Source organism: Ixodes scapularis, unplaced genomic scaffold (genome assembly GCF_016920785.2).
Source record: "Ixodes scapularis isolate PalLabHiFi unplaced genomic scaffold, ASM1692078v2 PGA_scaffold6__148_contigs__length_123643588, whole genome shotgun sequence".
In the NCBI taxonomy this organism is placed as follows: Eukaryota; Metazoa; Arthropoda; class Arachnida; order Ixodida; family Ixodidae; genus Ixodes; species Ixodes scapularis.
Genome location: NW_024609881.1, coordinates 106,157,069 through 106,229,157, shown reverse-complemented (window position 1 = coordinate 106,229,157; position 72,089 = coordinate 106,157,069). Strand labels below are relative to the sequence as shown.

At 43.1% G+C, this 72,089-nt stretch overlaps 2 protein-coding genes across 2 annotated transcripts; one reads left to right on the top strand and one right to left on the bottom strand.

Moving 5' to 3' along the window:
* Window positions 1-14,631: 14,631 nt before the first annotated feature.
* LOC115320427 (putative nuclease HARBI1) lies at window positions 14,632-25,982 on the top strand. Its single transcript, XM_040207105.2, has 4 exons — window positions 14,632-15,535; window positions 16,075-16,494; window positions 18,931-19,170; window positions 23,620-25,982. The coding sequence occupies exons 1-3, from the start codon at window positions 15,150-15,152 to the stop codon at window positions 19,166-19,168; spliced, it is 1,044 nt and encodes a 347-aa protein (XP_040063039.1). The 5' UTR covers window positions 14,632-15,149; the 3' UTR covers window positions 19,169-19,170; window positions 23,620-25,982.
* Window positions 25,983-35,447: 9,465 nt separating this feature from the next.
* Window positions 35,448-67,383, bottom strand: LOC115308433. Its single transcript, XM_040207104.1, has 11 exons — window positions 67,186-67,383; window positions 57,249-57,397; window positions 54,945-55,030; window positions 54,209-54,311; window positions 49,309-49,310; window positions 47,258-47,359; window positions 44,441-44,577; window positions 41,043-41,182; window positions 39,377-39,465; window positions 37,786-37,866; window positions 35,448-35,572 (listed from the first exon to the last, which is right to left on the bottom strand). Exons 1-11 carry the CDS (start codon window positions 67,381-67,383, stop codon window positions 35,448-35,450), a joined length of 1,212 nt encoding a protein of 403 aa, XP_040063038.1.
* Between the last annotated feature and the right edge of the window lie 4,706 nt (window positions 67,384-72,089).

Below are 72,089 nucleotides of genomic sequence, written 5' to 3'. Positions count from 1 at the left end.
TAGCCATTTCCGCGCGAAGCGCACTCCGGAGTGCGTATAGCTTTACTCTTTGAGTAAACAAAAAAGTTGTGATACCAGGAATGATGTGCGGATACCACGAATGATGTGCCAGCGTATTTTTTTTTTTTTCTTTCAGTTTACCAGATTTATATACTTGGGGAATAAAATAATGCCTCGACCGTACATGGTAACTTGTTTTCAAATAAATCATGCGTTCTCAGCGGGCAAACTTCGGTGTTTTACATCAACAAATATGATGTTTACACCAACCACGTCCTGATATGCTGAAACGTTGCCGAAAGCAAACTCGATTTGGCACAAGAACACGCTCGCGCGCGCTTATCATCAACATTCGAAGTCGTCTGCTGGCGATCCTGTCTTTTTCCCTCGAGGCCCAATGCAGGATCGAGTATTAAGAAAGCTATGGACAAATAAAACTAGAGATATTAAATCTCGAAGAAAATACAAAAATAACCAAAATATACTCACTTTTTCAAGTTGATGCGGTCATTTTTCTTGTACAAAGCTAATTCAATTCAATTTTCAATTAATTTTTCAATTTAATTCAATTTTTATTTTAAGATCAAGTCATACAAAATAAAGAGCTGGCCCACAAAAGCAGCATTCTGTTTGTATGTGGGGCCAGGCGACCAACTACAATACATGTTGTTACAAAAAAAAAAAAAGAAAACACACCGCAGCACAAAAAAGAAAAAAAAAAAAATGAAAGGAACACAAAATTAGCAGCACAAATAAATACAAAAAGGAACACTTTAGAGCATGAAATATAGGTGTTTATAGCCAAGTCTACTCACGCAACCATGAAATAAAAGTACGAAATATCTCCAACGGTTAGGCTACGATATCTACAGCTCAAATGCTTGACACCAATTCCTTAATTTCCTTTTTAGTAGTACCCTAGTGGATTCTATATTCATAAGGGACTCTGGGAATTCGTTACTTTCCATACAGTGTGTATATTTTTGAAATGACGTATCTTTCAGTACGTCTTAAATCTCTATTTTTATTTACGAGGAGGTCAATCCGTTCCTTCGCTCCTCGCAACGATAAGTTCTTTTTCAACGCTGCGTCATTCCAAAGTGCTGGAGCGAAAAAGGAGTAGCGCCTAGCAGCTCCTGAAGTAGAAAGATGTTGTCTACTACTTTAAATCGCTTGCGAGGAGGAGGCGGAGGGACGGAGGTAGATGCGGCGCTCATGTTGCTCTCTTACGGTACAGGTAGCAGACGATCACGGTCGTACGCCCGCGTACCGATCGTTGCGCTGTGTACGGTACGACCACGAAGAAAATATAAAGAAAAACCTGTAACTTTACTGCTGTGCACTTATTAAAACTATCACCAAATATTCAAAGGGCTCGTTTTATAGGATATATGTGATTAGCATTTGTACAGAAATTTTTAATTCATGCAACATTTTTAAACTAAAATGTATCCAGAGCCTTGATGCAGAAGGCTGTTGCACACTCTTGTGCCACTATAGATAATCCTGTCATAACAGCAGCTGTAAAAAACGGGTGATAAGTGCTCAAAATGCACATCCAATGTTTGTATAAAAAAAAAAAAAAAAAAACTTACACGTAAAAAAAAAAAAAAAAAAAAAGTTGTTTGGGCCAGCGGGATTCGAACTCTCCACTACCGGCCCTCTACGAGCTCAAAAAATCGGCGCGCCAATCCACTGAGCTACCGAGCAGACGAGTTCTGGCTGCGCTAAACACCAATTTATTTCTATCGAAAAAGTCCTATTGCGGTTGTTCTTTATTCTTCCTCTTTTTTGCTGATTCAAACTTTATGGACTTGCTGTCACACATGGCGCTCCTGCCAGGCACTGCCACGAGTTATTTTATTCATGTTTGGAGCCACGGCACGCTCTCTCCGCCAGCGAAATAGCCGTTTTGCTAACGAAGCGAGACTGTCCATGTCGGCCATTGGTCGTGCCGGTCGTGCCTTACGGTTCCAACAGCGCATTACGGTAAGATCGCAGAAGACAGGCGCATGCGCAGTTCGTACCGGAGGGCCCATCGTACCGTATCGGATGTGCAAAAACGGTTCCCTAAAACTCTCTACTGTCTAAAACGGGTAACCGTATCAAAAAATCACATTTGACCCACAGGGGTCGACTAGTTTGCTCTCTCCTTGATTTCAAATATTTTCTTTTTCAACACGCCCGTATTATTTTTTTAATCTAGGTGCACCGAATAATACTTCACTCGAATAAGATTAATTGTGAAAAATGCATTTGAGCACGCTCCCTTCCCAGTACTCGAACCACTTCTAAAATGCCTTAGGGGCTATAGCGGTAGCAGATTAAGGTTTTATAAATGAATCTTAAAAATATACAAACTCTGAATATTTTGACACTCGCGGTAGAGTTACATTTTCTACGAGTGACGGATTTAAGTTTGATAGTTGGACCATTAATTGTTTAGGGCGCCAACTGAACATGTGGTAAGAACGGAGGCAATTTCCTGCGACAATTGAATATCTTAGTGTTAATATTTACGCCTTGAGGAAAGTGCCCAGTGGTTACTTAAAGAGGCCCTGCAACGACATTTTTACTGTTTTCTTAGTTTGCACGGAACCTGAGCGCACTGAGCATAATAACTTGAACTTTTTTCTTTTCTCAAACTTCGCTTTATTTTGAAATTTATAGGCATATTAACATTACAAAAACAAGCAAAGAATAGCCTCCTTCAAGACGTCTGTGGTCCACTGCCCCCCTTTTCCCGTGCCAGAGGATTCCCCTTCGCGCGGGAATGTGGGGAGGGAAGGGGAAGCCTGGGAAAGGAGGTGAGGCCGAGGAGAGAAGCTGCCGGGGAACGGCGCAGCTCTCTTCCTCGGCTGACGTCAGGACCAAAATCGTCACGATTTCGTCACATGCCGCGCGCATTCGACAGACACCACGGGGCGCCCCCGTAGGAAGAGGAGGCATGTGCGTCGCCCGGCTTAAATATGACGCTGTGATATTTAGTTACTCTCTCCGCGCCCGCTGGCTTGCCCGAACCCCAAGAGACGAGGAAACCGCAAAAAAGGTAGACGCTTAAATATGATTGCGAGGCCCCTTTAAAAGAGACCAAAAAGAAGTGAATGTATCAGTGATTTTTTGAGCCACTCTTTAGGTCTCTCTTTTTATTTAAAAAGAATTTTAAAAAAGCGTTATGACAGTGGCCCTTCAGGCAGAGATGAATTTTCTAGTTGCCTGACTTGCTCATCTTTTAGCGCGTACTCTGTACGACTGTGTCATGGCGAATTTTTTAATTTATATTATTATTAATTTTTTTTATTGGTGATGTATAATGTGGGTTGATTTTTTTTTTCTTCTTTTCTGTTCGTGACAACGCCAGTATATATTCCGATTTTGAGTTCAATAAACTCAGTTGTCAGTCAGCGCTGCGTCCACGTCACTTCTTTGTCTGGTCCTCGTCTTTTCGGGCTGTTTTTAATTCCGAATTCTAAATGTCACAGACTAGCGGTAGCACATTAAGTTCTCGTAAGTACGGAAAAACAAATTCTGCAAAAAAATCTACAGGCTTTTAAGTGCAATAATTCCTTATCTCGACCTTTCCTTTGTAGAAGCGGATTCTCGTGGAGAGTTAGTTTGTAAAAAGGTAAATGTCCTTTTCCTGTTACGCCAGAAGGCCGGATTGTACATACTCTAATAACAAACTGATGCAAACAACTTGGCTTTTCCATAAGGCAGATACCACGTGTATGACTTTTAAAATGGGCATGTGTTGGTTAATTTACTGTTCAGCCAGAAAAGCGATAGCCGGCATAGGTCTTGGATTGGAATAGGTATAATTTTGCTTTGAAAAGCTACAGGACGTTCGCCAGGATTCAAGAAAAGTACTACTGGCCCAGGCTACCGAAGACCGTTCACCTCTATATTCGATCATGCCACGAGTATCAGCGATGTAAGAAATGACCGATGAAGCCGCCATGACTTCTGCATTCAATTGCCCCCCGCCCACCCCTCCCCCGTCCACGCTGTTCCAGCAGATCGGAATGAACTTACTTGGCCCTTTTCCGCTGTCAACGTCGGGAAACCGGTGGAGAATCGTCTCCACAGATTATCTCACGAGGTACGCCGAAACAATATTCCTTCATTCAGGGACTGCACTTTCAGAAAAAATGGAGGAAAAAAGTAGCAACGGCGCGTCTTCCTCCCTTCTACTGACGCGCCCCCAAGCGGACACGAGAAAAGGGGAGGAACGAAACGTTTTTCTCCTTCTCCAGGCAGACGGGAGAAAGCTTTCGCCCTTCCGACCCATCTTCATTCGGTTTCGTTTTTCGAGCAGGTCGTGCACGTTGTTTAATAAATAGCTGTTTAGTTGATTGAGCTTCAGTGGCAGCAAAGGCCGCCTGTAAATCCGTCTTCTAGTCTAAACGTGCAGAACATTTCGGTTGCATTAACGTTTTTATCACTAATTTTATCAAACGAGCAAACGAAGACGCTAGAAACAGCGAAGTTCCGGAGCAGTGCCAACAGCGCCACGTACACTGGGCGATGGCCGTCTTCGGATTGCGGGACTCGCGCGGCACGGAACTGCAGTAGCGAAACCACGTGGAACTGTGTCGACGTTTTCGACGTTATGGAAAACGCAGGAACTGCGTCCAAGACATGCAGGTTTTGCTGCCGGCTGCCTGTGTGCCTTCCATGCTGAGTTCGGTTCTGTGTTCCGATGCCGAGTGCAACCGGCGTTCAACGTGGTTCTGTATTTGTGCGTGTCAGCAACATGGCTGCAACATCGCGATGGCAGTGTTCTGGGTTGTGAACAGAAGACTGGAATTATCGCCGATGTGACAGTGTGTTCGCGTATCAGTGGTGCAACAAGATGAGATCGTGAACTGTTGGGCATTGATGCCGCTGGTCGGGCCGTGATCGGAGGGGGCGGGGTGTCGCAGGTTGACATTCCGCTTTACATCAAAAAGTTTAATACCACTTGAGGGATTACGTGCAATCGATCAACGTGCGGATAGTCATGTTGGAACGCTGGTCTGAACAGCAGAAGCTCCTATCGCTATCGTACAGTGGCCAATGTGACTGTCGGAATTGTTTCATCCCCGAGAGCGATTGCGCTCTGGGGCAAGGACTGAACAGTACGAAATCGTGACGGAAAGTACGTACATTTACAGTATGGAATTTCGACATTAAAAAACAATAGTAGGTAAAATCGAGAAAAAAAAAAACTACCCTTTATTTTGCTGTTTAAATATACTACGGTTCCTGGAGAGACTGCCCTCCAAGTGGCGCGCTGGGATGAGCGCTAGAAGTTTTCGGGCTCGCCACGGCGTAGCTCCGTACACGGAACACCTGCCGGAAGTCGCGTCTTTGGCTGCATTCAAGTTGATCGAAAAGCGATTTCTCAGCCTGTGAAGCATCACTTCCAGCTGAGTGAATATCCGCTCTACAGATTAATTGCAGACGGCAATTGCAGCTTTGCGCGAACAGCACAAATAGAAAAACCAATCGAAATACAGGCTACGACGTGCCGTGTGGGGAAACAAACTCACGGCTTCGAACCACAATGGAGCGGCTTGATTTATTGGCTTTCAAATAATTACGGAATGATCGAGCGTTTACTTTTTAAAAAGAGATTCATCCCCTGAGCCATTCAAAATACTCTCAGAGGTATGACACTGCTGGGAAAAAATCAACATGCTGGGAATATTTTTTATTGCTTAGGGAGTCACCGAAAAGTTCCGTACGTTCAAAACGACCAGTATAAAAGACGGAAACGCAGAGCTCGGGTGTAGTGTTCGGGTTAGTCTGGTGTTCCGTTGTATTAATGTTTGTGTTTGCCGTGTATGTGCTCAATGTATGTTCACCTGATGCTTGTACTATGCGTAATGTGTGTATAGTAGAGGATCCCCAAGCGCAGTAGTGGCCTAAGAAGAGCAAATTATTTTTTGTAAAACATCAATTGGGCGGTATCTGGTGCCATCTAGCCTAGCTACTTGCAATTACTCTGCTTGACCCCACCATGGGTAGCTAGCGATTTAACCTTCTTTCACGCTACGCGATGAACAGCGGCTTCGAGTTTGTTCTTTCGAGAGCGGCTTTTGGTTTCGCGGATTGAGTCTGCCCTTCTCCGTGATGTGCGGTTGACGAAGGAATTGTGACTCGAGGGACACCAAAGGTAAGACGCAAAGTGCGCGAAGTAACTGGGTATCGGTTGTCTCCGTTTAACATCGCAGTGCTGTCGACGAGAAGACTCAGTAACTGCTCTGGAAACGCAAATTTCTGTACCTGTAGGCCGGGGGAATCTGGCTCCGGAAATAAATACTTTTTGCGCAAAGCTCGTGTAACGCATTTATTTGCTGCTGCTCCCATCCCGTACAAGAGACGTAGCGTCCTCGTCAAGCCTTATTGGGCTCGATTTGCTCGATTCGGGGCCGCCATATTAAAATGCAAGCGACGGAGGAGCTTTGCTCCCCTGCTTCAGGGACGAAAGTTTCTCCCTTTCTAAAGGAACATAGGTTACAGGACCGTTCCTCCCTTAAGGGAGCACCATCAATACCCTTTTTTCTAAGAGTGTGCTGTTCCGAGGATAACGTCCCTCCTTCAGTCTCGCAGAAGGATGAACCTCACAGGACACGTCTCGCCGTGTCCTGTGACACGGCGAGACTGGGGGACACTTTATCACGCCTCCCTCCCGGGAGGCGGGACCGGGGGGACACCTCATCACGCCTCCCTTCCGGGAGTCGGGATGAGGTGTCCCCCAGTGGTTCGTAACTGCGGGCCATCCCACGGCGTTGCCACTTTTCGCAGGCAACGAGAGAGCCTCTCACTTAAGACTGAATTGTCTGCTCCGGTATCCACGAGTGCCGATGCGCCGTGGCCGTCGATAACGACGTTTAGGTAGTTGGGCACCGTTGCATAGGATTCGTTTAGATGATGGCTTCGGGAGAGTGGGAGGAATCCGGCATTTTTGGAGGCTCTTTACTTCGGTCGTCTTCGACAACGCAACCTCCAGGCGTTGCCGTACTTAGATTTCAAGGCGACGCAAGGGGGACAAGCTTTCCTGGAGCGACCGACCAAGAGGCGATGCCGGACGTCGTGAGGATGGTGAGCGGGATCCCCGGGAAGGGCCCGGCACTAAAGATGGCGGACGCCGCAGGTACTCCTCGGTCGGCCTTGGTCGTTCTCCCAGGCGCAGCCGAGGGTCGTTCGGGGCGCAAACCCTCTCAGCCCCAACTGGCGGAAGCTGCACCCTCGGTACACGTTGCCGGTCTCGCCGCAGTGGATAGCATGAAGGGCGTCGGACAGCCGTTCGCCATACGTCGGTCTTTGGGGGTGTACGGGGCTCCTGGCAGGCGTACTGAACCTGGTTCTCGTGGCGTCGGTCGTGCTATGCCGCGCGCGACTGACGTCGGGGTGGCGCGCCATAGGCGCGAGGAGGAGGCGGTTGCTGTCTGGTCATTGCGGCGTAAGTAAGCGTGGGTTCTTCGGGGACTGCCACGCTGATGGAAGCCTCTGGTTGGATGGCTCTCGGGAGTTCTTCCCGCATGACCTCGGCGGTGGAGATCGAGGCGGGGCGATCAGCGCGGGGTAGTATTTTTTGGAGCTCTTCCCGGACGATGTCGCGGACGATTTCTTGAAGGTTGTCAGTGCTGATGCCGCTCTTGTCAGATCGGGAAGATGCCAGCGTCGATGCAACAGGCATGCCGGGGAGTCGGTTATAGTGGCTGGCTCGGATCGACAGGACACGCTCGATGTTAGCTGCTTCGGCAACGAATTCATCGACAGTAGTTGGTGGGACACGAACAAGGCCACCCGAGGTGTCACTCTTCACGCTTCGCATCAGGACGCGCAGCTTCTTCTCCTCGGTAGACTGAGGGTCGGCACGGCTGCTCAGGCGGAGAACGTTTTCAACGAAGCTGGTGACCGTTTCGTTTGGGCCTTGAGTCCTTATTTGCAGGAGATGTTCCGCTCGCTGTCGTCGTTGCTGATTCGTGAATGTATCTTTTAGGCCGGTCCCACGACGTAAGTGAAGCCTCGTGGTTCTTGAACCACTGCATCCCGGTACCCTACAAAGAGAAGTAGAGATTTTAGAGGCTCTGCTCAGTGGTCCATCTATTTTGACGGGCTACACATTCATAGTGCAGAAGCCAATAGTCACGGCTTGTGGTTTGACCGCCGTGGGACCCGGGAAGGCAGGGAGCCAGCCTTTGAGGGGAAAGCGCTTTATTCGAGCTTTAAGTGTTGCTTGAACCAGCTCCATCCCAGAACTGCCCGTCTCGTCGATTCTTCCTTCCGTCGTCACGTCGCGTTTTCTCGAGGGGGCCAATCAGCGCACCTCACGTGTAACAAAATATAACAATCACACAACCTGATAACCCGTCGGCGACTGCGCTGAATCTGCTGCCTCATGCATGCCACATGCATAACACGCCCCCCCCCCCTTTTTTTTTCCTTTCCAATTAAAAGAAAATCATAATTTGTGTATTCCTTTACAATCTTAGCATATATAACAACAAGCGAACTGCGCGCAAATTCCCGTCCATTCGGCGTGAATGATCACAAGAAAGATTGACATACTTACTGCTTAAGGACGCCTAAAGTATCGTAACCACAAACAAAACTCCACCGCACTACAGCCTTGACGACGCATCGGCAGGGATGTTTCTCGTCCCTTTCACATATCATACAATCAAGATAAATTTTTGCACCGCAAGCGCCCAACGAGTCAGCCTCGCACTATTTGGTGCTGCTGACGCCAAATACTGCAAAGGGTTATGATCGGTGCGAATTTCGACCTCCGCCCCAAATAGCCACGTTTCCAACTGACCCAAGGCCCACACAACCGGGTTTGGGGAGCAGTAAGTTGTTTACTGAGAAAGGCCACCGGGTACTCTTTCCCATCATCTGCACTTTGGGCAAGACATGCCCCTATCGCTCTATCCGATGCGTCAGTGGACGAAACGAAGGGCTGGCTGGCATCTGGCGCTCTCATACCTGGAACATTCGGACAGTAAAACGAATTCTTAATTCTCTGTTGCGTTTTCTTTCCAGCAAAATGCCCGACAACTGGTTTGTCATGGGCTATTTCTAACACTGTCTTCCGCCTGTTTTCCGGTAAAACTAACTGCTTCACAGTACTGCCATTTTTTTTTCTTTTTGGAACAGCATTCCATCAACCACATGCATTCCATGGGTCCCTTTTTTCGCCTGTAGCCACAGTGGCTTCAGCGACTCGTCGTCCTTCTGTTCTGTTCGAAACTGAAGGCAACTTTCAGATTCTATTTAGTGTACGTCACTTCGCTCGTCCTCAGACTCTACAGTCCCATTTTCTCCCTCCGACTATGTGCCCATCACACATGCCTCTATCACAGGACCTTCCTTCAAGACTGCAGCTTCACCAGGAAGATCTACCTGATCTGCCAAGGGCATTCCCTGTTCTACTCCTCTTAAAGCTACTAAATCCTCAGATGTGAGTAGTGCGTCAACTTCTCCGGCAAGCTGCTCGGTTACAGCACAGAGCAGTCAAGTATCCACTCCAGTATCAAGTGCATTGCTACCAAGTCGAAACGGGACATACATGAGATCGGCCTCTACCTCGTGGCCGAAAGCGCCCTTCAACCGAACCTTTTTCTTTTGATTATCATCCGAAATGGTGGCCATGGACCTTCGAACCATTTTAATGCCTGCACCCGAATCAATCCTCGCATTTAAGTACTTGTCTCCTGAGCGGAGTTGCACAGATCGTTCTCCATCAAGCACTTGGCGTTGTTCAGCCAGCGGTACTAGTTTATCATGCACCTCGAATGTTTGCTCAGCGTGTTCGCAGTCTAAAGGTCTTTTTACTCGTGCCGTTAGCTTAGGATTGGTCTCAGGGTAATTTCTTGCCGGGTGACCCATTCCCAACAAGCAAAACAGCGTCGAGTGTCGCCGACATGCTCGGTATGCCCTCTCTCTTTCGGATCCGTCACAGACTCGCTCTGAACAGAGTCTCCAGTAGTGTCGGTCTTGTGGTAGGGTTTTGGGACCCTTTGTGCATTACTCTCCTGATGGCATTCAGCCAGCTTAGCTATCGCCTCGGGACGCAGCCACCCCCCGTTTCATTTAAGGCAACATACGCTTTTCTTTCACTGGGCAGAGACTCCTTCAACCTATCCGCGACAACTAGTTGCAACAAGTCATCGTAAGTTTCCACTTTTCTACTCTTCAGATAATAACTGAAGTAGCTATTAAATCGGCCGGCGAACTGGCTCCACGACTCTTCCCGCAATTCGCCTGCCGTATTGAACAGTCGTTTATATTCGTTTGGAGACAATCTGAGCTCAAGTAAAATTCGTTCCTATAGCTGAGCGTAAGATGGCAGTTCCTTCATACCACTGCACATGATCACTGACCTGACCCTGTCAGCCATATACGGCATTATCAGAACCGTTTTTATCTCGTCAAGAACCTGAAAGGATCAAAATACGACTTCTACCGCCTCGAACCAGCCAGGCGCTAAGGTTTTGTCCCCGGGCATCCGGCTGAGCACATTACTCGAGAGTGCAGCATAGTGGGCTACCCCAGATTCTGGTTGTAATCCCAGCCCCCCGTTGGCACCACCGCCGTTCTCCCTCTGCAATTTTCGGAGCTCAATTCGTGCCCGTATTTGTTCGAGTTTTATTTTTTTCAATTTCCAACCGAGTGTTCATCACTACAGAATCCGTTCTCCCCTCATCTTCTGATGCGTCGTCAGGCTCCTCAAGTTTATCAGGCATTTTGACCTCCCCTTTGCCCGACTCATAGTTCTTCGCCATTGCTCGAGTGATCATTCAACCGAAATAGACAAGCATATGCGCTCACCGATTCAGGTTGGCCAGCTCTTCGTCGTCGATGGGCAGTCGGAGGCACTGGCAGCAGATATGCCTAGCAGGAATGTCTCAGGGTCCGTGCACCACTGAAGTCCACATTCTACCGCCTTGAGGCAGTAGTTCCGGTCTCTGTCGAAGTCTGGAAGTCTTGTTTTTCGACGCTGGTTCTTGCGCTGAGACTGCGTCATGCAGCGTTCATTCCACCGGTCACGCCAAGCGCTTGTCTGGCGCCCGGTTGCATGATCGCCGAAGAGCCAAGTTTGCGTGATGTCAGCCCCGTCCGTGCTGTGCTCCGGACTCGCCGCTCCATCGCAAATGGTAGACGAAAAGCTTGGCTTGCTTGAAATGGCAACGTCCGTGCGGTATGCCGGACCCACCGCTCCGTTGCTTATGGCAGGAAAAAATCCGGGCTTGCTTGAACTCGGCGACGTCCGTGTGGTGTTAGAGCTGGTCGCTCACCCCAAGGTTCCGTAGCTGAGCTCCCGCTGTCGACTGCGCCAGTCACGGCTTGTGGTTTGGGCGCCGTGGGACCCGGGAAGGCAGGGAGCCAGCCTTTGGGGGGAAAGCGCTTTATTCGAGCTCTAAGTGTTGCTTGAACCAGCTCCAGCCCAGAACTGCCCGTCTCGTCGATTCTTTTTTCCGTCGTCACGTCGCCTTTCCTTGACGCGCCAATCAGCGCACTCCACGTGTAACAAAAGTATAACAATCACACAACCCGATAACCTGTCGGTGACTGCGCTGAATCTGCTGCCTCAGGCATGCCACATGCATGACACCAATCCTCCCTATCCTCGTGGGCCTCGCCATGAAAGGTCGTCAGGTTTCGCTGGGCGACGGGCCGGTCTGCGGCGGCGATTGGGGTCTGCGACGACTGGTGGTTCTTCGCCTGCTTCGTTGGTTGCTCGGTCCTGGTTGGCAGAAGTTCAAATTCCGGGTGTAGGCCTTGGGTGCCGCGACTTAATCGGGTCTCAGTAGTGTCTTCGTTGGGCCTTCGTTGTCTCGGTGTCGGACTTGCAGTGCGGGCCATCAAAGCGGTGCGCTGCAGGGACATGCGTTACCCTGCACCTCCCCTAAACTCTCACAAATGAAGAGGGGGCAAAACAAAACAACAACTGAGGAAACTGAAACGTTTAATGGGGCGAACTTGTGCCGAAAACCAAACAAAATGGACTAAGGGCCGGTTGCACCAACGCCGCTTAGCGCAAAGCGGAGCTTAGCCGGGAACTTAAGCTAAGTTTTGGTTTCGTTCGGTTGCACCAAACTCGCTTATCGCTAAACCCAGCACTAAACTACGCTTAACTTAAGCGCTCAACATTGGGCGCTTAGTTTTTGGTTGTTTCTTAATCCTGGATTAAAAACATGGTGGCTGGTTTGTGGCGGTCGACGCGGTGAACGAAATTGGTTGTACAAAGTGTTTTAGGCTACAACAGCGTGAGAGTTTCGACAGAATGACCTTCGATTGTGACAAGGATGCAAAATATCGTCGCGTGAAGTGTTTATCGACCCCTGTTTTCAAGTTGATTCTCCACTTTCAGTGCGTGTTAGCCCTAACCGAGATACGTACGGAGCTGTGGGGCTCACGTCTGTCTTCGCGTTGGTTATTCTGTCCACGACCAACTCTATTGATTCTGTCAAAGAGCTTATTCGTATGTACTTTCTGATTTTCGCATAACTGTAACGTATTGTTATTTACCACTTTGTTTATTTCTGCTTGCAACGCATATCCTTCAATCCGATCAGCGCGTTGAATAGTGGCAGTACATGATCTCGGCGATCAGCTGATTCTCGACACCTCTGCCGTTTGCATCAGATGGCGGCGCTTTTAAATAATGAAATAGCAAAAATTAAATTTTTGTCGTTGTCTGAGTTTCGAGACAATCTTCAGTGAATGTTCCTTGCCTCGCGAGTAGAATCTTGGCTTCAGAAAACTGTATCGTTTCACAACCGTAACTTTTCTAATGATCGCGCTTTTTAGGAATATTTTCGTGACGACAGACCGTAACGACTACAATACGAGATTCGTTCAGCGCTTTATTGAGGCAGGCTGGGGCCGGTGATGCGAAGAGACGGCCGTTCTCATCGGCATGATGTGATGTACTAGTGGGAGTTTTCGTACTTCGAAGTCTGCCGCCGTCTATTTGTATGAACTCCAGATCTGCCTATATCACTCACGAACGAGCTTCTGGTTCTCTATCAGCAGAAAATTAAAGAAAAAACGGTTCTGGGTGACCTTTGCGTGTTCGAAAATTGATAGTTTGTACGATCATCAAGGGATCTACCAGTAATATCGCTTTGGTGTATTGGTAGTTATACCTTCTTTCCCCTTCACTAAAACAAAATATACGTAGTTCCATTACCAAAGGGTTTGACATAGTCAAGCCATTCAAAGGTGTCATTTCTGTGGTGACTGCACACCCCTTTCTATGTGGTCACCAACGGTAGAACATGCCGACCTCAGTTGCGGTAGGCGCACTGTGCAGAAAAAGTTGGTCCACCAGCTGTTGATCGGAAGCATTCTGGTACAGTATCCAAATCACTGGATAGGAGCATTGTTTTTAACAAATGGGCTTTTAAGGCAGATGTTGAAAGAGATCAGGTTTGGTCTTTTCCTATGAGATGAAGGCTTCGTTTGCTTACACGACATCATGACACTAGTTGCAGCACCAGAGACGATTGCCTTAGGGGGGAAAGACAGGGCTCATGTTTGCATCTTAATGTTGGTGGTTAAGACCCCCCTTGAAAACAGTTGCATGCTGTGACTATCACATGCATTAAAGTTTTGTTCAACATCCCTTCAACTATGTGCTTCCATTTTGTTTGCTTAAAATGCTGTGTGCAGTGGCACAGGCAGGGGGGTAGTTTGAAAGGTCAAACCTGCCCCCCCCCCCCCCACCCGAAACTCCCTCTCTGAAATCATCACTTTTTCTTTTTTTGTTAGTAAAGCAAGACAAATATTGAAGGACTACCACCCGAAGGTTTGGGACGGCTGTGCCTGTATCCGTCAGTCGTACAGTACATTGACTACTATACGCAAATGTGAAAGAAAGCCCCCCCCCCCCCCAAATATAATTCCTGCTACACCAGTGGCTGTGTGTATGCATACATAGACATATCCACCTTATGGAAGGGCAGTAGGATGTAGAGAAATGGCTGTTTTCCTGATTTCAAGTTCAGCCTGACAACTGGACACTGCACTTTCTGGCATTGTGGCAACAGCAATTCTTCATAACATGGTGCTTGAACTGATCGAAGCAGTACTTCCTGTGGATCTGAAGCTGTAAGGCATTGGTGTGTTTTCCTAGCTATGCCAACCGAACAGTCGCCTTGCAGGCTCTTGTAAGAGCAACACTAAGACCATTCTCATCAACTGTGTGTTTACAACAAGCCTAAGTGCTCCTAGGCGTGGCTTCAAAATGCTGAATGGGTATCATGAGCAACACCATCCTTTGACAAGTTTTCTGGTCAACAAGTGGATGCTCTGTATTGTAGAGAATCATGTTTACCTTTAGTTTTTATTAATTTCACAACTAGCTTTTTTATAAGTAATACATTTTACTGTGCTCGTGTATAATGGGGCAGCTTCTGCAGTCGTATTCTCCTACAACTCATTTGTGCGAGTGGTCTGGTACATCATTTGCACTGTTGTCACTGTCCCTAATCTCATTTTGTAATTGATAGACCAGGGCCCGTTTGCTCGAAGAGCTAACCGCGGTTAGCGTTGGCCAAAGTCCCTAGTAGGTACCGAAAGTACCTAGTTGTACCTACGTTGTACCTACTACGAAACTTTAATGGTTGGACATAAAACAAATCCGTCCTTTATTATTGGGCTGGAGCCTGCGCCACCTTGTGCTGAAAAAAATAAATCGTTATTTTTTTATGATACAACGTTTGCTTTATGGGAACCGTTTTCGGCTAAATCTAGTTGTAACTTGCAAGAAACGTTTGCTCAATTGAAAAGAAAAAGGATAGTTTCTTTTTTGCATCGAAATTCTTTCTTTCGAAGTGTGGAAGCGTAGACAAGACACCTAGTCAAAGTGCTTTGCAGTTTTCTGTTGTCGTGTTTTGCAAAAAGCAAGTGCGTCGACCGTCGCTTCCAAGTCTGGCAACGCCGTGTGTGCCGTGTCGCGTGCACGGCGTTTGTTTATACAACCAGTTTCGCCTCGTTGCACGCAACGCGCGTTTCTCGTTTTCGGTTATCATCTGAGTTTTCCTGTCTGTATTCTGCCCTTCGACCGACCGACCCACCGACAAACCCTCCGACCGGCCACGGACTGACTGATAAGATTTGCGGACCGATTTCCGACTTTGCTACCGGGCAGAATGTCCAACGCAAGGAATCGCCGACACAGAAGAGACCGCACGGACGCGCAGTACGCAGCGGCAATGATGAGGCGACAGCGTGTGCTGCGGGACCGCCTGAACCCCTTTGAGGATTTCGACGAGGATGGGCTGCAGCAACGGTTCCGATTTGGAAGAGCGGGCATAATGTTTCTCGCCGACACACTGCGTCCGGACTTGGAGCGCCGTACACGTCGTAGCCGCGCCCTCTCTGCGGAGCAGCAAGTGATCATCGCCTTGCAGTTCTACGCAACTGGGAACTTTCTGATCACTGCAGGCGACTACATCCGCGTGCATGTGTCAAGTGCTTCACGGGCTGTGAGGCAAGTCACCGTAGCGCTGGCTCGTCGAGCACAAGACTTCATACGGTAAGGGTCCTTTTTTTTTCCTTTTAATTGTAGTTTGCCAGCCGTATTGAAGTAAAGTAAATACACTAAAAATATATCTGAATTGCTGGTGATAGGGATGTTTTGTAGGTTGCCTTTTTATGGCAGTAATATTCTACCTACTAGTAACTAGCCCTCCCTCCTCCCCCCCCCCCCCCCTTTTCAATAGAAAAAAAAATGATTACGGCCGTAAGCGTCCTACTTGCCCGATTGGAAAGGGCCCGGGCACGCCATTTTTCTGAGAAACCTCAGAAAGCGACCCGTTTGCACTTTTGGTAAGGACTTGCACCGAATCACAGTCACTTTATAGGTCTTGGTAACTGAACAAAAATAAAAAGGGATCCTATGAAAACATGCAAACTTCACTATTGAACAGGTGCTACTGAGGCACTTTACTGCTACCACAAACTTGAAGGGCACAGCCAAAGTCTTTAGCATTCCTCATTAAAAAGGTATTCATAAGCATTGTAGCTGTAAGTTTACTATATGTGGTTTAATTGCTGAGGGGATCAACGACGCAGATGGCCTGACGCTGCGGAGGGGGCAGCCTTGCAGCACAAGTTCTACGACATGGCCGGCTTTCCTTTGGTCGTGGGTGCTGTTGACGGTACCCATGTCCGGATCCAGGCACCCCATGTGCACGAGGAGGCGTACGTCAACCGCCATGGATACCATTCCATCAACGTACAGGTGGTCGTTGACGCCTCTTCTCGGATTCGCAACGTGGTTGCAAGGTGGCCTGGAAGCACCCACGACTCTCGGATCTTCACGGAGAGCACCTTGGCAGTCAAGCTGGCCAGTGGAGAGTACGACGGCCTGCTGCTTGGTGACAGCGGCTACTCCTGTCAACCTTGGCTGATGACGCCATTCCTGTCGCCGTCATCAGCAGCCGAGGTCGCATACAATACGGCACACACGACGACAAGAAGCATTGTTGAACGGTAAATCTAGGCCATATATTGTGAAGGGCACAGAGATATTCATGCAAGACATTTCGAGACGACTAGCTGTCTTGACGTAATATGTGCAACACGTGCATGCTCCTTACGTCTGTTGCTATTCTTTATGGCATAAAAATATTCATACAAATTTTTATATTAATCTAACGAAGCATAAGATACCGTGGTTTTATGTAAGCAAGATGAAAGTAGTATCCTGAGATTACGAATCAATACAACTTATAATAGCTGCCTAGGGTTCTGCGGTTTCAGTTTTTATTTTTCTGGAATCGGCATACTTTTTTCGGTTGTTATTGTGAGTATGAAATTTTCAGTTTTTATCGATGAATATTTTTAGTCGAAAGCTTACTGCCTTTTTCCGGTCGATATCTATTGACCAGTTACGTTTTTTTTCAAGCAGGTTTGTCGAGAATGCAGTAGATTAGGTTCATATCTGAGTTATTCGTCAAGCGGCAACACTTGCGGACATGGCAAACGTAACCTTGGTTATACATGTGCTGTGACGACAAATTCTTAATCGCAAAATTTGCAAACGTAATTCTTGGCACGCTTCTTTGTTCTTCACATGTGGAGGACTATTAAAGCTGCTTTCCTCTAACCAGATAGCACCTTGAGAGAGGCTGTTTAAACAGCTTTGGTTTTTTTCTTATGCTCCCTACAATAGGAACAGAATGACATTCCATTCCTCCCAGAACAAAAGTAAGACCAAATGGCTTGACAAACAATGAAAACGCTCCAAATCCGCCCTCTAGACGACCACAGCAAACTTGATGGACAAAGGAACGCAAATTGCATCGATGACAAACCCAAATACTTCCTAAAGTGTGCTTCCAAGAGAATAGTTTGAAAGCACGGAGATAAGATAGTTGACTACTCGGTCACATGCTTCTATACTCTGTTTACTCGGTCACATGCACCTGTAATGGTCTAAAGTACTGACCATTTAGGTTTAAAATCAAACTTTCGAAACTTACCTCACCACACTTTATTGGGTTTTATCGCTTGAGACTGAAAATGCAGAAACTCAGTTATGTCTTAGGTCCCCAGGACTGGCAATAATGGGGAAAAGCACTAAACTCACCTCAGGTGCCAGTGCTACGCAAGACCCGGACAGAAGTTGATATTTTGTTAATTGGACAAAAAGAAGCATTAATGACAATGGAATTTTTTTTCCTAGACACAGCAGTGGAAGTAACACTGTGCCTTGGCACTTTCATATGTCTACTTTTTGAAATGTCAGTTTCGGGCTGTTTAATGAAAACTAACTAAACGTGCTAAGATGCGTGTGATCCAAAAATAGCGGCACATCGGTGTAAGTCGCAAACAATTGTGTGTTGCTGACCGTCTTGACCGATTGGCCAAGAGTACATGCCTAGCATGACCTATTCTGCTCTCATCGATGGATTTAAGAGTAGTGCCAAGGCATCATTTTGGACAATGTTGAAGTTGAGCATGCAATAACAAGTTTCCACAAATAGTCTCTAGACACCATCTTACACGTCATTCACGACTGATGATGAGTCGCTGCAATCTCAAATGTTCAGGCAAATCTTGCTTGGGATTCCGTTGTGAAAGCGCCATAAGACCCTCTACCAAAACTTTGGCTGCATGCGTCCAGGAGCTTCCACTTGAGTCAGAAATGGCGGTGCGTGGACCACTAACTAATAGGAACACTAGCGGCACAATCAAAGGGTAGGAGTACTTGGATAAGGCGTTATATCAAGTGCTTTACGTTTTACATCTCCCAGACTTACAAGACGGATTCTTATTGATCAATGACAAAAGTAGATGGGTTGCGCTACCACGAACATCTATTCCTGGAGAGTGGAAGGGAAAAGGCTCAACAAGACAAGAGTCTGGCTCTCTTTCTCTTTTCACTCTGTCTCACAAGTAACATGTAGAATGAAATTTTGATGGTACTGTATTTGTTGCAGTATAAAGCTTGGTTACAAGTTAATTCTTACAGCGTTGGCAGCAATCAGGTAGCAAAAAATTCTAACATATTGGCCTGTGCATATGCAGGTGTTTGGTTGGAAGCATATCCACGAAACCCTTTGAGGATAGCGCTTGAATAAAGCTGCACTTTGCTTGTTGCTTTCTATAAAATACATTGCACAGGCTAACCTCAGGTGACCCCGGATGTGAACGCAGTGTAAAAATAATTCGGAAGGAAAATAAAATGGTATGCATAATGCCCAGCTTTCGATATCCTGGAGCAATGGGCTGGAGCTTGGGCTGGAAAAATTAGGAGGTGTGATATCGGGCACGGCAGCCAATTTGCGATTCGAATTCAGCTGTAAATTTGTCCTTGTTGCGTGTCATCCTCTTGAGTATTTGCGTTCCACGCTGTTGTCCGATTTTGCTATTGGGTTTCTGGGAAGGAATAACATGTGGTTTTGATCCATGCGCTCTGTACAGGACAATCGGCCAACTCAAGCGGAGGTTCCATTGCCTTCACGCTGAGCTCCGAATGGCTCCAGAACGGTGCTGCGACATCATTGTCGCGTGCTGTGCCCTCCACAACCTGGCCAAGAGGTACCCCTGCAGGACACCCGTGGCCGCCATCCCCGCTGAGGTTCCCGTTGAGCCCGTAGCAGCCAACCGTGCTGAGAGCAACGAGGCCCGAGACTTTATTGTCAACCATTTCTTCGGCTAAGTGTAAGTGTCTGGATAGGTATCTTCTGGCTGTCCATTTCTAATGCAAGATGCTTTGTTATGATCGTGGCTATTGCTTTCACCTTTTGTTTATCAGGCTTTGCAGATAATTATAAGAAAATTATGTCAGACAGTTGTCTAACTAGATCAAATAATTGCTTGAAATAATATTTATTGTTTTGCTACTTAAACATCAATTGTATTTTTGGAAACTGCAACAGTTAGGGGCTCAACCGTGCTGCACAGTTAGCAAGAAGCCAACAGCTTTGAGATATTGATTAATTTTATTTTGAGCTTTTTTTGTATGATCTAACTGGATGTAAGATTATCATAAGTTCTACCCAAAATAACCCATAAAGGAGTGTGACACATGTGACAATGCTGAAAGTGTGTTATCAACATGACAATGACATTCCAGCAATGCATATATCACTCTTGCACAGATCAATTCGGGTAGTGCTTGCAGATATCCCACATAGAGTTTCGAAATTTGGATGATAGAAATGTAAAGAATGATTGTTGGACATCCCCTTATACCTGTTGCTTCCATAGCAGTATGTGTAAATTGCAGCATGAGCGACGAAATAAGTAATGAAAAAAAATTTTCTTACTTCCCGCATTATTGTTACAAAGCTCGAAATGTGTCATTTGAGGCACTTATAATTAGCTCGTTGGAAAGAGTGTGCTCGAAAAAAATCCCTGCCGAAGCTATTGGTCAAACGGGAGTGCAGTGCAATGTCCAACACTCCTGCAATCGCACGCTGCAGCTCAACTGCTTGTTACTGCTTTGGTCTCCTCCCCATCAACTCCTGCACTCTCGCAGAGCTACAAGCATAGGCACACACGGGCTCTCTTAAACTAATAGATTTTGAATTTGATTTCCGGAGTTCATAACAATGCACTTTTCAAACTTTTAACTAATGACACGAGGGATGCTTCTTCAAATTTGTGCACTTCTTCGCACTCTCTGGAGCTCTCTTTTTATACTGTCATTATTTTTTGTAATACATTTCCCACACCGACGGATGCTTTATGGGAAGTGCTGAAGTCAGCCCTATAACAGACTATGTGTGCACAGTTTATAATGAGGCAACTGAAGAAGACAGTTATTTTCCCATTCAATATCTACAAACCGATACTATTTAATGGGTACAGGAGCATGAATAGGAGAGTATAGTGAAACAATGTTCATTTGATACCAATTTCAAAGCTATCAGTACAAATTATATATACTACCCCATAGAATGTTCATTTTTCACTGCATACTCATGGTTACTAGCTCATAGGATTTACATAGTGTACGCTTCTGAGTGTTGAGTCATAACACCTTTCACAGGTTTTTCCAACCTGCAAAGCTTTTCTCTTATTTTTCACAAACCTCCTAGGGTTAGTTCATATTTTCTTCATCCTGGCTGGCATGATAACATCATTTGCAAAACATTTATTTTTAGTAGGGCATTGTCCAGAGAGGAGCTTTATTGTACATACTACACTCTCATTAATTCAAACTCCAGAAAGTCACATATTTTAGTTGGATATATATGATACTAGAGAACATTATGATTTGTTACATGGATAACGATATATACAAAGCAGATTTTGGCCAGTTTCCTCTACATAGCACAGTAGCTTGCTTATAGTTAATGCATAACTATAAGCAAGTACAGGCATAACACATTTGTGAAAGAACTGTGACTAAGTTTATTCATCCGGCAAAAAAGTCGTCAATTGTGGACTGTTTAGTCAGCACATGAGATCTCAAAACAAAATTTTCAATGCCAGCCAACGCAAGTAGCTCTTTACGGGACTTTTCCTTTGCAGACAGAAACTTCCGGAGCTGAGCGATGTGCTCAAAGGCCTCTGCGGCTGTGACAGTTCGTAGTGGGTCATCCATTTCTTCATCGTCATCTTCACTGTCACTGCTGCACTGTGTTGGCATTACTTTCCGTATTATGTCCTCTAATGAGTCATCATGACAAACACACACATCGTCGTCAAGACTAATATAGTTCGCCTGCACGGCGTTCACATTACGTGTTTCAAGGCCAGAAATCATGATGCCAGTGAGCTGTGCCTCGTCCTCGTTGTCGTCTTGGTCATCATTGCTAGTCTTGAAGCACATAATTTGAACGCCGTTTTCCGTTCATGTGTGCCGTTTTCGCTAATTCATAGTTTTTTGTTCTCGCGGCCCCGTTGACTGCGCTTCTTTCCGAGCACTGGTGCACTGCGGAGAAGCAACACTCGCAAAAGCAAGCTCCGCAGGTATTGCTTCTCTGCGGTGCACCGGTGCTCGGAAAGAAGCGCACTCAACAGGGCCGCGAGAGCAAAAAACTATGAATTAAGCGAAAACGCCATTCGAATTAAGTGGCTTATAAATACATAAAAAAGCTTAGCGGGACAACCAAAATTTTTAAACCTGTTTGAATTAACTGGAAGTACGAAATATCCGAGTTCGAATTATCGCGAGCCTACGTACAAGCAGCAAGTAGATTTCAGCTCCAAAAAACTGTTGTGTTGGATCACAGTGTATTTTTTTCTCGGTTGTATATCTATTCTGTGCGGACAAGTGATCACTTTGTGTTTTTATGTATGTGTGTTATTTCCCACCCCTCCTACAATAATGCCCTCGAGGCGATGAAGGTACTCTTTAAATAAAATAAATAAATAAATAAATAAATAAATAAATACTTAAAGAACAAGGTAAGTGGTGACGATTCAAAGTAATAAGAGTTGAAGACCCGGGGCCCCAAAAGGTGACACACGCAACAAAATGATGTAGTGTTGTGTTTGATCCCTTTTTCTGTTCCTGAGTTTCGGGATATTCTTAGTATGAACTTTTTCGTACATAAGCAGCACACAGTCCATAGGTCGCAGGAGCATATCCAGGCAGAAAAAGCCTTTATCTTAAAAGCAGAAGGAATATTTGCAGATGCAAGTCAGAAAGTGTCTGTGGTCCACTCATCGATGACTCGAACATTTTCTTAAAACACAGAAACTCGACCTTGGTCTTCTGCCGGGAGGCTAATCGTCTTGGCGACCTCCTCTCTTGAGCTGTGACGGGGAGCCGCGTTATGAAAGGGAAACATGTGAAGGGATATAGGAAAGAAGGAATTATACATCTGCCTTTGAGCTTAACCCATATTTTTATTTTAGGTATCCATGTAAATTATGTGCCACCTTTGGGGCGTCGAAAGCCTGGGTGCCATACTGCCAGTATGATATTCTGTTGCTTACTTAACCACAGCGTAAAATATTGCGATCAGAACAACCACGCTGGTCTAGTGTAGGGATAGTCAACGACATGGAAAAGATTGTGTGCAAGCTTCCCTTGTAGATAGCATGCATAAAATAAATGAAGTGTCAAACATACCATGTTTGCACGATTCTAACGTGGCCCCGATACTTACATGCAGGCAATTTTAGCTCCCAGATATCGAAAAATTTAATTGCTGCCGATTCTACCGCGCAGGTAAAGTAATGCACTTTGAACACCCATAAGTGCAGCTCTTAGGCGCTCGTTTCCGGCTTGAGCGGCGTCGCCGTCGCCGTCGTCGTAACCGCCGGTGCATGATGGGTAAATTTCTCTGCTAAATCTAGCGGAAAAATTTCTCCGCTAAATCTAGTGAAAAAATTTCCCCGCTAAATCTAGCGGAAAAATTTCCCCGCTAAATCTAGCGGAAAAAATTCCCCGCTAAATCTAGCGGAAAAATTTGTCCGCTAAACCTAGCGGAAAAATTTCTCTGCGGGGTCATGTGACCTGGGGTTCACGTGACCCCCCCCCCCCGCCGAGGTCACGTGACCCCCCTCCCCCTCAGTACCCTTCCCTACTCCTCCTCAAGAGCTGCGCTCTAATTCGGCGTTACAGAGTTGTAAACGGCCTTCACTTTTTTTTTTTCATACAACACTTCGCGAGCTCATTGGGTCGCTGGGATTGCGAGGCTACGCAGTGTCGCTCCGTGGTTATCGTTTCCCGTCAGTGTGATGACATAAAGGCGAAAGAACGCGCGATACGGAAACCAAAATATCTAATGTAAACAAACGGTCACAAAGGCGATTGGGCTAGCTGCCTTGCGTTTTTCTTTTGAGTTTTGGTTTCAATTGTAAGTGCATCTAATTTTAGGCACCCATTTTGGCAAAAAAAATGTGAGCGTTATAATGGTGCAACCAAGTATGTAGGTCAGAAAAAACGCAAAATATGTATACAACACAGCGACAAACAATGCAAGTAGCTCATTACATGAGTTAATCTTGTCCTAATTGTCTTTTTATCAGTTCAATTTGCAGCTGTGCTCGGGTGGTTTCAAGTCTAATGAGTTCTCTTTGCTCCCTGAGCACTTCCTCCCCTATAGCATAGAAACTCCGTGCAGCATCTGCTGCAGCGAGGGTTGCGTTTGCAGCCTGTATGGCCCCATTTGTGTACTTTCTCTCAAGGAGTATATTCTCATGCTCCAGATCCTGCTGTCGCTCGGCCCTTCTCTGGTACTGCTGTGCAGCCTCACGGGTCCAGCGCTGGTTGTGCTGCACAACAGGAGAGGCCAGTGTTCTCTGTGCTGCGTCGTCTTCAACTGTACTGCTGCCAGATGACGAGGGTGGCGGCGTCGTCACCCTTCCCGTGCAGCTGCTGTAGTGACACGCATGACCAGGAAATTGTTTGAGGTTAAAGGGATACTACAACAAAATTTCGGGTTTCATTTTTTGGTCTATATGTGTTCGAAGGAGCAGTATCACATCGAACACAACAATATCTTGTTAAAAAAGTCACGAAAAGGAATTTTAAAACGAATTAAGCGATTGGCAAAGAGCACCAGGTGGATGTCGCTAACGCCTCGTTTGTAATGCCAGTCTAAGAACCTTGACAGCTAGTGACGGTAACTGTCTCGCCTCCGGCTACCACAATAGAAGAGGGGAAGGAGGAACTCTCCTCTTCCAAAGAATCCTTTTTGTATGTCCCAGAAGTTGCTATTGTCCCCCTACAAGATTATAAAAGATTAACCCTTCACTCAAAATTCGTACAAAAGCAGCCGCTTTGGTGGCTGGAACGACTAGGCCATCCTCTCGACGTCAGCCTCGTCGCAGCTTTGCTCGTCCCGAGACGAACTACGTCACGATTGCGTTGGGTGTCGCATGCTCTCCGCTGGCTGTTCTCCGAGCGCTTGTCAGGGTGGGCCGTTTGTAACGAAAACTATAGCCACCAGGTTCAAAATACAAACGTGCGATTGTCATTTAGGGATACAGTGGATCATATTCAACCTATTTTTGAACACGACGGGTATATTTTTAATTTCGTTGAGGTATCCCTTTAACGCATAAGCCTTTACAACGATTATCAGCAAACTTAAAAACCCAGGTCACTGACTGGCTGTGGATGGCAGCCCGAGGTACAATATTGTCCTGCATAAAGTTAATGCTCGGGACGTGTTCCGAGCATGCGCAGTGAGAAAAATGGCAGCTCACAGAGGGCTATTGTTGGGCAGGAGTGAACTTGTAAATTTCAGCATAACTTAGCAAACTGCAAGGGCTACAGCTCCAGAGAGCTGCTCAGAGCATTGAAGCAAAGGATTGTGACTAGACACCATACTCGTGCACGTACGTCCTCCGTGACATGATTCTCTCCGTCCTCTATCTCTCCAAGTGATGCATGAGGGCTGCAGTGCATGACATTTTTGACGTCACCCTGGATCAGGGTACATATATGTGTGGGAGAACTGAGTGCAACGTGCGGCAACCTTAATCCAGATGTGACAGTAACACTTGTCATAATTTTACCACATATGTTGGTGGTACAACAGACTGGAGTGCCTAACCCCGCAACTTCGTTTCATTGGCGGTTGGTAGAGTCGCCACATAGACATTTGTACAAGATTTAAAACAAGTAGATGTGGCACACTCACACCAGCCGTCATATGTGATTATTGTGTACCCAAGCACTGTCCGGCTAACTGGGACATTGATACTTTTTCAGATTTTGTTGGCACAGATCAGCATCGAATAAGTCATTGGTGCATTCTCAACTTAATCTCATAAGCGTTACCAAAAAAGAATGGATTTTTGCTACGTTAGCAGGCATGTACGAAGATCATGCAAAAACATTTCCACTGACAGTGGAAAAATTTGGGTATTGAGTGACCTGACTTTGAAGAAAATAGGTGATCTCAACTTGAGAGAAAGACTACCATAGCTTTGTTGATTATGATGTAAATATTTCTTTGTAATTTTGTGGTACAAATAGTTTCAAACTGTGAGTTTTACTGCATTTACCCTAATAAATGGTTTCATTGGCACTTTTTCAGCAGTGCAGAAATGGCTAAATATGTGAAGGTGGTGTCCTTGTGCTGTGTTCTGTTCTCTACTGGACAGGTTTTGACTCGTGCTCCTAATATTGTCGTTTTGCTTCATGAAGTTGGTCTCTATGTAAGGGCACGCAGCAGTAGTGTTATGCAACTGACATGTCTACTTTGAGATGGAAAACCAATATATTCTTTTATGACAATCCAAACTGTTCCCTATGCTCATCAATGTTTTCTAGGAGCATGCCAACAATTGGTGACTTTTGATATGCCTTGTGTCTGTGCTCAGTTTCATACCTATCATCAGTGACAGCAGAACATCCCTATCATCAGTTTCATAACTATCATCTTGTGGAAGTACTCATAATGTGACGAGCAGAACAGAAAAAGAATGCACCTTCAGCGCGTGCTCATTCTCTTCTGCTGCTTGTGCATCCTTGTGCTGTCAGGGCTAGTAAGCTGTAACTGGGTGCAGAGCTTCCACTGTACTATCGCCTCCATTGTCACAGTCTACATACAGTGTGCAACGATATCAAACTTGTAGGCGTAAGGGTGGGCCATTCAATTAGCACAAGTAAGGTGATTGACGAAGCCACGTGCTCATACCTACAACTTTAGTATTGTAATGTATAAAGTATCAACAGGAGCATAGCATACACAGCATGGCCTATAAAGTGTTACCTACTTTTCGGTGTCACCGATGATGACGTCAATCCCACAGATCGTCGGGGAATCGTCCCCGATCACATTTAAAACAGTCTCGACAAGTGGTGTCAGCTGATGGGGGTTGGGACCAGCACCTATGAATTGAAGTACACTTATTTTGTTTTCTAGGATGTAAGCACAATTAAAGGTGGGGGAGGGGAGACAGGGTGTTCATTATTCAACATAGTATCAATGTGCGAATGAACAGAAAACGCGTAAACATGTAATTGCCAATAATGATAAGATTGTTTTCTTACCTTCGTTTTTTTTTTTCACCCTCAGGTTCCTATTATCCGGTCTCGGGTAATATGTGATGTTGGACAATTTATTTCTTTTTTTTTTTGTTTGACAGCAAACTCACTGTTGCCAGCTACCGGCTAGCCTGGCCCACTCTGTGCCTGAATCGGTTGCGTCGGAAGTGTTTGAAACGTGGAGGGGCGACGGGGCCTCTGAGCTTAACCCCGCCCCCTTTTGCAGCATTGTTTACCGCAGCTGTCTGAAATTTCAAGGGGGGGGGGGGGGGAAGGGGAAGGGGGTCTGAAGCCCCCCTGCCCTTGTTCCCACGCTACTTGCCTACATACATTTTTCTTCTGTGTTTAGTTGAACAATAGTGTCTACATTGTTTACAGTGCTAAAGACAATGTTTTTGGCAAGCAAATTTTGGACATTAATTTTGAGAAATTACGCAGGCCCACTGCATGGAACAGGATCCAAGGTGCTTTGGGGCTATTTCTGTGTTAGTGCCACTGTGTTGAAACTTGTGCGAGTAAGAGCTAATTAATCTTTGGGCTTGCCCTCTCATGATATTGAGCGAGATGTTAGTTGTCGCGCATTGAATGGGGTCTTCGGTTGAGATATTTGCCACAAAAATTTGAGGGGCTAATATATCACTCTCTAATAAATTTGTACAGTGCACCCAAAGTTTCCAATAAAGATTTTACAAATATCGCCCTTTTTTCTGTTTTTGTAGCGCAAATATTGGAACTTACCTGTCCGTTGGTCATGTTCTTTGTACAATCTGTACAAAGTTCGGCACTTTTTAAGTAATTTTCTCCATGCTTCTTGAAGCTGTTTCACTGAACGCGGAACTTGGTGGCGGCGGGTCATGGAATTGGCGACTTGGTCCCAGGCGCGTCTTTTGGTTTTAGTAGTCACGGTAGGGCCGAATTTTCCCAGGATTTGGTATTTTCGAGCCTCAACTTCCCGGACTAATTCCAATTTTTCATCTAGGGTCCAATTCTTTTGACGCAGCGGCGCGGTCCCCTTTGAGGTAGTCGCTCGGTTCATTTTCGTTTGCAGAAGGAGCATGATCGTCTGCTACCTTGGTTTGTTTATCTACACAATTGCAACATTATTCCTGCTAACCGTAAAATATTTTTTCAGAAGCAACGCGAAATAACAAACAAGTGCATTTCCAACAACTTCAGTATTGTTTATTTCTCGGTTCTACAACTTTCGCAGACGGCACAACGGAGTTGATTCGGAAAAACTGCATGTACCGGCTTTCTTGGAGGACGAGTGAATTGAACGATCGGCAGGTCACTGGTCTTTTATGGACAACGTAGCATTTCACTAAACCCAGAGAAAGTTCTGCTACTCATCACTGCTAAAATCCATTGGACCGTTGAGCCTCTGTCCGCCGTTTATCTGCAGAACGGTTGATGCTGCAGCTGCAGTCGCACTGTAAGCAGAATACGAGGATTTTGTACAAAATGGACACCCTGAACAGAAATTTTCCCGGCGTGACTACTTTCAATAAACCGCAATCGCTACTCAAAAGGCAACTCTCCGTAATGCTTCCTTTCAATAAACGTATTCTGATCCTGCTCCTGCTTGAAGTTAGTTTCACAGCGCTCAACATAACGTGAGTATGAGGCTGGCCTCATCACAACCCTATCGCGAAATGTTTTGGTGCTCACCGTAAAACGCTTGTCGTACTCGGCTATCGTGTTCCTTGGAACGCATCCCACATTTCGGCGCTGCGATGCATGATTCTTGCCGTGCTTCAATGAAGCCGATGCGAAGCTTCGACAGTCGGCGACTCCGGGCCACTGTACTTCTACAAATCGGTGACTCTGAGCCACTGTTTGTCGACGGGCTGCTGCCGTCGACTTCAGTCGCAGTCCCCTCGAAATGTCAGTTTCTTTAAGGCGCACGTAGGATACTTGTACACTCTTAACTTAGAACACGGAACCTAAATCATCGCTCTGAAGACAAACACCAATGCGATCGCGACCGCGGAAACTGCGTGCGCCGCAGCCATTTTGTCGAACGACGCGACGGGGCAATGCGTAGCTCCCCGTATCCCTACCGAGCCAGTCACGTGACTAAAAAATCCCTCTCCTAGGTACTGCGGCTAACTTTAGCCGCGGTTAGCTGTTCGAGCAAACGGGCCCAGAAGTCCAAGTTGAGCTAGTCTCATATTTGCAATAAGGAAGTGGTGGACTTAACACTTTGCCACCCTAGCCAGTCTAAAAGTGCCGCCTCCCCCTACACTCGCATAGACATACATGCGCACAGATTGTTTCACCCTAGTTCTAAGGTATTCTTGATGGTGGTTACCAACAGCCCCTCTGTAACAACTTGTATGAGGTTGAAGTTACTATGGTCTACAATGCCGTCTAACGATGAGATGCACAAAAGTTTGAACTTGGTTGTAGTAAAGTAATTTTTGATGCATTTCAAGCACAATGAAAATTGTTTGTTGGTGCAGTACCCCACAGACAAGCAGAGCAGCACGAAACATATCAGTCTGGATGAAGTCGACAATTCTCTTTATGAAGGCGTCTACTCCTATCAATATCTTCTAGTAATCATTGGTCAGTGTCTCCTCCATTCTCTGGGCTTTTCTTCTGGATCAGTGTTCCTTTGGTTACATGGAGTTTCGTATATCTGAATCACATACTTGCCTAGAGCCACTTTTCAAAACTTGGCACCCACCCGCTTCTACCTAAACTGCTGCCATAAACAACTACTTACTTACTTACTTTGCATATTGATAAGTTTTTCACTGGAGATAGGAACTTTAAAGAAAAACAGGAAGCAATTGGGATGGAGCACTAGATTGTCAACGTTGTAAGTGCTTGCTTCCGTTTTTCTTGGTGTTTCACCTATTGCTGGTGTTTTGCTTGTCTCTAGGCTATCAGTTGTTTGTCTCGGTCTCTTCTTGTAGCTGTTAATAATTCCCTAACCATATAGTAAAAATAATGTTAGAAATACCATAGGTGTTTTCTTTGTATTTTCAACAGAGTAGTCAGCAACTGTTAGGAGAATCCATTAGTTTATTGGAACTAGGAAATATGTGAGAGCTGTGAAAGTGAAAATTGGGTTCATACTGAGCTTAGAAGCACATAAGACATATTGTTATCAATAGGTGATGGCATGAGTGCCAAACTGCATATACAAAGTTCAATGTGGCACAAGCCAAACCTGTAGTCACAGTATATTACTCATATCTACAAGCCTCTAGTAGAAGTGACGAGTGTGGGGAATATGCTAATGTAGGATACCATCTTGAATGGTACAATAATGAATTCAGCATTCATATGCGTACCTAGAACCACACAGTACCAGAATCCTATTCACCCTGTGGTCAGTGTACTGTGCCACAGCATATATGCCATGGCCCTCTCGGTACACATGTTACCACATGCTGTTCAGTGTCGTAGAAGCTAACAATCGTTAGGTAATCAGATCCTATAATATATTCCATTTCATTATTAAAATTAAATATAATTTTCACCAATGGAATGTGCTCTGTTGCAATGCACAAGTGTTGTGTGGTGAAGTAGGCATGAAGAAAACACCCTACACTGGCCCACAACGTTTTTTGGCAATGCAGTGGAGGGTACAGGCACGCGTTCCCTCTCCCATTTTGAGCGCTGAATAAAGCTGTGCGCGGGCTGTCCTCCTCTTCACTGCATTGCCAAGAAACGTTGTCGCCGAATATAGAGTGTTTTCATGATACCTACTTCACCACACAACACTTGCCCATTGCAACAAAGCATGCCCCAGAGATAAAAATTCGATTTAATATTTATAATGAAATGGAATATAGTGAAGGACGTGATTACCTAATCTAAGGAGCCGACCTAGTGCTTGTGAGAGGTGGCCCGCTCCGGGCCACCTCAAACTACCTCCCTCATATACCTGTAATAAAGTTTTTCAGACAGACAGACAGAGTACTGTATTTTAGTATTTTGGCTGCAGTTCGCATTTCAATAGATATTTGTGCTTAAACTACTTTTGGCTAATAGCTCGGCACTAGCCCAAGAGTCATGCCCTGCTTATTGAAACTTTTGACCGTCAAATTGCTTACGGAAGTGATTTGCATAATTAGCAAAAACACAAAATGTTCATGAAGGCTGATTTGGGCATCTTAATTTTATATTTGGGAAAGTAATTTACTAGGTAAGGGGTCGGCAACCTGTGGCCCACTGGCTAGCAGAACGATAATCACTCATCTAGTAGACAGAAGATCGGAATGTCACGTTTGAAAGTTGCATATAAAAACCTCAAGTTAGCAGTCGTGCTGCATATGGAAGGTTTGCCCTCTACAGTGGTGACAGAAACCATCTAATTTCATAGCTGAGTGACTCAACACTCTCTGAAGATTAAACATCCCATTTGATTTTGACGTTTATGATAATAATAAAGTCAAAGTAGATAAGTTTGAATCTATGGAAAGATATAAATTGCATATGTAGTGGATATGACCATACAAGGATGCCTTGGTATAAATTCTATATGTATTCAGTTACCAAAATTGGCTCATGCAATAAAGAAATTGAGAATTATTTATGGTCAGAGCCAGAATATAGGCGCTAAAAGAGATTCATGTTATACGTCAGTGATTAAAAAATTATTAGCACTTCTGTTATCTTGAACCTAGAGTTGGTCACTCTGTCTTGTCTGCCCTTTTCGTACAAGGTTGCTGTCTCTACGGTCACTGCTGTGCAGGCAGTAGTGACTGTGTGGTAGTTGTGGCAGAAGTGCAAGAAAGAATGGCTTCCCCGTCTGTAATTTGTACACGGCTCACCTGAGCCGAAATAAATATCTATGTGTCTATCTACAAGTGGAGGAGTCATTGTTTCCGTGGTCTGAAGGGGTGTCTGGTGCCAATATCTATCAAAAACTTTGTGCACACTATATCATGGAAACGTTTTGTTGAAAAGAAGTGTGTTTGAATGGGTACAGAAGTTATATGAAGGATCCACAAGTGTCAGCCATAACGGAGCTTATTCCCGTGCATGTCGACGACTGATGACGACAGTGAGCGTGCTTGTGAGCTCATTCTGCCGGATAGACGAGTGGCAGTAAAAGATGATAAATAATTTGCGAATCAGCCAAGGCTTTTCGCATGTCATAATTCATGGCAGGCTTGGGTTTTGAAACATTTTTTATCTAAATAAAATCTACAGGCATGAATCATTCTTAATCACCTTTGTATTTAAGATTTTTCCTCTTTTTTTCTTCAGTTTATTATTGACAGATTTACTGCTCCCACCAGAGAGCATGGATGCTAGATTGTGCTTTGCCATTTCTGAATGGTGTTTTCTTTCAATGAGCCAGGTTTTTGTTTTAGGCCAGTGATTTTCGGAACCTGTAACCTCTTCCCTATAGAGAGTTGCAACTGCCACAGTGAGAGAAAAGATCAGTATAGTCGTGTTAAGTGCCTCTAGAGGCTGGACATGCTTGAACCATTCTTGTAGCCTGATTTTGCAAGGTGCTGAGACACATCCGCAGGGCATTGGGGGACCTCCAGAGGGCACTGAAATGCTGAGGACTATCACGTGATCGTCGTCGTCCCCAAATCATAGTCAATCATTGGTCTTTGACAATGCTGTTGCGACAAAGGTTTCTATCTGATGACCGAACTTGCCTCCAGATGGCACTGAAGTGCTGAGAATTACCACGGGATGGTTGTCATGCTCCGATTGTAGTCAGTCATTGGTCTTAGACGGTACTTTTACAACAAAGGTTTCTATCTGATGACCGAACTTGCATCGAGATGACACTGAAGTGCTGAGAATTACCACGGAATGGTTGTCATGCTTTGATTGTAGTCAGTCATTGGTCTTAGACAGTACTTTTACAACAAAGTTTTCTATCTGGTGACCCAACTTGCCTCAAGACGGCACTGGAGTGCTGAGAATTACCACGGGATGGTTGTCATGCTCCGATTGTAGTCAGTTATTGGTCTTAGACGGTACTTTTACAACAAAGTTTTCTATCTGGTGACCCAACTTGCCTCCAGACGGCACTGAAGTGCTGAGAATTACCACGGGATGGTTGTCATCCTCAGATTGTAGTCAGTCATTGGTGTTAGACGGTACTTTTACAACACAGTTTTCTATCTGGTGACCCAACTTGCCTCCAGACTACACTGAAGTGCTGAGAACCATTATGGAATGGTCATCGACCACAGATTGTGGATTCACTTTTGAAATAAAAAGTGTGATCACTTAAAATTATTCAAAATTATTTACATACGAAAATGTAATCCTAACATTGTGCAAACATATAGATGCTTACGGAACTAGATCATGTAAAATTTACTGAAAAGACAGAGGTTACTTCAATTCATATTACGGATGCAACACTGACATTAAGCACATTAAGTTTCCCTGGGTAATATCTCACTGTGCTTAGGTGTTCCTGATATTTGGTGGCTTAGCCTGAATTTCCCTTTCCCGTAATGAAACTATACTGAATTTGTACGAACCGCATTCTGTTCAAGACTTGCTACATCACGGTAAAAATCAAGTGAACAAAGCTTAGAGACCGCTAACCTGGGCCGTGGAAAAATAAACTCGTGAAGCTATTCAACGATAGCTGTTAAACAAAAACTGTGTTGAAGAAAGTGTTGGGGGGTTGTTAGCTTATATTTCAATCTATTGGGTGACTATGACTGACCAAGCAATATGTTGTAAGCGAGACCTTCAGTGTTATCTAGAAAATAGCCTGATGAGTAGAATTTCAATTGTGTAGTTCGTATAACTCACTTCGAGAGTGTGCAATAAGACAAACCATCAAAGGAAGCTTACATAATTGTTTAAATAAGTGTGTGTAACTTTTATGGACAATAAAATCTCTTTAATTACATAGACACCAGACATGTACGTATTTGCATAGTTCAACAAATGTGTTTTTTATGAAATGGTAACTTGAGTTAGTTGGTAATTCACAAATAAAGACAACAATGAGAAAGACAAATATGAAAATAAAAAAAAACACAGCATGAAGCTTTCAATAAAGGGCGATTCTTTATGTATAAAGCCATAAGAATAAGCAACAACAGGAACTTTATTCCGACTAGTTCAAGCCACCTTTTGAGATGACATACATTGGAGAGTTTCAAGTTCATAATATAAGAGCTTCAGTGACCGAGAAAGCTCAAAATTTTCCCGATTGTGAATGTATTAGCTTGTTTCGTGTACGCCAACAGCCTAGCTACCGCCTCTCAACCTTTTGCAATTTGCAATAAATGCAGTCAAGGTCACAAAGAAGTTACAGGGAAAGTCTTGTGTAATTTGTCTAGTGCATTCTTCGATTATACCCTAACCAAAGGACTAGGGTTTGAGTTATTGGTTTAAGGATCCCAAGGCTGCTCAAACCGGTCACCGTGGTTGCCGTTTTCAGGATATTGGCGTACTGGGGCATTTATAAAGTTGACAAGTAATCTGTGCCTGCGGCGGGACACATCGAGTAAAAAATTCACTTCTTGTTTTTTTGTGAACTCGACAGTGAAACTGAAGTCTGAGGCTGCAGCGGATGTTCAACGACGGTACAGTGCCGTTCTGTCACCTTTCTGATAGAAACGAGTACGGTCGTTGCAAGGACCTCGCGGTGATCTCTTGACGACTTCTATTCGACGATTTCTAGGCATTTTCGCAGCTGCCGTGGCGAGTTCGTCACTGTTTTGAACTTCATCGGTCTCAGGCATGACTTGATTTTAGTAGTCATCTTACCTGCCAACTTATTCTCGACGATGTTTTGTCTTCAGCGATGTAGCGGGTGGAGCGTCCTTCTCACGTTCAGTGAGATTTGGGGCCCCCGATCAAAATATAAGCACGAAAACTACTGTTACTGTCAAGATATTCTGTTATCAACCGATATTAAACACACAATCACAGATGTAAAGAGCATACATGTTTATTTAAAGCTCTGACTCCTGTTTTTAAAAGTTAAGCGAGAAAATTATTAAATTTGGAGACCTTAAATTCGTTACTCACCGAAGAAATACAGCGAAAAGCAGACGCCTACGACGCCTACAGCAGCAGTTTTTTTGTTTACATCACGTGATCCCTCTCCGCCAATCATATTCGTCCCTCTGAGCGTTCCCTAGTTTGCTCTGTTTGTCCCTAGATTCCCTACGCAAATCCAGCGTTTAGCTAGGGGCGCGTCTGTAAAGCCGGCTTAACGTTGGTGCAACCGGAATTTAAACCCGTGCTTACCTAAGCTCGGTTTCGGGCGCTAAGCCGGCTTAGGAAAGCGCCGCTTTGGGTTAAGATAAGCGACGTTGGTGCAACCGGCCCTAAGGACAACAATCGAGCGTCGCGGGCCTCGAAGTAGGCGCAGCAGCAGGATCGAACGATGGGGCGAGACTGACTCCGCACGCCATGCGGAGTCCCTTATGTATCCGCATAGGTTTCTGGAACATTTGGCGTAGAATTTCCAGCACGTATAACATTCTGAGCTCGATCAGGCGGCAATGCTCTCGTACTTACAAGAAAGCGAATAATTGAACGAATAAAAGAAAAGAACAATCCGCAAACTGGAATCGAATAAAGACGTTCCTCGCGACTGTTAAGCGCGGTATCCATTCGGCCCCGCAAGCGCAAGCTCGACGATGCGCGTGGCAATATTATATAAATAGCTTTTATTTTATGTTTTGCATGCGTGAGTTGTAGGTTCTCACATCTTTCGGATGATCCGCGTATAAACATGCGATCTATATACATCCGCAAAATTACGTCCGCCAGTCACGTTTCTTAACGTTATATGTTAATTAAAATGCACACGTCGTTTGACATAAAGAATACAGAAACTGTAAGCATCGTTCAATAAGATTAGTTTATTTTTTACATATAAGCTCGTTGTTTTTCAAAGCTTTGCGATTTTACATTGCAAGTCTGAAAACCTTAAGAGAACCTATTTTCATCCAAGATTTGTGTCGGAATAAAAGAAAACAGTGTTGTTTAAGTGCCATAGCCCGTTACCAAGTGCGTTTTGGAGATTGGTGTCTTCATGTTGACGTTCTTCAGTGTTTAGATGTTACGCGATCATTCAAGAGTAACAGCTTGTATCCTTGTAAAGAGCCTTCGGGTATCCACAGTACGCGAGGAATACAAACCAGCATTCCTGCAGGTCAGTAGTGGGAGTTGTATTGTTCTTAAGAAAGAACTCGCAAGCTGAAAAGTCATAAAAAATAATATAAATAATAAATTCAAGCATTACACTCTCAAGTGACTCTTTCAATTTAAAAAGATGTTTTCAAAATGCCCAGCCTTCTCATTTTGTATACTAACCTCTTAGTTATGGTGGTAACCCATTACATTTATACAAGTATGAATACAGACGATACCAAGGTTGTCACCATCGTACGTGGGGGCCAGATGATAGCTAAATCTAAAAGTGACACACATTCTGGGGAAATAGCCAACGAAGCCACAGGAGCGTGCGGTTTAGCGCTAAACTATGTTTAATAACGCTCACCTATTTTACATCGAACATAGCAAAGGCCGGATAGCCGGATGTTGATAGCCGCCAGTCTCGCAACCGACCGACGCACGGCTCGCGCATGGTCCTCTCGCCGCCAGCTTGACGCGCGCGCTCCCGTGGCTTCGTTGGCTCTCTCCACCCGTGTACCTCATTTAAAGTACTCAAAACTATTTTTATCGCAGCTCCCTATCATATGCATTATGCAGTTGATTTATAGGCGGCGATAGTTGGTATCGTTGCATGCAACTAGATAAGGAGTACATGGTTAAGGCTGATTCACACATCTGAGCTTAAGTTTGATCGACTGCAGGCACACTAGCGCCACCTGCCGGTTAGACGTGCAGCACTCTTTTTATTTTGGTATAGATGTTTATATCTTTTACGCATCATTATTTCGATGTGGGCATGAAATAATTTTGACAACGATATAAGCCTCTATATTCCAAGTGAAGGAAAGGTATATGAAAGTGGTCAATAAACATATGGGGACTTCAAGGGTCTTAAAAGAACGTATATAGGCTATATATAACCCACATATAATTTATCTAATTTTTTATATGTTTGTTGCACAAATCCTTTTTTTTTTCACACGAGGGTTTCCATATATAGTGTGCAATTTGCGAATACATAAACACATTCAGAGTATTTATTTATTCAGGTTACTTGTTTTTAATTCAAACCGTTTCTTGAAGTGAGCTAAGAGTTAGACGAGTGCTGTATTCGTCGTGTACTTATCAGGCTGGGGACAGTAGCTGAGGGGATAATTGTCATGGTAAGTTGTCTAATTAAATAAAATTTGTTAAAAACACTTTTGATTCATTTTGCGGGTCATGTTGCAAGTGCAGAATTGCCGAAAATTAGTATTAGAGGACAGATTAATTTTAATATATTGCGAAAATCTTGTAGTTCTTTTTTTTTTTTATTAATCAAGTTCCACGCTTGTTATCCAGATATGAAAATTGCGCAAAAATAGGGTCGCAAGCGCACCACTTCCGACCTTTCTTTTCGCACTGAAGAGTGACGTAATCATTTTACTGAGGCCGTCATAATATCGGCCGTGTGTTCTTGGTGCGCCGATGACTCAAGTGAAAACGTGGCTAAAATGAATATGGCTGCGTTTTCATCAGTGATACGGCAGCGCATCGAATTCAGACGGATTCAATAACATAAGCGGAGTCTCTGCAATCACAATCGCCATATCTCATTTCGATGCTATACGATAGCATCGAAACTCGCGGCTTGTGTCATTCTTCTAAACATTTTTGTGAGCGGGGCTCGCGAAGGACCTTTGTTCCTACAATTTTTAAATCAAGCTAAAAACGTTAAATTATTAATAATCAATATTTAAAAAGAAGGACTGTACTTTCGCCAATTTTTTTTTCAATCGGTCAGGGCTCCAATAGCGATAATCGTCAATATTGCAATTTCTCCATGACCTCATTATAATCAACAAGAAAAAGTAAATTATCGAATTTTAGCTAATTAACCAAATTACCGGACGATATCCCATCATCTAATATTGGCAGAATCTCATTATTACATGTTTAAAGACATGTAATAATGAGAAAGCTTTTACATGTTTACATGTTGTAAAAACATCACCCGATTAAAAAAAATTCTAATTAATGTCGAGCAGCATGCATACAGCTTCGAAATGCTACCATGGCTACCCGAGAGAATGGGGTTAGTGTGTTCCCTCGTTGTAAGCAGCTACACCTAAGTACACCACACTGGATCACACACAAATGCAGATGTGTGTCAGCTTTCAATACAGAAAATCTTTCGAATGGGGAAAGTAAGTCTTAGCATAAATTTACTGTATCCGCTCGTTGATACTGCAACATTACACACGTGATTTGCGCCACTTCCCAATCTATCAGGTTTATGTAATCATTACACGTACAAGGAGTCCCGTTTTTGGTGCTGTTAACTTTCTTGAATACGTAGCAGTCCTTGAAATTGGACACCAACACCCGCCGCAAACCTAATGAAAAGACGAAAAAAAATCAGACATGATGTGTAGAGAGACAGCCGAAGTTATTCTGCCTCAACGGGCAAATTGTTTTTCTACAGTAACTGATAAATTTCGCCAGTGCGGTACAACCGCTCGCCTGGGGTTTTTAACGCGCACCACGCAATAGTGATACGCGACCGAACGCCAGTACGTCCAAATCGAAACGGACAGGGATGGGGACTGAACCCAATATCTCTGGGTCCAGCAGGGCGAGCTCTCAGTTAATGTTCTCCACCATGTGATGCCCCAACACGGGTACATGAAGGCCTCCAGAACGAACTCCTTTAAAGAATCAGCGAATTAGCTCGCGGTCTTGCGCTTATCGGAGTGCGCTGGCTCGCCAACCCTCTGAAGGTGTTCGTTCTGTAGGCTTCTAACGTTCCCGTCTGACAGTGGTATAACACCCACTTCCACCCACCTCCTTTACATAAGACGCATTTAAGGCGGATGTATGTTCAATTTATGCGACATTACATGTTCTCATAGGCTTGTTGGACACATTCATATAAGTTATTTTTTAGTTCAGGGCCTCATATAAGTCTTTACCCGCTAACTGTAAGCGGAGCGTTAGGAATATTGCGTAAAGTTTTCTGCAAACATGCAAACGTCGAGACGCGGTTGTCGTATCTCCGGCAAAACATTCGGCTCGTAACGTTAGCTGCACTCTCACCTAAATAAAAGCGATGTACAGATCCCTTTTGAGATTGTCTTGGTGATTATCCTGCAGCAATAGGGGCCCCTTATGATGGTTTGTGGCAAGCAAGGAGGCGATCATAAGAATATTTAGCGTGGTTGTAACGCTAACGACGTAAATAAAAGGTGTTCTAACTTTCTGTCAGCTCAAGTTACTGTTAAGTGCGACAGAAAGTACATGGCGGCCTAAAGCAGTTAATTACGAAGCAGTGATAGCGTTTTGACTTCGAAATTTGTCGGTCTTGAAGCTCTAATTGTTATTGGTGATTCTCCACTAAAAAAAAATAACCTTTAAGTAAAGGGCATTGATCGAATGCTACAAAGCTATGCGGTAAAGTAGAAACGGGGGAATTGTTCTTAAAAAGTTTGTATTATACGCACTATAAAGTATTATACGTTACAAGTTCGTAATATACGTGAACCCGCTGGTTCTCGATCGGCGGTATTCGGGCGGAAAGAAAAGGAATTTCCAGCCGCAAATTGTGTTCTGCTTTCTTTGGCTCTTATCTGTCATGTACAAATAAAACCTTTGGAGAGCATAAATAAAAGTTACTATTATCTGTGAAAATTTACTGTAGTTTAATGCTATCCCTTGCAAATTTGTTTTGAGGGTTCGAGGCAGCACTGCGAACTATCTTATGCAACATTAGTCTAGACAAGGCGCATTACAATACGTCATTGCTAAGGCTGTCATACTTTGCAAAGTAACTAGAACAGTAAGCAACAATACAAAACAGCACGATGCGCTTAAGAATATATACACGAAAACGTATAGAAAGAAGGTTACCGTATCGATCCTGAAGAGAGATTTGGGTTGGAGAAATTGCATTTATGTCCGAATGAAAGCGCATATAGTTTTCTGTTTCTATACTTTGACTGAAATATTAAAAAAAAAGACATGATAAATGTAATGCGGAAGAAAATTAAGGAAGTAGGAATAAAAGTCACTAAAAGTGACTTTTATGTTTGAAGGTATTATTGTATATGACATTTCATAGCATGAGAGGCATGAATCTACGTAAGTGCAGTTTTCTTGTTGGTGACAGTACTGCGCTAAAGTTGAAGACATTTGAGTCAAAACTTGAGTTTTTTCGTAAATATATAATATTTATTCAATATTATTGCAGTAATCATATCTTTAATGCTTTGGTCTCACTAGAGCGACAAACAAAACCAACCGACAGCGACAAGCTTGACAAGTACGTACTCGAGGCTTGTCAAATCAATGCCATAACTTGCTACAGGTATCACAAATAAGGGGTCGCTTGATACTAACGTGTAAACCTTTTTATAGGGAATGAATTTAATCTTTAAGATACCGCGATTAATCGATTACTGCATTCACTGCCGTCTTTACATTGAACTCAATAATTGGTCAAAGGTGCTACTTTAATGCCATTGTCACGGACATCGGCCCTGTCGTTGTCAAATCCATCATCAAACACTTTATTCTCAAATGATCTGCGACCCAAAGCCAACATGTAGTCAAAAAGTACGAGTAAACTCGTCTACGAGCTATGGTACTCTGACTGCATAATTTCCTACTAAAGTAAATCTCTCATAATGGCGTTGAGTTTTCACGATCACGTTAGAACTGCATATTTATGTGGAGGACCAGAGATAAGTAAACTGTCTTCGCTGTTCTATTCAAATATTTCTGTTTTATAAGTGTCATAAATATGTAGGTCTAAAAATTTACTTTTTCCAACATCCTAGAATTTTGTATCAACGAACCTATGCCAAATCAATCAAATAGATGTATTCATGATAACTTTAATACTGAATTCACAGGACTAGAAGAAACACGGGAATAAGACCAAAAAGTAATATATTGATTTACATATTTATTGTAAAAACTTCGCAGCTTTTTAACAATATCATTAATTCAACCGATTGACTACTTAAGCACAGGCCAACGAATAATCAAGTAATTATTCCTAATAGGTGTGCAGGTATTTAATTATTTTTCATTGAAATGGCACCTAATAATAGAGTGATATATGCCATGCAAGCATTATCGCGTTCGCATTATGCTTCCGATCACACTGAATATCTAAAAGAAATGTGGGTCAAAATAGTTCTTTTGCCTTTACCTTTCCTCCGTGCAATATTTCAGAAGAGTTCAGCTATCCCGAGTCGCAGCATGACATTCATAAATATTTTATTCCATCATATTGATTTTTAATTGCCACTGATGCTCCTAAAATACTTTGATTTAAAGAAAAACTTTAACGCTTGGTTGCAAGTAGTGGAACTATGCCTGGTACCCTGGGAGTCTTTATCGTGGCTTCCTCCGAGTTGGTCCTCTAGTTTTGATTTCCAATTTGAGAGTTTTTGTAAGAATATCTACCACATTTGAAAAAAATTAATGAAGTGTGTCTTGATAGCGTACTCTAGTGCTTCGTCACAGGTCCTTAAGTGGTTCCTAAATATTAGACAAACTGTAGTCATACTTCCTGCCAGAAGTGATCATTTTGAGCTCCAAATCTGCCTGATTACGCAATACCGTCTGAGTTTGTATTCCACATAGTCTTGGTTCTGTTTTTTCGTAGGTTGAGGCGTACATGTTTGCCTCTGGAATGTGGTAGAGAACCTGAAATACCAAATGACGCGTTCATCAACAAACGTAAATGACGTCTTCACAATTATTTTGATGGGGTGTTGATTTGATTCGGGACCTTTCATGTTGAAAAGTAATAGAGAAACTATTTGAATAAAAAAAGAAAGGACACCTGACACCTTTTTGAGGTTTGTTTATTATATAATATATCAACAAATTAATCGGATGTTAGTTGTACCTTGGTAATATATTATGAGAATCTATTAATTGGATTGCAATATACGGCCGCATGCGTGGCTACGTTTACAGCGCAGGTGGCTGCCACGCGGACAAATGAGGTTCGAAATCCCCTGGAACGAAAGCTTTGTTTTCAAATTCTGTACTCCTCTGGAAAGTGTGAGACAATTCTGGGCTTTCATGGAGTATTTTTTTTTTTTTTTTAACGTTCCGGAATATACCGCGTGTTTAAAAGCAACGGTAGGACGCCACTTCGGGCCAGTCCCTTTCCGTCAGAATGCGCGCTGTACTTTTGGATTCAGCTAAAGAAGAAGTTAGCCTTATGAAATGTTTATTTTCAGTTTTATATTCGTCTGCCTTTTTCCATCCGCGAGATGACCTCGAGTGATAATTTAAGATAATAGATAAAGCGTATATACGTAGGATTCCGTGTTTAAGGAGTTTGTTTCTCGTGAGATTCGGAGGGCGTTTTTCGAAGTTTATTTTTCACTGGAGATTGAGGGTTTATCGGAGTTTATTTTTGTTAGATTACCAATCATTTGAAATTAAAAGCTTGTTTTACTGCGTTAAATTTGAAAAAAAAAAAATAAGGTCCGGGTACCATCACTCGCTGTCCCGTAGGAACCTCGACGTGCTAAAGGCTAACCCCTGTTGTCAGTCGTTAAAGATTTCAAAGCAAACTGAAGTGGAATCTCCCTGGGACCACTGACCTTGTGCACTTCTAAAGTTTAGTTGTAAAAGTCCGTCTTTTTCACGGTTTATTTTGTCGCCGTGTCCCCGATATTCAGAGTTTTGGGGATAAATTCGAACTGACGAAAAACTTACTGGCAAGAGTTTTTCTGATTTTTTTCAGATTTATCTAAAAGCACGGAAAACTACACATACGTAGCTAACCTGGAAGCAGGATTATGTGAATCCTGCTTCCAGGTTAGCAGGAAAGAAAGTTCATATCTCAAAAGCTTGTAAAAAAAAAAATGTAATGAGCATATTTTTTATTAAGACGTAACTAAAATCCGTTTTTGCGTCGTGTTCTTATTTCTCTGGGTTAAACTTCTAAAGAACCAAACACGGACAGCGGGCGGCGGGGCGACCAGAAAGATTCTGAGGGCCGATCTGAGCCGCCGGCCGGGGTTTGGACACCCCTGTTATAGGTCATTCAGAGGACTCTTCATATACACAACAAAAAAAGTTTTTTGGTGGGGTTTTGTTTTTAAAAATAATGTTGAAATTTGTTCTTTTAAAGTTTTTTAGTATTTAAAAACTTTTTCGGAAAAATAATTTTATTCGGCTACATTTAAGAGTAATGATTAAAATTTCATATCGTATGATATTTGAGCTATAAAAACAAAATATCGTCCAAGATACGTTAACTATCGCCAAAAAGGCCAGGTTCTAGATGATTTACAAACAAAACATTCTAGGAGCATATGGATTTTTTACACTCTAGATAAAAATATATAAATTGTGCATTTGTAGTGCGGAATGTATATGAACCTCCCAAAGCTGTGACGATTCCCTCAATCTCAAATCCGGCTTGGTCCTTAGAAGTCAAAGGTATAAGATATAAATATAGAACGCAAAAGTGTTTTGTCCTACCGATAAATTTACCTACATATATATATATACAGAGTGTTTCAGAGAACGCAAGCCAAATCGCTCTTGCGAAAACTAAGCGTCGCAAAGAAAAAAAGTTGATGCCGTATTGGTGTCTGCCCAAGAGCCCATTTAGAAAAAATAATAGCGTTCAGAAAAACTAGCTTTTTTAAAGTTTTTTAGAAAGCAACTTTTTATTTGTTCATTTGAAGTCCATAGTTTCATTTAGAAACTTGCTGAGCATCATCAATAACCCCTATATCACCCCTTTTTAGACAAGTATAAAGCATGTCGAGCATTTTACCATGTTTTGAAAAACCCTTCAATTCTGATGCGTACTCTGGTTTCGAATTCTTATCCAAGCGCATCTTGGCGACAGCTCTCCTGCCCTCCGGTGGCTGAAGCGCGCAACCAAAGCCAGCCCAAAAGTCAAAGCTCAATCTTGCAATCTTGTTCAAAAAAGCCATCATGCTCTTTCGAACAGCGAGGCGTTTCTTGTCACCTGGCCACGAGCGCGCGCGCGCTACACTTCTTTGTTTTTCACGAGAAAGGGAAGAGAGGCAAGCGGGCGAGACTAGCGACTTGTCTGGCCTTGGTTTCGCGCTTCAGCCGTCGGAGGGCAGGACAGTTGCCGCTAAGATGCACTTGGATAAGTCTCCGAAACCAGAGTACGCGTCAAAATTAAAGGGTTTTTCAAAACATTGTAAAACGCTCGGCATGCTTTTATACTTGTCTAAAGAAGGTTAATATAGGGGTTATTGATGATGCCCAGAAAGTTTCTAATTGAAACTATGGCTTTAAAATAAACAAATTAAAAGTTTCTTTCTAAAAAACAAAACAAAAACTATTGTTTCTAAACGTTATTATTTCTTCCTAAATAAGCTCTAAGGGAGGCACCCGCACGGCATCAATAATTTGTCTTTGCGATGCTTAGTTTTCGCAGGAGCGATTTGGCCTGAGTTACCTGAAACACGTTGTATATTGTAACATCGCAACTTCATCCTCATCAACATCAACATTATCATTACCATTCACAACAGCGCATCGCCTGTACGGGCGATGCGTAGCTCATGGCTCATGCTAGAGCTCGTGGGGAAGTGCTCCAGAGCTCAGCCTGTAAAGCCGGTGCTTGATATCTCTACTTCACCTTTCTTATCATATATATATATATATATATATATATATATATATATTGTGAGGGTCTTCAAGGGTCGTATATGATTACTTCATGTTGAATGGGTTTTACAATGAAGCTTGATGGAGTGGCGGTTCGTGAAAGCCCCCAGACAAAATACACGAGCGCGCTCAGGAGGCTCGTCGTTTTTGACTGGGGGCTATACATATATAGTATATATTTCAAAAGTATTTAAGACACGTCCCTTTTTTTCACCACTATTTGAAATAAAATCGCCCTCTAACAATTGATTCACTTAAGACAGTTTCAGAAAAAATAATAGTTACCTCCGGTATCATTTGAAATTCGTTCATGAAGATAGTGTCCTCTTTTAAAGGAGGTGTGCTTACAAGCAACCCAAGTCTGCTACTTTCCACGGCGAATCGACGACTGCTTGAGGATCCGGCGGGGTTCGGCCATACGTCTAGTTAAAGAAACAATAAAAATGCATTTATTTTTTCTTTTCATAATTATATAAGAATGATGTTCTTTTTATATATCTCCAGAGCACCTAAGCCAAATCACTTGTCACCATATGGAAACAGTTTTTATTTTATCTCCATGTGCTTTTCTAGTATTGCTTTTGATTAATTCCTCGGCAGAGTTAATTACCATGTCAAGTTCTCTTCCACTACACATTTTGTTTTTATATTTGCTCATCATGTAAAACTTCGCGCGTTCCTCAGATGCAGTGGCTGCATAACAGTATCACAAATCCGGATCTCGACGTCTGTGTATCGCCCGGTGTTCTGCCGCATGTTAAGCAATTCGTTAATCACTAACTAATCCTAAATTTAATATTTTACTAGTGTGTGCTGAGAGTGGCTCTGCATATTTTATTGTTTACTTTAGGTGTTTTGTGGAGGTCCGCTAATCACTTAAATAAATACAAATATAAACAATATTATTCTTGTTACATCTACAAAAACCACACATAACATTCCTAGTGTGCATAAAAGTGCCAAATGCGCGGCTTTTTCCCTTTGCCTATATAGAGCCGTTATGCGCATTATCGCAGTTTCAGCAAACTCTAAAGACAGTATCATAGCTGTGCGTTTTAGAGCTCACGGGCGTAGTCTTGGTTAACAATTTCCGCCATATCTTTAATAACATGCTGTATACACGTTCTCGCAAAACTAGTACCAAGCACTTTAGATAACGACCTTGACACAAAAAAAAAACGAATTATTTTCATTGGTTTGCACTGGCGATCAAATCGACGCAGTTTACTTTGACATAAAAAGGCTTTCGACAAGGTTAATTATAAGCTACTTCTACACAAACTTTCTTTGTATGGTGTGTCCTCTCTGCTTAATAAAGTCTTATCTAACTAATCACAGAAGCAGTTTGCGAATTTTAAACAGCCCCCCAGAACTTTTTGTTACCCCGTCTGGTGTCATCCAGGGATCTAATTTGGGACCACTGTTATTTATAACTTGTATACCCATAATAAAATGCGCATAAAAACTCAAACTTCTTGTTACTCGTTGATTATTTGAAGTGATAATTGACCTTCTGATTAAAAATGCCTATTCTTTTCACCGGTTCACTTATAAATATCTAGAAACCATCTTAGCACGCGATGAGCAGAACAGCTCCAAGATGTATAATTTTTGAGCTGTATGCTGGGCTAGTTGGTATTGGTCTTGGGTTGCCGAAGGCATGGTAGCGCTTTTTTGGACGAGGACAAAAGAAAGAAAGACAAGGCAGACACGAGCGCTGACTGCAACTATTTAAACAACATGGAAATGAGGCCGGATGGTATTGTTAGGATCGAAGCGTGTATATATGCCTCATTTCCATGTTGATTAAATAGTTGCAGTCAGCGCTCGTGTCTGTCTTGTCTTTCTTTCTTTTGTCCTCGTCCAAAAAAGCGCTACCATGCGTTTGGCAACTCAAGTATAATTTTGGCTTAACATTCATACAGAGAAATCTATGACATAGCTTTTTGTGCGAATATTTTAACCTATAATTTAGTTTTTATGAGAGAGTTTTTAGTAGACGGATCCGATATATCTCCATCAGAAAAATTTATGGAACCGTTTCTGCACATCTGATAGAGTACGACGGGCCTTTCGGTACGACCTGACCATGTGCGAGTGTTCGTCTGTGGTGGCACACGCGCAGTGCGTACCGGAGGGTCCCTCGGACCGGATCGGATATGCAGAAACGGTTCCCACAAAACACTCGAATAACCATACCCGGAAACGATGCGATATAAGCATAAGTGTCGGAATCATCTACTAAAATTTCCCATGGTCACTGACAAGGTAAGAAAAGCTGGGTATTTTTATTTTATTTTTTTTTTTTTATTTTTACGCTCGGTCTGTCGCACGCAATCGCTCCCTTTCATCGTGTTCTGTCTCTTTTGTGCATTGTCGAAAGCAGACTCAGGTCTCTCAAGACGCCGACGCGTCGTCAAAGGTAGAAAGCTCGCGCAAAAAAAAAGAAAGAAAAAAGAAACAAACAAGCATACAACTCATAGTGAAAATTGACTGCATATTTGGTCATTTGCCAAAGGCGTTTAAGTGCGGTAGCTTCATAATGTATGTGGTGCCTAGGGCTGGTCTTTCAACGGTTGGAGGGAGCGAAAGGGAGGGCTTTTAGTTTAGGTGGCGCCTTATGTGACACCATTGTCTCTTTGTGACACCGCGTCCCTTCATCACTATTCGGATACAAAGCCTCTAAGCTAAATTTTCGGGTTCCCCAAGAGGAGGGAAGCGCGATTTCCTGTCCTCTCCACTCCTCGTTTCGCGCACTCTCTCTACACCACCTGTTCCTGCTCTTCTTTTTCGCGCCTTTTTCAACCCTCTCCGCTGCGCGCGTTTTCTCAGATCACCTACTTCCCGTTCCTGCGCGCTGGTTTCCCAGCGCAGTCAGCAGCGCCCTCGGCTTTTAAACCGGTGACCAGGATTCGTTCCCAGGCACCGGTTGCGTTTTTTTTTCGATATCGTTTAGCGGTCACGAACTGAGATCACTAGACATTGCACGTTCCGTGCTTACGCGGCTTGTGAGGTTGCTTGGCCCTATAAAGTTTCTGGTTTAAAAGGCGTGTTGCATCTCAAAGTAGTTTATTTTACTAGTTGAAAGCGACGTCTACGTACCTCGTGTGGGCCGTCCATACCCGCAGTATATCCGGTAAATTGAGTGACATTGCGTATGAGGCATATTAATAGCATCGTTGCTTGCAACAAAAAGTTCGCAATCTGAAATCGTACGTTTCGTACCTGATTAGAAAGGTTAATTCGTGACAAATTTAAATACACGTTCACGAAAAGTGGTAAACTGAGAAGCACACGAATTGACGAAACCCCTTGGCCGCTTGACTTTTTACAAAACTTTGTGTATATTTTTTCGTGAGCAGATACCCGCTCGGACGAAAGTTACCCGCGTGCTGCAGGAATTCAAAATATTGATCAAAAACAAGTTTTGTGTCAGCGTTCGGCGATGACTCGGATCTACACCCAAGCGTCGTGCCCAAGAAATGGCTACCGCCAATGAGAGGGACCGAAGGATAGGTACGAAAGCATTTGCATGAAATCTCTGAAAGAGAAACTGGAGACCGAAAGTGTGACCATACGGTCTGTTTGTTTCTCTATTATAATTCTTACTCTGATTTGTAGTCCCGGCATAAGCAGGTACTAGTGACCTACTAACTGTCGTCTTGGATCTCCAGCTAGGGTCATCCTTGTGGCTCCTAGTTCCGTCTGCAGAAGGCACTATCACGAAGGGTGACGAGACGAGCTCGTAGTTCCGTGTGCCGCGTGGAAGATCCAGGAATCCTTCTCAAGAATCGTTCAACGACATCACATTTTTTATCGGACGCTTGGGCTGCTATGATGTCAATATTGTTTAAAACAGCGATTGAATGAATTTGATCGCCCAGGAGTTTGACGTAAGTAGAACAAACGGGTTTGATCATTTACCGCCAGTCTAACACCAAACAGGGTGAACGGCCTCCAATCTAACCTTATGTTAATATTTGCAATTCCTTAAAAGGTGCAAGCCAGCTGGACGAGAATGACGATCATTTTCTTTGGAAAAGGGGAACAAGGGGGACAAAGAACAAACCCATGCCTTCGAACACAACTAGGTGACGGGTGCGCGACCAAAACAATCCGCCTGGCACTGGTATCAAAGCAGGAATTTCTTCATTTCCAGTGGAGCGCTCTACCAACTGAGCTCTCGAGGAGTTAGACGCCGGTAGAGCAAACGGGTTTTATCAGCTGCCACCAGTCTTGCACCAACTACGGTCTACCAACGTCTAACTCTTGGTTAGCTCAATTGGTAGAGCGGTTCACTGGAAATGGAGATGTACCTGGTTCGGATTTTTCCAGTCGCGCACCCGTCACCTAGTTGTGTTTGGAGATTTGTGTTCGTGCCCTTGTCCCCCTGTTCTCCTTCTCCAGAGATTGTTATCATCATTCTTGTCCAGCTCGTTTGCACCTTCTCATGAACTGTATTATTATAATAATCTTAAAATGCAGGCCGTTCATCCTTGTTCGTGTTAGGCTGGTGGCACCTGATAAAACCCGTATATTCTAACGACGTGTAACTACTGGTTAGCTCAGGGGGTAGAGCGCTCCACTGATAATAAAGAGATCCCTAGTTCAATACCAGGAACAGGCAGATTTTTCGGTCGCGCACCAGTCACCCAGCTGTTTTTGAAGATTTGTGTTTGTCGTTTGTCCACCTTGTTTTTCTTCTCCAATGATTATTATCGTCATTTTCGTCCAGCTTGCTTGCACGTTTGCATGAATACCATTATTATCACGTCCTGAACTTTGCATGGGTCTTGTCGAATTTTGTCTGGGCTGACTAGTTGTCCCATCACTCTAGTTTCCCTCGCTTCAAATGTGCGTTTTTTAGTTTAGCTGTAAATTATCGGAGCAAGTTCAGTATACAGAATCTGAAGGAGCCAATGTAGACGGCCTTGAAACGTTGGAGGAAAAAACAATGATCTCGTTGAGACAGAAAAGGCAGTTGTTCCAGGCCAAACCACTCAGTGCACTGTACATCATTCGCTCGATGGTCGCGGGAGCACTGCTGAGGCCATAAGGCACCACATTAAACTCGAAGAGGCTGTCTCAGGCGAAAACATAGCTTTTGGTGTATCACCGTCGGCCACTGGGATTTGCCAATATCCCCTATGAACATCTAGAAATAAAGAAAAGGAGGACACTTGAAGTTCGTCCACCATGTCATCGATGCGAGGGAGCAGGTAGACGACATTTTTGTTTCCTTGTTAAGGCCGCTAATGTACGCAGGAACGACGCAAGCCCTATTTTTAGTTTACAAAAATCCCTGGGGAAAATTAATGGCTAGATAACGGCTCAATAACATTGTTCATCAGCATATCAGCCGACATTGCTTCGGATCACTTTCCACTCCACCAGTGAAATACGATATGGCCGGTTTATTAAAGGATGAGTGTTTCCGTTATCAATCTGGTGGTGCACTATTCATGTGTGCGGTAGTGTTTGTCGATCAAAGTCAAATAAATTACTAATCTAATGAAATGCTGCAAAGAGCTTGCTTTTTTGGTCCGTTCTTAAATTGCTGTCAATCATCTGGTTTGTAGGAATGCCGGAGAATCGGATCTGGGGAAGTGGACGTAAGTGTATGTTAGAGGTGTCGTGACACGGAATGGCTTGGCTTTCATGACTGTACATCCGGGTGGTTACGACACGAGCCCCTCGAGGTTGTAAAAGTGACTCTGCGGTGTCGTTGGTAATTTATAAATAAACTTGGCCATCCGTTACAGCGACAGTAGAGTACGGCATAAGTAAAGTTCGTAAGCTCGTTGGAAGTGGAAATCAAGCTCGAGGGATAATGCGAAAGCATTCAATGAAATGATGACTGTATCGGCTGTTGTGCGAAGGACAACAATATCAAACTTATTTGATTCGTTCATATCAGAATGGTTGAGATGCAGCTGACATTCTCTACAGTCAATGACGGCATCAGCTGATGACAGGAAGTCCCATCCCCAGTATTACGTCACCCACACAGGTACAGGAAACTGTGAAAATGACAACCCAGCGATTGAAGCCATAGTTCAATGAGGGAGTTCAGTAGTCCAGGAGACGAATCATCTTTCTATCTACTCTATGTAAATACCGTCCAGGTGCTGGCGCCAATAGTTTACGTAAGCGACGTAAGAAACTATCAGAAATGCCTGATCAGGCAGCTCCAGAGTCTGTTCACGCTTCGAGTTGTCAAAAGCTTTCAACAGCAACAAAAGTTGGGTTATCTAAATATAATTTATCAATACTTTACGTAAGCGGCTTCTGAAAATTTCAGAAATGCATGACCTGGCGGCACCAGCGCCTACGAGGGATTTCCAGTTTTAGGGCATCAATTTTACAGAAGTTGGGTTATTTTAGAAGAATTTATATCGCAGAATGGTAGTGCAGTCTGACCTCCTGTGACTACGCAGGCTGCGGGTTTGAGTTTGACGTCAAATCGGACGCGGCAGCAGCTTTGAGGAGCGACACGGAGCCTTGGCGTCGAGCGTAAGGGGACGGTGATCGGTTCCTGTGATTGTTACGCTGCGAAAAGGGGGCTGAAGGCTGGTAGCCAAAGGAATTCCTGTCGTCAGTCATTGGCAGACTAACATGGGTGAGATTGAGGAAAGCGGATATATTCATCGACATTCAGGCGACCGCGGAAGTAGCGAGCGATTTCATGGAGTAATAGCAACGTATTGTCCTGTCGGTTATCGTTTGCTTTTTCCTCGTGTTCGCGTTGTTTGTGTTTATATTATGCCTGTATACCAACTATCAAAGCGTTGTGTCCTGTCGGTTATCTTTTACTTTGTCCTCGCCTTCATGTTGTTTTTGTTTTTCTTATGACCGGGTAAGCAACAGCGAATGGAGATAGGTCGCTGGTCATCAGTTCTCCCAATGTCACTTCTTCACTTCACCGAGGTCGTGCGTAGGATCGTAATGCTGAAGCGGCTTGATTCAGACGAGGGCTGGGGTAGTAGTGCTGGGGGTCATGAGGTATGTTGCATAGGAGCCACGGGGGGACGATGCAGGAGCATATGTTGGATTTGAGGGTGTAAGGGATCAAAGCGCAGCACGAATTACGTCCGGGACAACTTTGTGCACACTCTCGGCCTGAGGATGGGGTTGGACCATGTCAGAAGTTACAAAGCACTGATCAAAAGATAAACGCAGCTCTTCACGAATGACGTTGCGAATCAATGCTGGCAAGTCGACACTGGCAACATATGCAAGCGATACTTGTGAAAGGCGCTCGAACGGTGCCTTTGAGATGCATGCACTTTTCAGCTCTCCGTACTTCTTGCACTCACCGATAAGGTCTTGAACAGTCGTGGCTTAGTTCGGGGTGACAATAACCAACAGTGGTTGGAATTACCCCTTGAAAATTGCCGGTAACGGTCTTTTTTCTGTCATTTGGTCATCTACTCGACTGCAGAGGCCGAATGACGTCCTGAATACATGTTGGTTAGCCTGGACTGTGGCAGCCTGATTTATTTTTGAGCTCAATGAAATGCTATTTCTCTCTATCTCTCCTGAATGTCGCCAGTAGAAGAGGCGGCTTGAAATTGGCTCGCAAGCTCATTTTTCGCTTGCTGTTAGCGTCGTTAATGTTCTTCGAAGGTACCTAAAACTGCTGCAGTGAAGGCGTCCCAGGAGTTAATTTCGTCTTAGTGGTTGTCAAACATTTTGATGTAGTGTCGTTCAACAAGAACGCGACATTTGCCAGCTTGAAGTTATCGTCCCACTCGTTGTGGTGACTCGCAAGGTTGTAGCTTTTGAAACCAATCGTGACCGCCGTTACAGGTGAGCCAACGAAAATAGTTAGGTCCTGTTGCCGGTTGTTGACGGCCGGTGGCGATGTAGACGAACTGGGAGGTGGTAGGCCGTTGAGAGAGCTCGCGTCTTTTGACATGGTGTTAGAGGGGCGCCCGCTGCGACACTCTAAAATAGAAATATTGGTTGAAAGGTTACTAACACTGCTGACCTCTACAACTTGCTAGGGTGTTGAAAGCGATGATTTAAAGGGTTGATGATTTATTTCCTCGGTGTTCGAGTGAGTGGAGATTGTTGTCCACCAGCTGAGAGCGCGCAATGCTTCGCCCTTCTGCGTCAGCTTCATCGTGTTCTCTCTAACAGTATATTAAGGCGCGGTTGCGTATGTCCACTCTAACACCACTGCCATTGCTGATCGTGCAAATGCAGAGTGAAAATGTCGGTTCTTCTTAACGTGTGAATAACTGTCCTGCGGACAGAAAGAGCCAGGCGTATCAATTGAACTATATAGACTGAAAATCTAGCTACAGAAACGCCATTACTCTTCTTTGAACTCGACCGTATGTCAACCGAGATTTGACTATGGCTTTGTCTGTAAGTTTCATCAGTATCGCCTACGAATCAGTAAGATGATGACTAAAGAGCTAATTCAACCCGGTTTTTTTTATGCTTTGCGTTAAAATGTTATATTTATTTGCAAAACAAAGCTAGGTTTTACTTTGTTTCTGGTGAAAGAAACGTTTGTTTGCATGGAATAAATTAGGATGGTCCGGCAACGAACGCGTAAAAACAGTGGTTTGGCGAATAGAGAATGTTCAGCTCGAATCAAATAGAAACCTAAAAAAGTGCCAAATATTTGCCAAAAATTATAATGTAAAGTCAAATATCCAATACAAACTCTTTCATTTGGAATACAAAATACAAAACAAAACAAAAAAAAAACAGCTTTGACTGTGTAAAAGCATGCATACTTCATCTACCGCAAGCGCTGAGAAGGAAGAGTGGTATCCCGACAAAAAAGAAACGGCAATAATTAGCGCTTGTTAACGACAAGCATTAAGCGCATTTGAAGAATCCTTTCCCCCATTCACATGACGTGGACAGCATGCTAGATTGATAGACAGATAACATTGAACTCTTTGAAATTGGGCGACTTCCTCCGTCACCTAGCCACATCACCTGACTCGAAACTGCGGGAAGCGACGGGTTAGCAAAAAAAAGCGTGTTCGGCTATTGTTGCTATTCGTGTTTTGGTAATTAATCGCCTAATTATGAATGCAACGACTCGTTTGTAGCTAAAACAGGTAAATAAAGGTGATTCATGGTACTTTATACCAAAATGGCGACATGCGTGGTTTGTGGGTTTTCTTCGAGCGCAGTGCACGTCCTTGACCGTGGCTGCTCCTTCCAGGAATACAAAAATCTGCTTTTTATGGATACGTTTAGTCAGTCAATACTCATTTCTCAATTTAGGCTTGAATTATATTTAGTCGGCACCGGCGAGGAATTCCTCACCGCACAGAGAGCGCTCTTGAATAAACTTGAATGTAGATCACGCAATATTTGATGTGTCGAATTATTCCAGAACTCAAATACAAAGAATTCAAAAATCAAATTATTCGGGAAAATCCACTATTTCATTCCAATTCTAATCTAGAATATTCGCAGACCTCTACAGCCACTGACCTAATAAGAAACGTAGGCCTTCTTTAGTGCCGTGATTCTCATTATTAGTGGTTAGCCAAGGAGACCGAGCAATTGGCCAACAAGAACGTCGAGGAACGTATCACAAGGCAGCAAGCGTGAACTATTATCAGCCACTTTTTTGTTTTTGAACTATAAGTGACTATAGTAGAAAAAAACGCCTCTGAATCTGGTCATTAAATTTGCATCACCAAATTAACATGGTCTATAAGTGCATAAACATTACATGGGTAAGGGTGATACGCGAATATTTTATTATTGTAATTGTTATACTTCCGTTTCGTAAGTCACTGAAGAGAAACACTAAAACCATATTGGGTAAATGGTCCAAAAAAACGAGTGCAAGAAGACGGGTGTCACACAGGACAGGCCATTCCTGTCTGGTGTGCACGCATATCCTGGCTAGCATGTCACCCATCTTCCTGTCCTCGTTTTTTTTTTTTTTTTTTTGCCTATGTTTTTATTACGACTTAGAACCAGCTAGAGACACTCGCAGTCTTATAACAGAAACCAGTTCAAGTCATATTCACATGATGCGTAAATTAAATAAGTAAAAACTTTATTAATTACTTACATTTTCCGGCATTGAACGGAGAAATTAAAATTAAACATTCCTCGTAATCCGTAAAAAGAAGTCGGGCATCTTCCTTTAGTACATATGGTTTCTCCGGTCCTAAAAAATATAGTTATTTATTGACTTATTTCATACTCCGTTATATTCAGCAGAAGCTCCCGTAAAAATGTAAGCGAGATTTCTTTGCTACCTTAAGAAAGTTACATTACAATATTGTAGGCACCCTATGAAACACATAAGTATTCACTTGGAGAATAATTTAGTTCAACCTTACCTTGGAGATTAATCTGAGGTAACGTGACTCATAATATTACCTAGTACATCCATATGCGTGATTGTCTCAGGCAGTTTGCGACTGTCGTGTGATATGTGCTTCAGTTCAGTAATGTGTTTTCTGTAAATCGGAACTAGAATACGCACGTGCATTTTTTATCTTTCAACAGGATGCCCAGATCGAGTTAAACTCAGCATGACAAGTTCCACCTGTCAAACTGCGCGACAAACAGCGAGCACGATAAGGTATTTTTCGTCCATGTTAGTAATACAGGTTTTTTGAACGCACAATTTTACTAACTTTCTTTTCGCATACACGAGCACTATTGAATTTTTGTTTTTTATTTCAGCCTTGAAACTACCGAAGAAAACTAGAAAAATATCTTTGCCAGCTGCTTCAATTTCTGCACCTTTATCAAAAATAATAGGTGATTCAACAATTCGTATTGCATGTATTACCTATTAATCGTGGAATATCTAATGTTGAAATTTCCTTGGTTCTCGCATCTTCAATAGCATTTACAGTAACCATGGAAGCCCTCGGACTGTAATAAAAATGTTAAAAAAATCAATCTAAGTGACGTTAAAATTCATTGGTAGGGTACGCCATAACCTGAGTTCTAACAAGCTGTATAGAGTGTCAATTTCTAAAATACGTTATTCCCTTAAAAGTGAAAGCAAAGCGACACCCAATTCTCCAAAAATGTTTGCTAATTTTACTAATTTATTCATTTGTACCCTGAAGGCCCGGAGACATTATACTGACTTCCCATAGAAAAGTTGGATGGGCTGTCAAATTAAATTCAAGGCCTCTTCGAAAAAAAATCATGTACGAAGCTCACGGAATCCAATTAAAAGTCTGCAATATCTCGACAGGGTGGCAAAAACCTTTGCAAAATAATTTATATGCTTAAACGCAAAACGTGTATCTTCATGGAGTTTCGATAAATGCTCATGAAAGGTTGATGCCGTACAACAGAGCAGACCACATGCAGCAAATCCTTGCAAGAGCGTGGTCCCATGAGACATTGCTGATATCTGACACCGTTAAGCTGCTTCACTATAACTTCAATTAATTTACCCATATTTCAGTAGTCAAGTGAAAAATGAAAGCCGCTTAAAACTCCCTGTAACGCCGAATTAGAGCGCAGCTCTTGAGGAGGAGGAGGGAAGGGCACTGGGGGGGGGGTTAAACTAACCAGGGGGGGTCACGTTACCTTGGGGGTCACGTGACCCCCAATGCCGATGATGTCATCACTGACGTCACTGATGACGTCATCACTGACGATGACGATGCGGGTACCGATGACGTCATTAGTGACGTCACTGATGACTTCACCAGTGATGATGACGATGACGATGCGAATGTCGGTGACGTCATCAGTGACGTCGCTGATGACGTCATCAGTGATGATGACGATGACGATGCGGATGCCGGTGACGACATCAGTGACGTCACTGATGACGTCATCAGTGATGATGACGATGACAATGCGGATGTCGGTGACGTCATCAGTGATGATGACGATGACGATGTGGATGCCGGTGACGTCATCAGTGATGATGACGATGACGATGTGGATGCCGGTGACGTCATCAGTGATGATGACGATGACGATGTGGATGCCGGTGACGTCATCAGTGATGATGACGATGACGATGCGGATGCCGGTGACGTCATCAGTGATGATGACGATGACGATGTGGATGCCGGTGACGTCATCAGTGATGATGACGATGACGATGTGGATGCCGGTGACGTCATCAGTGATGATGACGATGACGATGCGGATGCCGGTGACGTCACCAGTGATGACGATGACGATGTGGATGCCGGTGACGTCATCAGTGATGATGACGATGACGATGTGGATGCCGGTGACGTCATCAATGATGATGACGATGACGATGTGGATGCCGGTGACGTCATCAGTGACGATGACGTCATCGGGGGGTCACGCGACATCGGCGGGGGTCACGTGACCTCGAGGAGGGGGCAACGTGACCTCAGGGGAGTCACGTGACTTCGGGGGGTCACGTGACCCCCCACGAGGTCACGTGACCTTGGTGGGGGGCTCGCGCGGTGCATTATGGGACATTTCCCATGATGCACCGCGCGGTTACGCCGACGGCGACGGCGACGCCGCTCAAGCCGGAAACGGGCCCCTAAGAGCTGCGCTCTAAAAAAGTTCAAATAGTTTGTCATTCAAAAAGTTATATCAGCTGTTATTAAAAGCTAGGGCATATTCACATAAATTTCTTGTTGGTTTTCTGTTTGCTTTTATTAATTATATTTCTAGCCGCGTCATTCTCAAACGTGTTATTTTAAAACCTAACAGGGGACAAAATGTTACCTGTGCTGCTAACGCAGGTTCGGAAATATTCTGAAATACCTTGTTTTCCGCCAGATTTTATCAAATATATTAGCGGTGAATGAAAGCGTGACTTTTTATTTGAAGAAACTTGCATTACTAGGTGTTCTTAATACGCAAGTTTAAATCTTGAAATGGTGATTTTCTGCCACTCGTGTACATAACCGAATTTACGCACCCGCAACTTACTTTGAACATGCATACCCATCTCAAGCTTACATTGTCACATCTCTCTTTAACCATTTCTACAAGTCTCTGTTGAACTGTGCGAAAAGCATGCATCGCCGCGGCTGTTGGATGTCTTTTGAATTTAAGTTGACACCTCATGACAACAATTTCAAGTAAGTGTAAACAATTATGTGCGAACGCATATATTTGCTTCTCTACTTACGTACAGTTACCGCGGAGATCGGTATCATATATTTTCATGTCAACCTTCTTAGCTTTTTTATCGAACCGCTGGACTTCAATCCGGCAAATGGACCTTCCAAAGTGGGGTGTTGTCAAAGCTAAATGTAACGATTTCATTTTTTCCAAGACCTAAACAGAGAAGTCATACTGAAGTGAATAATAATAATAATAAAATATTAATAATAACCAATCAATCAATCAGTGTTTATTATAGTGTCCAGGAATAGTTAATCGATCATAAGGCTGGCACACTTAAAAAAACAAGAAAAAAAAACACACATATAGAAACAGACAAACACACGAGTTCAGAAGGAGAACGTAGTCCACCAGTGTGAGACTAAAAATATTAACATGTGCGAAAAGCACTCAAATCAACAAGGGAAGTCAAAAGTTCATAACAGAGATATCACCAAGTGCGAGAGCAAAAAGCAAATATTTGGATACCGTACTGACAAATATCAACCCTTCAACTGATCAGCCCTTTTCGTGCGAGTGGAAGTTTTGAACAGCGTTTCACTATTCTCTCCCGTGTGAGTTAAAAAATATGCAGTGTATCAGACTAACGGTTATAACACTCAGCCGATCTTGGGATCGGGTTTAAGTTACCAAAATGTCGAGCTATAGAGAAAGATTATTAAAGCATTGTGGGGACGCGTGGAACTCAAAGGTTCACTTCAGAAAGAATGCTGAGAGAGTTAATATTAATAATAAGAAGAAGAAGAAGAAGAAACTTGTATTCAAGACACATTCATTAAAGCATACAAGAGTGCGGGGGCAATCGAAGCCAACAAATGGCTTGTGTGACGCCACCCAAAAAGTACAGAAAAAAAAATTGACACGTCCACGAACAAAGCACTGTGAAGTTTGTCACACACACATCAGTAGAACAAACTGAAAAAAGTTCGGAATGTACAAAACTGGATGACTAATTATGCACATACTATACACATACTAACAAATAGGCACACGCTAGGCGACATCCCATTCGAGAAGATAAAGTCTCAGTATTCTTTTCATTTGACGCAGTGAATTCGCTTGTAGAATTTCAGAAGTCAGATTATTAAATAGTTCAGGCACGTGAAATTTGTGTGTATATGGTCCATATCTTGTTCGGGCGAAAGGTATCTCGAAAGTCTCTTGGAAATGAAGCGAACGAAGAGCAATGTTTTTTTTTCTTTTTGAATTGATCTATTACTAATATTAATAATCAAAACATAATAAAGGAAATGATAACGATAATAATTATAATACTAATATTAAAAACAATAAATTTATTTGTTAAGGAGGAGCATAATCAAGGCAGAGTGCAGGTTCGCCAAAGCCATCATGGGCTTCTGCGGCAAAACCAGCTGGGTGATTCAAGATAAGATCGACCAAAGGGTGGCTAGTCGGCATTTTTAAATGTACTGATGTTTTATATGATATTGTCTTGTTTCTGGTATAAACGAATCTATACTTAGTTTTGACCAGAACAAAAATATTAGGGGGCAGGAGAAATCGTAAGGCATGAAGAGGTGGACTGTTGCCTTAACGCGCACTGATGGAGGGGACCGCGTTTGAAAGTGAATAACTAAAACGCGAAAGTTAGAAGAATCCTAATGCTTTTTGAAAACTTTATACACAAACTATGGGTTGAGCTTGCTAGTAATATATTGTAATAATATTTATTTCTGTTATATTATGTGTTCTAAAAATTGACGAACATTCCTGCTCGAACGACAAATGGCAAAATTTTGAGGCCTCTATCCCGCGAAATAATTTAATCATTATCATATACTTTTCAGATAGTGTTTTACTTATATATGGCTATTATTTAAAAAATATATATAAGGTATCTGAGTGATACGATAGTTGGGATATATTTAGGCAAACGTGGAGAAAAATCAAAACAACGAAAACTTCCGATGGGAATAAAAAAACAAACACCACCTTCGCTTTTTGTTAAATATGAGTACCCTGTGATAATCTATCTCGACATTCATTGCTATTAAAGATATGTTTTATTATTTGATCGAGAAAGAAGACACAACTCCCCAAAGTAGGGTCTTTTTTTAAAGCCTACACTTAGCAGTGCCCTATACGAGAAGTGACTCTGATTTCCAGTTTCATAAAACTAACACACAATCTTTATCTATATTTTATTTAAATGAGGCCACTATTGCAGTCTCACGGAGTAACAGTGAGGAGAAACTACTGTGTACAAAGAGTTATCATATTACAAACTAGTGATCCGAGAAAATATCTTGCAGCCATCGGCCACTGGTGACTTTGCTTACTTTATTTTCCTACGACACTGTATGCTCCTCTATCTTCCCCTCTATCTCCATTTCTCTCTCTCTCTCTTATATACATATCCCTAACTCCTATCTAGTATAAAAACCTATTCAAGCATTCCCTTTCTGCGTGATAGTGTTCTGTGGCTAGCAACAATCATCTCGCGAAGATCACGATTATGGCGCAATAGTTGACGGAAGTAGCAGACGACACTCGTGGCTAGTTCTGGCAAAACGGCCGAAACAACCTTTTTTCGCATTTCCCCGCTCGCTGCCAAGAATGAGGGGAGTCGCTTCAATCAGCAAAACATGGCCGCTGATGCCTCTTTACTGAGCAGTCGTGCCTGTCGCCGTCCCACTCGCTGGCGTCATGGGCGATAATATCAGGCTCTAAGAGACACACCGACAGACAGCAGAACCCCCAAATTTTTTAGCCTTTCCTAAATACCATCGAGCGTAAACGCTGTTGTCATGTTAACCTAGGAAAAGTTAACATGTGACAGTGTTTACGCTCTGAGTAAGGAAAACCATGGCGTGTGGTATGAATCGGATCCTTAGACGAGGTCCAAGGCGAGCTCTGAGAACGTGTCGGCTTCCCTAGAGTACTTCACGAAAGACGAGCTACAATGTTCGCGACAAGGTACCAACCAGAAGGACGTGATCTCTGTCATGCTCAACGGGAAGAAAACGTTTGTGCCAAAGCGCTGCCTGACACGGTCAATCTGAGGGGCCTTTCGTGTATACAAAGACAAGCATCCTGATTCCGGCGTTGGGCTAACGAAATTTTATGCCTTGCACCCTAGATGGGTCAAACATATTCCACACCAGAAAGTGTGAGTTTGTGTGAGCTGCACAAATTATTACCTTTGTATTGCCACTGTAAAGAACGTTACAGGCTCAACATTCAACAGCGGTGAAATGAACTCAGCATTCCTGTGCGACCCACTAACAAGTCTGTATCGTTAAGGAGACTGTGATCACTGACCAAAAGGCCAGTCTTTTACAACAAAGGAACTTCATGTCCCAGAGGATGAAGAGATTGTGCTTACAACATAAAAATTTGCGACCTTGTAAAAAAACAAAACAAAAAAACATTGGATTTTGAGACTTTCCTAAAAGTCGGTCAAGTGGTGGTTGAAAGTTGGATACTGTAGAGGACTTAATTTTCGCGTGGACCTAATTTTCGCGTATTTCGCGAATCGCCTACAATTTGCGAAAAATAAGTTCCGCGAACAATTCCGGTAAAATGTAAACACAGTGGAATCAATATTGAGATCCCAACACGTCTCAAAAATTAGGACCCGCGAATTATTCCCAAACTCCAGCTTTGACCTAAATCGCGAAATATTGAGCCCGCGAAAAATAAGTCGTTTACAGTATTTCACAATCGTATCCGACAAACGCAAGATAAAGCGATCTACGATGAAAAGCAGTGCATGCAACGCGGGAGCATTGTCTTTCATTTCGACTTTGCTGAAAACGGAACTAACGTGCTTCCAGACAAAGCTCAAGCATACCACTGGAAGAAAAAAAAAATTACGATATTTACATGTGTAGTGACGACAAGAAAATCTAAAAACAGCGTTGCTATCATCAGTAAGGACCTGAGTGACGACGCCGCTCAGACGTGCTTCGCTCTAGAAAAAGTGAAAGATTGGGTTGAAGACAACGTTGCGGTATACTTGTACGTGACGTACGTAAGTGACGGCGCCGCCAGTCATTTTAAGAATCGCTACCAGCTTCACCAGTTTGCACCGAACAATTGCCCAAAAGCCCAGGGGTTATTTTCTGCGTCTGGACATGGGAAAATGCATGCGACGGAGTTGGCGGACTCGTGAAGCACCGGGCCACGCTGAACAACCTTAGAGAACATTCAATAAACTCAATTCAGACGGCCAGGACAATGGTGAGCGTTTTATCCGAGAAACTGAGTGCATCTTGTGTATCTCGACAAAAATAAGATTTTTCGGTACCGTTAACAGAAAAAAACAGGAAGAGTGACTGACGGTGCGCGCCTTTCCTGGCATTTCAGTATTGGCACGGGTGTCGGCTGTGCAAGTCATGAACAGAAGGAACCTGTGACATGCGGAGCACGGACAGTCGGATATGGTTACAAGAAACTTTATTGAATGGGTACATCGAGGGAAGCCTTAGCGTAAAGGGCCGAATTTGATTCCCCAAGGACTGCTCATTTCGATTGCGGAGATATCTTATTTATCACAGTTTTCTTCGTGGGGTATTTAACCTACTGTTTTACTCGGTGATAGCTTGTAATCTTTATCTGATCACCATATGAGAATCCCGAAACGTTATCCTCGAGCAGGATAAAATATCTCGGCTTGCCACGATCCATCCACCGTGAGTATCGAAGGTGTTACAGTACGTCGCGGTGGCACCCCTCACCTGAAATGGTGTGCCCCCGGAAATACATAGCTAACCTAAACCATTTTGGTATTCTATCTTTATTCTTGTGTGTGGAACCAAAGTCATTTCTTTTATTCGAAATGAAATATACCGGTAAGTAAAACTTCACACTGCATTATCTTTTCTCGAATCACGTCTCTAATAGGATAGCTCTTTGTACGCTCTATGTAATTCGCTGTATATTTTCTCCTCATTTTTACTGTGTGACCGAATGCTTGAGTTGTCAACGACCTCATGTGAAAAAAAAATATATGAAAGATATATGTTAGTTTCCTGAAACTGGAACTCAGAGTCACTTCTCGTTTAGGGTACTCCTAACTTTAGGCTTTGAAAAAGGCCCTACCTTGGAGACTTCTATCTTCTTTCTCAATAAAATTATACAGCATGTTTTAATAGAAATGAATGCCTAAATAGAGTATGACAGGGTACCCAATTTTAAAAGAAACAAATCGAGATGGTGTTGTTTTTTTTAATGATTCGCATCGGAATATTTCGCTGTTTGATTTTTCCCCATGTTTGCATAAATATATTACGGCTATCGTATCACTCAATTACCTAATTAATATTTTCAATAATAGCCATGTATCAGAAAAATACTATCGGAAAGGTATATCATAATGACTAAATTATTTCATGAGATACAGGCCACCAAATGTTGACATTTGTCGTTCGAGCAGGCATGTTTGGCAATTTTTAGAAATTGAAATATAATTTAAATAAATGTGATTACTACATGCTACAAGCAAGTTTTACCTAATTTTATCGGTTAAGTTATTAACTTTCAAACATGCCCCCTCCATCAATGCCCGTTAATCCAACTGTCCACTTCTTCATGCATTACGATTTTTCCTGTCCCAAATTGTTTTCTGGTCAAAACTAAGTTGGATTCGCTTATAGCCGACACTAGTGAATGCAATATAAAAACATCACTTGATTTAAAAATGTCGGCCAGCCACCCTTTTGTCGTTGTTATCTGAAATCACCCAGCTAAGAATTGCAGAAAAATAAAAAAAAGCCAGCTTTAGATTAAAAACAAAACTGAATTATCACCAAGTTTTTAAAGCAGTTCCAACTGGACACTGACGCTCCCAATATCAAAAAATCCTTTCAGTCAGAAATTCATCAAACAAAACCCAAACACGCTATAAAATTTAAGGTAGAAAATCCTAAAACCACAGACACACCATATATAACAATATTCGGAATAAATCCTTTAAGTTAGAAAATTATTATAAAAAACAAACAGAAGGAACTATCGTCAATTTTCACCATCGAGTAACACAAAATCTTTCCCAGTTCTTGCGACATCGAGTATGTAGAAGTCTTGCTTTGTTGCCACATAATAATTTTTTTTTAAAAATCCTTAAAAAAAAAACGCCCATGTTTACAGAAACAAAATTGGGGCTTCAATCCACGCTGTGAAGGTGATTGGTCAGCGAGGCTGTGGCATCACCTGCAACGATTGCCTACTGCACCATCCGAAATGCCGCCGCCGGTCGTATTGCCGTTTCTTTTCTTTTGCCGCTCCTAGTATACACGCTGCTGCTCGGGAGTCCTAACTATGCGTGGCCTATTGATCGCGGTGCTGCAGCAACAATGAAACCAGTTGCTATGCTCCGTTTCATCTTACGTTTCAGCGCAGCGAATGTTACGAGCCATTCGAGCCAATCGGAGGCTTTGGGAGTGTCACGTGACCTTAGAGAGGGGGCACATCGACGCGCGGAAAGCGTATCACGGGCCACGTCCACAGAACGGGATTGGCTAAGATAGCTCCTAGCATCCGCTGCGTCCGGAAGTAAGGGGAAACGGGGTATAAGCGGGTTCTTCTTTTATATATAAAAGGCTAGTGACGTCACTCCCCACGTCGCAAACCTAATATTTGCCGGAACGCGTGGCAGGGTGTTTCTATTGCTCACACGCGCCTTATCATTCATCATGTGGTTTTTAAGCTTGTTTTGTGGTTTTCTTTTGGATTTTCTTTATTCATACGGATTATGAGTTTTATGCTGTATGCCTGTTTTCAAAGGACATATGCTGTTTTGGCTTCAATTGTTCGCATGGAGTTTTTTGCTTGCAAAGCCGACACGAAAATTTCCTTGGCTGGTGGAGGTATACAGCTTCGATGTAAGAAAAAAGACTAGCAATAAAAATTCATTTTGAAATATTCACAAGGGTTCGTGGGTCATATGAAATGTCGAGGCGCTTTTCTGAGCTTTTTAGAGCGCAGCTCTTAGGCGCCCGTTTCCGGCTTGAGCGGCGTCGCCGTCGGCGTAACCGCGCGATGCATTATGGGACACGTGATGATGATGACGACGGTGAGGATGACGTCGTCAGCGATGATGACGTCACTGGTGATGACGATGACGATGACGTTATTGTTATGACGTCATCGCCATCGTCATGTGACCTCACAAGGGTCACGTGGCGCCACGGGGGTCACGCGAGGTCACGTGACTCTCGTGAGGCGAAGGCGACGCCGCTCGGAGGGCGGAGTAGCAGACAGGGTGAGGAGGTGAGGAGGAGGAAGGAAGGGTATAATCTCCCCTCAGTACCCTTCCCTCCTCCTCCTCAAGAGCTACGCTCTAATTGACTGTTACAGGGAGTTGTAAACGGCTTTCATTTTTTTTTTCTTGAGGCAAAGTCACATAAGCTGGGAGGTAGGGAATTAAAAATTTGAAGCACATAGACCGACCGCATGTCCTTACCATAGCGTGTATAGTGAACGGGAACATATTCGGACGATATTTGGTCGAAGAGTTTTACAAACATCCTTCCAGTAGTGCCCAAGCACGACTGATTCAAAAAAAAATATTGCAGATTTGGCATGGACAAAGCCTTAAAAAGATCGTGATCAGAGGACGCAGGTTTATACTAAGCATTCCGTAAGATTCATTTAGAATTGTATTTATCTTGCCTGGCCTCAATGCAGTGCATTTGCCAAAGACTGCTACACCGTATAGGAGTGTACCATAAGGCAATGCGTCAGCTATAAGCTTCCTGACATTAAAAGGTAGAAACATCTTGATATGATATAATAAGCACGAAACACTTCTTAATTTCGAACGAAGTTTTGATAGTTGTGAGTTCCAGAAAAAATCTGAATCGAACGTGACTCCTAGGTGCTGCACAGTGTATGAACAAAAGATATGGACACGGTGGGATGCATGCAGTAAGAAAGAAATATTTAGGTCATCAGCTCTCAGGGGGTTGTGAAAACAGACGAGCTTAGTTTTCGAAATATTTATATCAATTATATTATTTTTAAACCAGTTCGTCAGCTCTAAAGCACAGTCTTGGAGCAAACTAAATGCTCTTGAATATTATATATAGTCCGTCAGCAAAATAGTATCGCCCGCTTATTGATAAATGGCATAGTTTGAAACAGATAAATGGATGTCATTGACATAAATATCGAAAAGCAATAATGAAAGAACTGAACTCTGTATTACCCCCACTTGTAAGGAAACGTTCGTGCTCTGCATGACATTGATATATACAAGCTGTGATAGACCTTGGAGAAAATTGGGTAGCAAAAAATAAAAATGACCACCGGAAACCGATAGAGGTAAGTTTTTAAGCAAAATAGAATGACACACCATGTCAAATGTCTTACTGGCATCTAGAAAACAAGCGCAGATAAAAAAGTTGTGATCAAAACCAAAATTTTAATCATCTGACAGTCCTTCAAAAGCAGGTTGTGTGCCACGTCCCGGCACAAAACCATATTGAAATTGCAATATTATGTTGTATTTTCCGATATAACAAGACATAATTAAATGAATATACGTCTCCAGAATATAAGCAAGACATCGAATAGATATTGGTCGGTAGTTTTCAACCTGGTCACGTTGGCCTCCCTCGAAAAGAGGTTGAACACTGGAGGTTTTTTTTTTTTTTTTTTCTTTTTTTATCTTGAAGAAATGATACCCGACTCTATTATTACGTTGAACATGAGTAGAAGTGCGTCTCGCATGGGCCTAAAATTCCTTCGGAGTTCGCAAAAGTGAATTTTAATATACACTGGTAATTTTGTAGGTTTGCGATTTGAAATTATAGACTTTAGATCAATCATTATCATGAGTGAAAAAAATGCAGAGTCTAAATTGGAGTAGGGTAAAAGCTTGGGCGAAGTTGGGCTTTATCTAACTTTGCCTTTAAATATCGCGAAGTTGTTGAAGGTGTTCGCCGAAGCGAGGAAATGGGGTCCAGAAAACTCGCTAAGGTGTCAGCTTGTAAACCAGGCAATGCAACACCGCGTATTTTATTATTCAACAACCAATATCTTGCAAAGTTTGACTTTTTAAGCATAGAGCTGTTTTTCTGAAAATAATGGCGCTTAGCCGAGCGAATAAGTGCGCTTACTCTGTTACGAAGAATTCTGAATTCAGCTCAAAGTCTGGAGTTATGAGGTGAGCGCCGGTTTCACCTCCAGGCTATTTCTTTAAGTTGTATATCCGATAATATATTCTTATTTACCCAACGTTTTACGAATGCAATATTTTAATGGCACGATCCGTACAGCGTGAGAAGTTTTCAATTGTCACTCCACATGTACCTGGGTAGAACAACAATACTGAAGGTCTTTAACGTCATCCCGTGGTAGTGATACGCGAAAGCATGCGGGAACGATCACTAAATAACTAGACACAGCTAAGTGTTGGAATTAAACGTTAGAAAGTTAAATTATAATGTTTCTAAAAATATTGAGTTTTCTTTCTAAGTAAAGTTTTACGGTGTTTAAAATGGTAATCACGGGACAGCCTAATTTTCCATGTTTTTACTGACCATATGCTAAAAAAATCACAATTTATTATATAGGTAATTTTAAATGCTTAACATATCCTGTAGTATAAAAGTATAGTGATTCCAACACCAAGATAGGCAAAAAAAAGCTAATCGTCCCTGACCTCAATGATGGCAATTCAGGGCAAGATTACGAAAGGTTTAATATACGACAACGCGTGCAATAGCTGAGCGCTAACCAGTGTATGGCGTCGTTGTGTTGTCATGGTTTTTTTTTAGTTTTTGTTTATTTTCTTGTTTCTGGGTTTTATAAGTACGAAGATCACTTCTTTTCTAATGGCACTACATGTTTTTTACAACTTTATGTGACATTTCTATTTGTCGAAATTAAGGATATGTGCTGCCTTACTTAATATAAAGCTGTAATTAGTGGTCTAGAATACAATCAGAATTTTAATATAATCTTCAAACACTCACCAGTAAATTTTGATACATGCAAAATTGTGCACTGTCGTAACTCAGTGGAAGGCTCGCTCCTTTTGGTATTTCAAATGTAGTAGCTCTTTCTCTGCATTCCTTAGTTACGTACTCTGGCGGAACATCTGGAAAAGTGTTCGTGGAATGTACACTGATAAACAAGTCTATGCATAGAAAAATAACTTTCAGCAAATTCATTTTCACGGGACAGAAAACCTGACTAAGCTTTCTGAGACTACTGCTAGCAAACACAGTTCTGCCTATAATAACGAAAATAAACTAATGCCGCCGTTATATATATGTTTCATGCCCTTTCAATTTCCGTTTCTTGACCTGAACTTTTCGGAAGCTCACGTATCCCACGGGTTGTCTGAAAAGAAAAGGAATAAGCTATTGTGTTACACCCACGGGCAGATCGTGACGTCAACGTTACGACCTCTGCAGGAGGGCGACCTCTCATCTAAGCATACAATAGCTTAAAACCGAAATTTATACAGCGTGCCAAAGGCTTAATTATCAACCCCAACGCGCCAGAAAAAGAAGGAAGCGAGCACCTGGCCTGAAATATATAAATGATTTCATGCACACCCATCTGGAAGGGTAAATGCCTAAGCATGGTATTACTTTTTAGTCTAAATATACCGAGTAGAGCTCGTGCGGCGTGCTTGGATGAATGACGTTCAAGGTAGACATTTTATTTTAGCCAGATCATTTCAGAGTGTTTGAAAAGCATTTAAAATATCTGAGTCGAGTGGTAGGAGATTAAGTTTCTATACAAGGTCTAAGAGATATTCAAACTCTGCATATAGCCAGCCGGCAACGGCCAGGCGGCGCCAGCAGGGTGAGAGCGCACGGTTATACCCTTTCTCGTTGTAAGTTGGCAAAGGGTGTACAATAAGCCCCTCATTGCGTGCCGAAGGCTTAGAAATGGGCGACGTATACGAGTGCAACACACACATATTGGAGCATGACGCAGCGAAAAGTCTGATACTTCTTCGGAGTTGAGGCGCGCTCCGGTGATAGGTAGTCACGTTCCGATTGGCGCTCCAGGGCCCTAGCTTACGCTCTACTGGCGCGTTACGCGATCACGGCTTCCTGGGATACCCAGTATTTCTTGCTTCAAACACTAGGCTAAGTGGCGCTACCAGAGTTCAGACACTAGGCTAAGTGGCGCTACCAGAGCTCAGGTTTGAACAATGCAGCCGCCACTCCAAGGGGTACCCAATATTTCTTGCTTCAGTCGCTAGATGGCGCTAAACCAAACAGCATTGCAGGTTGCCTATTATGACCTTCGCGGGAGTGTGAACTTTTTCGATATAAATGGTATATCTACAGGTCAAACATTACGCAGCAAGGAACGTGCTCAGTGATAACTTGAAATACACCGAACAAGAAGTATAGGAAGGCCCGGGAGAGTATTGGTCATTTTTTTTTATGCGTGAAAATATTTGCGGTTTTTAGCACCCATTTGGAGATCCTGCATATTGAAGCATGATATTATCTTATCATCTATGTATTCGAAATAACTTTCCAGATGTGTGGGCTGACAAATAAAGCTACGTGTCTGTAACTAGATTTTAGCAAACTCAACTCTATGAAATTGAAATCCTTCTAGAATGTCACGGACTAGCGGTACAGCACATTAATTTCTCGAAAAGTATTGGAAAATAACTTTTGCAATAAACTTCAGGCTTTCCAGTTCAATGATCTCATATCTTGATCTTTCCATGATAGTAGAAGATATTTGGCATAGAGTTAGCTTGGAAAAGGTGAACAATATTTTTTTTTTATATATTACGCCGCACGTCCGGGTTATAAATGACGTCTACGTATCGGCAAACACAAATGAGTGAGAATGAAGTACCTTAATGTCAACATTTATACACCGTAGAAACATCCCAGCGACCTTAATAAATGTTAGAAAGGAGTGTATGACCTCTCTACTAGAAAGATATCAATGTGATATCAATGCTAACAGATGGGCTAGTTGGTACATGATTTCTTTCGACGAAATGCGCCGCATCAAAGGGACAGAGTAAGGGAGACAACACTAAGCAGTACTTTCAACTAAATGTTTATTGAAACAACACACACTATTTATACACCCCAATCGGACTTCTCAAGCAAGAATTCAAATTCATTTTCTGTTAAATGGACTGACGGGGCACTTATGCATCTGTCATCCCCCTTCAATTTAATGTTCAATGACTCATACAGCTCTCTCAAGATTTCGCTTCTTAACTTTCCCAGAATTTTTATTATTTTTTTGTTTAATCTGGGGCGAAATGGCTTCTGTCGCAGTGAATAGCTAAATTGGTTGAGGGGAAATTTCTTACTGATAGCGCGTGCTCTCTCGCCCTTTCATTAACGCATCTGCCCGTTTGGCCCACGTACCCTTTTCCGCATGCCATTGGAATTTCGTCTACAACCGAAGATGCGCATTCCACGAATTGCCTAGAGGGTTTCTTTCTGCAAACGTCACCGCCATCTTTTTTGTCGTTAATTTCTTCAGACAGGCTGGACAGCCTTTCCGGGGCCCAAAACACAACCGACAAATCAAAGTGTGCCGCCACTTTTTTTACGTTGTATGAGACGTCTCACTCTTCTGCTGGGCCCCTGTGCTTCCTCTTTTGTTTTTCTTTTTCATCTTGGAAACAAGTGTTTCAGCTACCTCCTCAAGAAAACGATCAGGGTAACCCGACAATTTTTCGCGTTACACCCGGTTGCAATAGCACCCTGTAACGCTGTCGTGGTTTATTCAACATGAGCCCTTATAAATGCTGATTTTCTACTCGACACCCGTGGAAGACACCGAGACACACCCTATTGGCGAGAAAATGAAAGCAAGAAAGCACGGGATCTTAGTTACGACTTACAATTCAAACATGCTGAAGGTCCAAAAATGGCATGTTTCGGGATTTACTTTTTTTTTAAATATTTCGTGAATATTGTCAGGAATGACGTGGTGACAAACAAGGAAAAACTGAGAAAGCTGGAACGTTTATTCGGGCGAACTTTTACCTAAAACCGAGAGGAAACAGAAGAATACAACAGAGCGTCGCAGACGTCGAAGTCGGCGTAACAGCAGGATTCAACGCTGGGGTGAGACTGACCACAGATCGCCACGCGGAGCACCTTATGTACACGTTGGGTTCTGGAACAATCGGCCCAGAACGTTCGGTGACTAGAACATTCAGAACTCGATCGGACGAGATTGTTCTCGAACACACGAGAAGGCAATGCTGAGAGAATAAATAAAAGGACACTTCAATGCCCGGAATCGAACCTAGACTTTCCGCGCGACAGTCAAGCGCGGTAACCACTCGGCCACGCATGCGGTCGCGCGCCGACGCGCGTGGCAATATAGACTGTTGAATAACTTCATAAGCTAAGATATGCATTTTAGCAACCCCCTCCCTGGCTAGTGTAAAAGCTGCAAGAATGTATCAGACTACAGCATGCTGCCAATGTTTCGTACAGCATCTACCATAAAATTGGCAGCGACATTTACCACCCAAGGCTTATAATGCAGAAAAGGCAGTATTTCTGAAGTGTGATTGTAGGACTGTCGAGAAGACACTAGACAGCCGTTTCGGGAACTGAAGAACATGTATCGTTACCAGTTTTGCCACTAAATTTTGTGCGAAAACTGACTTCTTGCATAGGTTACGTGAAATGAATTATGCCCAACATTTAACCGGAAACTTTCACTGGTGTACTGACGCGACGTGCGGTCACGTGACGTTAATTTTCCGGCCAACATCTACGAAGAAATTGAATTGGTGTATAGGTCACGTGGGCTGACGTCAGATAATGCAAATATCCCAGTCAAGTCTAGGTGGGAAACAGAACTGATGTATGGTCTAGTGACGCTAGATCATTTAACAGTGTTAATTCTGCTAAATTTAGTGGACAAACCGAATTGTTGTCTAGGTCACGCGACATCAGTTTCACTAAAAATTTATCACGGAAACGAAACTGGAGTCTCACGTGACGTTGGTTCATGTGTTGAAAATGTTCTCACTAATTTAGCGGAATATTCGCGGGTGGTTGGACGGAAGAACAGAATTGTGGAATGGGAAGGTTCTGTGAAAAACCTTTCTTGCTTTAGAGAAATTTGATTTTATATTCTACATTAAGAAAATTACCGATTGCGCGACGTCTTCTATCTTCGCGGGTTATAACAACCATAACGGCAATCAGAGGCTGGTTCGATGCTTCGATGTTTGCTAAAGTGGGGAGTTAATTTTACTTTAAAAAAATATACATTCTTGTTGAAATACGCGAGAGATTTATAATCAGGTTACTTAATAAGATTTATAACATTTTCTGCGGAGCCACAAAACGCGGCTAGAGTTTAAATGCGACAAGTGAAAACTGCGTAAAAATCAGGGTAACCAAAACATAATAAATTCCTTTCAAAATCGGATCACTCAGACCTTTTTTATCTAAATTAATGTAGCTAGAGATATAGTTCTTTATTATGAAATGTCGGCATTTTTAAAATGGCAGTTTGGTTGCTCAATCCGTCCAATCACTGAAAACAATGCGGAAGAAAAAATTACAGTGAGTTTAAAGTAATGCCTAACAAGAGCTTTTAATTATGTAAACGGCGCCATACTGGAGCAAATGCAGCTTAATTAAAACAATCATAATTCATGGAGAGGAGGAACAAGGAGGACAAAGAACAAACAAAAGTCTCCAAAACGCAGCTGTGAAAAAGCTTCATTTTTCTTTTTTCTTTCGTGTTCTGATTTTCTTACAAAATGACATTGTTTTTGCATTTGTTTCTTCATTTCGCTTTTTGATTTTCTTGCAATATGACGTACGTAACTGGCCAACGAAGTCGAAGTTAAAAATAAAAGCTCGATCAACAATCCGATGTTCCCAGAAGATCGCCGCTT

Coding starts and splice junctions, on each gene's coding strand:
- LOC115308433 (XM_040207104.1), bottom strand. CDS start 67,383: ATGAATTTGCTGAAAGTTATTTTTCTATGCATAGACTTGTTTATCAGT. Junction 44,578..47,257: donor GTATGGACGGCCCACACGAG/GTACGTAGACGT, acceptor TTCTTTAACTAG/ACGTATGGCCGAACCCCGCC. Junction 41,183..44,440: donor AATTTCAAATGATACCGGAG/GTAACTATTATT, acceptor TTGGTATTTCAG/GTTCTCTACCACATTCCAGA.
- LOC115320427 (XM_040207105.2), top strand. CDS start 15,150: ATGTCCAACGCAAGGAATCGCCGACACAGAAGAGACCGCACGGACGCG. Junction 15,536..16,074: donor CGAGCACAAGACTTCATACG/GTAAGGGTCCTT, acceptor TCAACGACGCAG/ATGGCCTGACGCTGCGGAGG. Junction 16,495..18,930: donor ACAAGAAGCATTGTTGAACG/GTAAATCTAGGC, acceptor CGCTCTGTACAG/GACAATCGGCCAACTCAAGC.